Raw genomic sequence first — 72,089 nt, 5'->3', positions numbered from 1 at the left:
ATCCTCCACTGCCTTCCTGGGCCACAGCAGAGAGCTGGACAGGAAGAGGGGCAACCAGGACAGAATCCGGCGCCCTGACCAGGACTAGAACCTGGTGTGCCAGCGCCGCAGGCAGAGGATTAGCCTATTGAGCTGCGGTGCAGGCCAAGTTTTTTTTTTTTTTTTTTTTTTTTTTTTAGCTTAATCAAGTGGTCTAAGACTTTCCTGAATTGTCTTCGTCTAAATCTAAATTCTTTTTATTGACTAATGTGCCCAGGGAAATCCATCTCTTCAGTGCCTGACCACCACCCTTACTTTAGCACTTTCCCCCCTGTGAAGTAGGCTTTTAGTTTCCTGTGAGCTCGGTTTTGTATTTTATTAAAATTTTGATATATCTGTCATTTTTAGCTCTTACATAGTAAGGAGGCTTTAAAAATATATAGTCCATCACAATGCTGCAAATGCATCAGCTTCCCCTGCTCTAAAACCAGAAGAAAAACCAGTGAACAAATTCTATCGTTGCAAGATGGACGTGAAGCCCAGAAAGTGTCCTGGAAACCCATACAGGCTATTGACAGGAACTCAGGCCCAAATTGTAATTGGCTGCTGTGCAGGCCCTGATATTGCTCCCGCTGTCCCGCTTTAATCCCGCCACACATGCTGATGTAGTTCAGGCTCCCCATTTTCTCCTCACTGGCCATTCTTCCCTGTACCTGTCTTTGTTCTTGCTGGGCCTTCTTCCCCATGTACAGTGTTCTTTAGAAACATTTGCCCTTATCAAATCTTCTTTGACCTTCATCTTAATATCTAAATTTTTGTTTTATACTATCTTTTGCTCAGAAATTTTCTGTTTATTTGCTCATGGTTGAAGATGGAATAATGTGTATCTAGAAGAAAAACATGTAGCTTTATATCCTTTAGCTGATTTTAAATTACATAGAATTCCAAGGCTCCAAGGTTACAAAGGTCACATTAATAGTGTACATCGGAGTAGTAGTTCTGTGTCACTTAGGAACAAGGGGAATGTTCTGAGAAATGTGTCCTTATACTTAACCTAAAACATCAAAGAGACACCGATACAAATACCATAACAAAAACAATACAACAAAATATTAGCCATACTTTCAAGCTATTCAATTTCAGGACAGACAAATCACAAACCCACATGGGACAGGTGTGTGCTAAAGGTACAGGCATCGGTGGAGTGCAAAACAGTCACATTTCCCCAGGTGGGAAAATGAAAGCTGTCACCAAGGGTAACACAAGAGCTGAGTGCCTTTGGGAAAGAAGGGGTTTCCTTGGCAAATTTTGTTGGTAAAGGCATGATAGATCCAATAGCAGTTTTCTGGAGAAACATTGCAGTAAACCTGATATCAGAGGAGAAACAGCAGCAACAGCCCAAATCTAAATCGTGTCTTGCCAGTGAAGGAAACACATCCCAGTGAAGAAATTCACTTCATAGATTCATTGGCTAAAGTAGAAAAGGCACATACTTTTATAGGTTAGGATGAAGTAGTTCATAATTACACTATGAATGGAATGCTAGCAATCGGGAGAGGGCACAACGAGTCCATTGGTCTGTGTACACTTGGTGAAAATGGACTCATTTTTCAATTTTCAGGAAAGTATCTTCAATTAGATCCAGCAAAGATCTGGCATCCAGGTCACTCAAAGTTCAGAGAAACTTCAATTGTTTATAAGCCAGTAGTGATGAAATATAAGTCAGTTTTGATATCTCCTAGACAAGTGTTCCTGGAAATGGAAAATTTTTATTCATGCTGACCTGAGGAAGATGCTTTACTTAAAGTGGCATAAGTATAGCATAGCAGTTAAGATGCTGGCTAAGAAACCGATGTCTCACATCTGAGTACCTGGGTTCAATTCCCTGCTCTGCTTCCTGATTTAAGTTTTCTGCTAATGCAGGCTCTGGGAGACAGTAGTGATAGCTCAATAACTTGGATCCTGTCGCCCATGTGGGAGACACTGATTGAGTTTCTACCTCCTGGTTTTCAGCCCCTCAGCCCAGTAACAGCCATTTTAGACATGTTGGGGGAGTGAACCAGTGCAGAGGGGCTGTCATGCCTTGTCTCTGCCCCTCAAATATATAAAATAGTTAATTGGATAAATAAAATACAGTGACATAAAATATGCCCCTAGACTCTGTTTGGCTACCTAGAATATAGTCTGTGAAGAGCACAGGTATTTCCTAGGTACCTGTACTTGCTGAAGCTATCTGTCCTGAGCCTCCTTTGTTCTACTGAATTTGAATTGGAGTCTTAATATATTCCTCAGGTTTTTCATGCACACATTAAAGAAAGAAAACAAAAACTTAAATCATGGTTTAGAACAGTGGTCATCCAAGAGTTGGTATGGAGCAGAATCAACTAGAGAGTTAGTCATAGACTCATGGGCATGCCATAGGCCCTGGACGTTTGTAATTCAACCAAGTTCCCCAGGATGTGCTATGACTACCAAAGATTTAGAACACACTGCTGCTGTTCAGGATCCATAATCTCAAAAACTGTAGGACATGAATTCTCTAAGAGTAAAGCCCCAGTTGGACCATGAAATCCTACTTAGTGTGCTGTGTTAATGGGAATTTACTTACAATTACAGCATCACCAGGATTTGTGACACTTAGAATTTCTTTCATTTGAGAACACATCTAGTGTTATGTGATTATTTTTTCACACACAAAATAATAACTTGTAAGAAAAAATACTTTTCTGTAAGAGATTCCAATGATAAAAATTCTCTACTAAAAAAACAAAGAAATTCCCAGTTTTATGAATTGGTGGAAATAGTCAGCTGTGATAACCATTTACTGAGGCAGAGAATGTACTGAGTCTCAATCTAGGTTTAGGAAATTTCTCCATGTATTCTATATCAAGTCATTGCCTTTCTTTGTATTTAAGATTAGAAACTTCCTCTTTTAGTCAATAAGAAATGGCTTTGATTCTCAAGATTTCTTTTATGAAAAGTTAAATTCTGGTGGGTCATTCTTAAAATCCATTTTAACAAAAATATGGCAAGTTTTCTCCCCACCACTTGTCTCTAGGGCACCCTCATATTGGCATCAGGAAGAATGAGGTCATGTGCTTTTAATAAGTCCAAAATGCCATCAAATATAGGAAATTATTTTGTTATTTCCTTTACTGGATACAAAACCTTATATTTATTAGTCATTTAATTATGAATTAAAAAATGAATTTGTGATGCTAGAAGAACAATATTCATTAATAATTAGGGAAATGAGCAATGCACAAAATTTTCTAATAGGTCCAACCCTTCTATTTCCTGCATGGTAAACATTGGTGAAGGAAATATGCTTTTATAAGATAAGAAGTTTCAGTGGAGTCATATTTGTTATTTCTTCATGAATCGATTCAGCATGATACTGGCAACTGTTTTATGAAGTGTATTTAATCCTAGCTCATTGTTTTTGTATATTTCTTAGATTATAAAATCCTCAGCTTGGTTTTCAAAACATGACATAATGGGATTCTTCATAACAGTGACCTTCATTTTATAGATGAGGAAACAATTCAAGCCAGAAAACCAGAGAAACTTAGTTTTCGAAAACATAAATCAAAAAATGATTCTCTTGATAATTTTTTGAAAGATTTTATTTATTTATTTGAGAGGTAGAGTTACAGACAATGACAGGGAAAGACAGAGAAAACGGTCTTCCATCAACTGGTTCACTCCCCTCTGAATGGCCAGCTGAGCTGATCTGAAGCCAAGAGCCAGGAGCCAGGAGCCAGGAGCCAGGAGCCAGGAGCCAGGAGCCAGGAGCCAGAAGCTTCTTCTGGGTCTCCCATGTGCGTGCAGGGACCCAAGGCCTTGAGCCTTCTTCCACTGCTTTCTTAGGCCACAGTGGAGAGCTAGATTGGAAGAGGTGCAGCTGAGACTGGAACTGGCGCCCATATGGGATGCCAGCACTGCAGGCAGAGGCTTAACCTACCTACTGTGCCACAGCGCCAGCCCCTCTTGATGTTTAATGCAGCAACCTATTCAATAAACCTTTTAGCATTTGATTTGTATCTGAATAATACAGTTTTTAAAAGAAATGAGATTTTTGTGAAAAAGAATGAAAAGCTTTAAACATATACATACCTTTTTGCTTCTTTTTATTTTTATATTTTTTAAGGTGAAAAAATTTCATGTATTTCATATACAGATTTAGAAGCATAGTCATAATTTTGGTTTGTTAATTCTAGATCAAGGCCTTTGTCATACAGAAATACTCAGTAGTAAGTATAAAGGTATATGTACAAGTATGAGAATATGTATCACAGTGCTAAGAAAAATGAAAATATTTAGTTGATTCCTGACTTCAGAAAGGTAAATCAAGTTGACTGGTGAAACTTTAGAAGAAAACAAAATGCACTGTTTATCTAGGGCATGGATATTTTAGTTCAGCAGGTTAACCTGCCATGTGGGATGTCCACAGCCTGTATTAGAGTCCCTGAGATGGACTCCTGCCTCTGCCTCTGTCCCTGCTTCCTGTTAATGTGCCTGGGAGGCAGCAGATGAGGTCTCCAGTATTTGAGTCCCTGCTGCTCATGTCAGGGACCCAGATGGAGTTCCTGGTTCCTGGCTCCAAGTGAGCCCAGCCCTGCTTGATGCAGGAATCGGACAATGAACCAGTGGGTAGAAGGAACTTTGTCTCTCTGTTTCTCTCCTTTCCTCTCTCTTACTGTCACTCCCTCCACTTTTTTTTTTCCAGACAGAGTTAGACAGTGAAAGAGAGAGAGAGAGATAGCAAGAAAGGTATTCCTTTCCATTGGTTCAAACCCCAAATGGCCTCTACGGCCAGTGCCCTGTGGCCAGCATGCTGCGCCAATCCGAAGCCGGGAGCCAGGTGCTCCCTCCTGGTCTCCCATGCAGGTGCAGGGCCCAAGCACTCGGGCCATCCTCCACTGCCTTCCCGGGCCACAGCAGAGAGCTGGACAGGAAGAGGAGCAACTGGGACAGAATCCAGTGCCCCAAATGGGACTAGGCCCCGGGGTGCTGGCGCCACAGGCAGAGGATTAGCCAAGTGAGCCATGGCGCTGGCCCACTCCGCCTTTTTTTTTGTTTAATTTAACATAAAAAGAACAGATTTCATATATTTCATAGGTATAATTCTAAGCCATGTTATCCTCTGTCTCCTCTTCCGTCAATCCCCCTCCTTCCTTCCTTTTTGTTTTTTTTTTTTTGAATTTTTGCAAAAATATAATTTCAATCCACTCTGTAATCACAGGCTTAATGTACCACTAATCATAATGTTCAACAAGTAAAAAAGTAAAAAAAGACCACAGTTCCACTGGAGTATAAACAGAGCTAAAAACAACAATCAAATCACAAGATATTCATTTCACTTCTACATTTTTTTGTATTCTATATTAACTACTTGCCTTTTTTTTTTTTTTTTAAAAAAAGGTAAGTTTAAAAAATACTCATTGGGGGAACTTGAAATAAGTCTTATAGCTAAGGAAATGCTACATAGCCTACAGTTAGCATGGGAGAATGATGCTTTAAAATTGCAATTTCCTGGATGTTTCATGAAATCTTAGCTTTTTCAGTCTATTGAAATAATATTTTCCAAGGGACTCTATCTAAATTTCAGTGGATAAGAAGTTCCACTAGATAAATGATTTATATGAATTCTAAAAAAATATTAGAAATAGCTTAAATACTCAAAGTAGTAGTTTTAGCTTGTGGTAAAACAATTCTGTGGAATAGTGTTAGCCACTGAAATTCTTTTTTTTTAAATTTATTTACTTGACAGATAGTATTAGACAGTGAGAGAGAGAGACAGAGAGAAAGGTCTTCCTTCTGTTGGTTAATCCCCCAAGTGGCCGCAAAGGCCGCGCTGTGCCGATCCGAAGCCAGGAGCCAGGTGCTCCTTCCTGATCTCCAATGCAGGTAGGTGCAGGGGCCCAAGCACTTGGGCCATCTTCTACTGCCCTCCCTGGCCACAGCAGAGAGCTGGACTGGAAGAGGAGCAACCGGGACTAGAACCCAGTGCCCATATGGGGTGCTGGCACCACAGGCGGAGGATTAACCTAGTGAGCCACAGCGCCGCCCCCTGAAGTTCTTTTAGGAGAATGTTTAAAGACATAGGCTAAGTGTCACAATAAAATGTTGGGTTTAAAAGAAAGGATAAGATTAGTATGGTTAGAATCATCTAAAACTTATACCAATATAGGTATACATGTACAAAGAAGGAAAAATATATAGTACATTCAGAGTTCACAGTAATTATCCTTGGGTGATGAGATTAGAGATTTATTGTTTATTGGGGGAGAGAAAAGGTTATTTATTATCTAATGGTTGTTAGATTGTTATGACAAATTATCACAAATTTAGAAGCTTAAAACAATGTAAATTTATCATCTGACAGATTTGTAGGTGAGAAGTCCAGTAGTTTAATCTAGTTTCTCTGATCCAGATTCCATGAGGCCTAAATCAAATTGTTGCCCAAAGGTGTCTTTTACTAGAAGGCTGTAGAGGAGCATCTACTAGGTTTGTCAGCCAGGGGTAATTCTTAGCTTCTAGAATCTACCAACACTTCTGGCCTCATGATACTTTCATCTCTAAATTGGGCAAAAATGTTGCAGCTTCATACTTACCATCTCCCCTGCCTTTTTACACCATGGGATTTCGGCATCCAGCGAGAGAAATGTCGCTGCCTTTAAGGTCTTGAGAGACAAACTTAGACCTGCCTGTATAATGCAGGATTCTATTAAATTCCACTGAGCAGTCACCTTCAAACAAGCCACTGCATATGACGCTGGCATCTCAATTGAGTGCTGGTTCAAATCCTGGCTGCTTGTTTCTGACCCAGCTCCCTGCTAAGCGCCTGATAAAGCCCCAGAAGATGGCTCAAGCATTTGGTCCCCTCCCACTCACATAGGAAATCCAGATGGAATTCTTGGCTCCTGGCTTTGGCCTGCCCCAGCCCACTCACATAGGAGATCCAGATGGAATTCTTGGCTCCTGGCTTTGGCCTGCCCCAGCCCCAGCTATTTCAGCCCTTGGGGGAGTGAACCAGTAAATGGAAGATCTTTCTGTGTGTGTTTTTTTTTTCCCTCTCTCTGTAACTCTGCATTTTAAATAAATAAAATAAATATTTTAAAAAGTTTTAAAAAATTAAGAATGGAGTGAGTATTTGGCGCAATAGTTAATATGCTGTTTTGGATGCTCATATCCCATTTTGGAGTGCCTGGGTTTGAGTCCTGGCTCTGCTTCTGATGCCAACTTCTTGCTAATAAATACTCTGGGAGGCTGGAGGTGACAGCTCAAAAGGCCTTGTTATTGGCTTCTGATGACAATGAGCCTTGGCTCTCAATATGTGTCATAAAACCAGAAATTCATATTTTCAATATGTGATGCAAATCTCCAAAAACTCATGAGTTCACCTTCTGCATCTGTAAAACTTCCCTAACCACCTTCTTATTCTTGAAATCCCACTGTAGTATTTCTCTTAGTAAGAGTATTTCCATTTTAAAGTGGATAATTTGGGGTAGAGGGATTTTATAAACACAGATTAGAGAGCATGGATAGATGTTGAAAAAGGATGCCATATGACAGAGTTACCATTAAGCCTGGAAAAACAGATAATAGGATTAGAAGATTTCAGAGACTATAAAACTACTAAAACTGTAAATTAATCTTCATGGTTCTAGATAAGCTCTTTACCTAGGATATCTTCGAGTTGAAACTGAGAACTCTTAGTACATCCAGAATCCCATAATGGCTAATGAGCCCAGAGCCCAAGCAGGGACAAGTAACACATTTTTTGTTTGTTTGTTTGGTTGGTTTTTGTTTTCGTTTTGTAGAGTCATAGGGGAATTCAAATGTCTTCCATTAAAGTTAGATATGTATGTCCTCTTAGGTTGGTTAACAGTAGGGAGCAACTCTGGAATAGCTGCAAATTCATTCCTTGTGGTAGATGATTCTGGGAAATGTGTGACTAATGCACACTTAGTGAGTCAAATCACATTTAGGCAGCTAACAACTTGGCTAATGTGTCTGCTCCACATGTCTGATAATACTAGATGACAATGTTCTATTACCAGGCCATTAGGTCAAAGGATCATGAAGATGAATTAGCCAATGAATATATCATTGTGGTTTAATGCAACAGACATGGAAACCCATAATTGTAATACAAAAAGGAAAATTCTAAAGGTTTTGTTAAAAAATAATAAAGGACAGACTTGACATATGGAAGGACAAACTTGTTTCTAAAGAACAACATGTGGTTGATCCCTACTGTCTCCATTAGAGCAGTGTTTTTCAAATACCATATAATTCATTAGTAAATTATGAATTCCAGCCAGAACTTTAAAAAATGAGTTATACTAGAATGGAAATCTGACTGTGTTATGTATAAAAAGGATAAACATTGGTACTTTAAATAGTTTTTTTTTTCTTTTTATTGTTGTAATATCAAACATGTCTTACTGCAGGAAATGATCACCAGTGTTTCAAATTGCAATAGAAGACCAGAGGTTCATAACCTGAAGACTAGAATACAGAGATCACACATGAATGAGAATAAATGATTGTCACCAGTAATGAAGTAAAATTTGGCATTGTCTTCAATTGTGATTATAGGCAAAAACAAAAACAAACAAACAAACAAAACAAAACAAAAAAAAAAACCAACCAACCAACCAACAAAAAAACTATTCTACTAGTGTTATGGGTTAGGTTGGGCCTAAATTAATACTCCAGGCTCTTATATTTTACTTGGAGAAGAATTCTAAGTACAGGCACAAACACAGTATACAGCATGATAAGGTTTATTTCCAAAGTGAGAAGAACACACAGGCATGTGAAGGCCTCATTTAGGGGCAGTGGTCCAGGAAAGGTAAAAAAGGGAAATTCATACCCTGCTCTGCTCATTCGGGGTCCACGAGGTAGAGAGAGAGAAAGAGAGAGCTACCTCCCCTTCACCAAGCTTTTTATTAGCTTTGAAAAGGAAGTGGTTATATAGTACTGCCCCCAGGTACATCCTGGGGAGGGGTCATCTGACTGACAAGTGGGTTGATAGGATTACATGGTGGTAGGGAAGGTGTGGCCTCCAACTCATGAACTATCTATCTTCTTGACTTGTCCCATGTCACTTGCAGTATTAATGCTATGACTTTTTAACCAATATATAAGTAGTATTTTATGTCACATTATGATTATTGCAGTTGCTTTAAAATATTATTTAAGCTCAGTAGTTATCCTCAAATTACAATAGTTATTCTACTATCCATAGACCTTGTTTTTTAATGTGACTATTAAGATGTGTATGTGTGTATATTACTTCTTCAAAATTTTTAGCACCTTGTCAATTATTCTAATACATTGGGTTCCTTTGTTGTATTTTTTATCTTTATAAATATAAAAGTAATATTTTAAGGAAACATTCATAGTCTCTAATAGACTGTGCAAAGGCTCAGGGCACTGAGAGAATGGGAGGGACATAGACTCTGGAGTATGCTATAAAATGCTGAAGGCAATATCTGTACCTATTCTTTATTTGTGTTGCAAGAATTTAGTCTAGTGACCAGAACATAGTTTGTTTTCAAAAATCATTGTTAGATGACATCCTACTGTGGAAGAAGAATGAAGTAATAAACTATGACTAGGTGGAAAGATTCACCAAGGAGGTAATGTTTGAATGCTCTTATAAAATGAGTAGAAAGAGAAAATAGTGGATAGCATGTATACGCTGATAAGTAAAAACATGACTATTGTAAAAAAAAATTACCAATTCTAGGCAGAGGAAGGCTCTAAGTGTGAAAGAACATAAAAGTTTTATAGGATAATGTAGTAATTTTCATGGATTTGTTTAGGGAAGGATTTCTTAAACAAAACAAAAGTAATACGAATGAAGGCAAGGTTGAAGAATTTTTATTATATTAAATCTAATAACTCATCCCCATCAAAAGTACCACAAAAACCCTATCAGGTGGGTATAATTATTGTAAAAAATACACACAACATCAGAACACTTAAGCTTATAAAACAAATATGAACACATGTGAAAGGAGATACAGAAATAAAATAACAGTAGAGTTCTTCAATACAACCACTTCAGCAATGAGTAGATCATTCAGACAGAAAATCAATTTAGAAACACTAGAGTTGAAATATACTTTTACCAAATTGATCTAACAGTCATCTACAGCACATTTCATCAAGCAGCTGCAGAATACAGATTCTTCTCAAGTGCACATGGAGCGTTCTCCTGGGTAGCCCATATATTGTCCCACAAAACAAGTCTTAACACTTTAGGATTGAAAGCAGATCAGCCTTTCCTGATCACATTGATATCATAGTAGAAATCAGGATCAGGAGGAAAACGGGAGAATTTACACATATGTAAATTAAAACAACAAACTCCAGAGCAACCACCAGGTCAAAGAAATGAAAAAGGGACATAAACATTATCTGGAAATAAGCAAAAAATGGAACACAACTTTATTTTTTTAAACTTTTATTTAATAAATATAAATTTCCAAAGTACAGTTTGTGGATTACAATGGCTTTTTCCCTCCCATAAATTCCCTCCCACCCGCAACCCTCCCATCTCCTGCTCCCTCTCCCATTCCATTCACATCAAGATTCATTTTCAATTATCTCTATATACAGAAGATCAATTTAGTATATATTAAGTAAAGATTTCAGCAAAAGCTATTCTAAGAGGCAGAAAGAAGGGACTATAAAAAATCAGAGCAGAAATTCATAAAATGAATAATAAAACAAAAAATGATGAAAACTATGAGTTGGGGTTTTGAAAAGATTATGAAAATTGACAAATCATTAGCTAGACAAAAAAAAAAAACTGAGCTCAGAATCAAACAAAAGACATTACAACTTGATACCACAGAAATACAAAGAATCTTGAGACTACGATGAAGCATGGAATTCTGGGGGTGGGCATTTGGCACAGCCGTTGTCACTTGGGACACCTGCATCCAGTCCCAGGTCCTCTGCTTTTGTTTCAGCTTTCTGCTGATGTGCATCCTGGGAGGGGCAGATAATGGCCCAAATACTTGAGTTCCTACCTCCTACATGTAGGTCTGGATGAAGTCTGGGTTCCTGGCTTTGACCTGGCCTGGACCCAGTTGTAAAGGGAATTTAGGGAGTAAACCAGCAAACAGAAGAGCACTCTGTCTCTCTGCCATTCGCGGCGGCCATTGGAGGGTGAACCAACGGCAAAAGGAAGACCTTTCTCTCTGTCTCTCTCTCTCTCTCTCACTGTCCACTCTGCCTGTCAAAAATTAAAAAAAATAATAAATAAATAAAATGAAAATAAATAAATAAAGTTAGAAGGTGGATGCAGTTGCCCCTTTAAAAAATTATATGCTGACAAACTGTACAATGGAGAACAAATGAATAATTTCCTAAAACATACAACCTGCCAGTAATTAATTATAAAGAAATAGAAAATTTTAATGGACCAATGATGAGTAAGGAAATTGAGTTAGTAATCAAAAATCTTCCCAAAACAACCAAATCTCCAGAACCAAATAGTTTCATTGTTTAATATTACAAGACATTTTAAGAATTAAGCCTATATTTCTCAAACTCTTTTAAAATTTATATAGGGAACAAATTTCATGTATTTCATATATACAGTTTTAAGTACATAGTATTACTTCCTACACTACATCTCTCCCTCCCTCGGTCCCAACCTTCTCCTCCTTCCTTTCTTACTTTTTTTTTAATTTATGCAATGGCATACCTCCAATTTACTTTATGGTCACAAGGTTATCCCTTTGCTAAACAAAGAATTCAATTCATAATAATAAGAAAAAGCACTTTACTCCTAAGGAACAATAGTTTTTCTCAAACTTTTAGGAAATTCAAGATGGGGCAGATATTGTGTCACAGCAGGTTAAGCCACCGGCCTGCAGGGCCAGAATCCCACATGGGCACAGATGTGAGTCTTGGCTTCTTCACTTTTTTATCCAGCTCCCTGCTAATGTGCCTGGGAGAGCAACATAAGATGCCCCAAGTCCCGGGGCCCTGCATTCATGTGAAAGACATGGAAGAAGCTCCTGGCTCCTTCTTTTGGCCTGGCACAGCCCTGGCTGTTACAGCCACGTGGAGAGTGAACCAATAGATGGACGATATCTCTCTTTATCTCTGTCTCTCCCTCCCTTTTTAACTCTGCCTTTCAAATAAATTATTAAATCTTTTAGAAAAAGAAATTGAAGATGAAGTAACATTTTCAGTTTCATTTTATGAAGTCGGCATGACCTTGATACCAAAGCCAGACAATGACTCTGTCCTCCATGAGAATTGCAGCCAATGTTCTGAAGAATTTAGATGTAACAGTCCTCAACAAAGTACTAGCAATCCAAATTCACAATGCATTAAAAGGATCATGCACCATGATCTTAAGGGACTTTTTCCTGGGATTCAAGAATGATTCAACATATACCAATAAACAAACGTGATCTACCATATTAACAAAATGAACAGTGAAGATCCTAAGAGCAGCATAATAGATGAAAAAAAAATTGACAAAATTCAGCATCCTTTCATGGTAATACTGAAATAAGTTAGGAGTAGAAGGAATTACCCAAAATGATAAAGCCCACAGATGGCAAGCACACAGCTAACAGCATAATGATGAAAACCTGGAAATTTTCCTCCAAGGTCAGAGTCAGCAATATTCACTATCACCACTTTGTTTAAAATACATTTGGAAGCCCTAGCCAGAGTACTTAGGCAAGAAAAATAAAAGCATCTAAATTGAAAAGGAAGAAGTAAAAAACTGTTAGAACTAATCAATATGAAATAAGCACACAAAAGCTCAGTAGTGTTTCTAGACACTATCAGCAAACTGTCTGAAAGTCCATACCCTTTCACTAATTCCTTCTCATTTTCCTCACCTCTCAACTCCAGGTAACCACCATTCTACTTTCTGCTTCCATGAGGTTGACTTTTATAGATCCCACAATGTCAGGTTTCACAGTATTTGTCTTTCTCTGGTTTGTTTCACTTATTTGTGTTGCTATAACAAAATACTCAAGACAGTATTTTATAAAAATATAGGAATTTCTCAAAGTTCTGGAGAGTGAGAAGTCTAAGACAAAGGTGCTGGCATGTTTGATATCTAATGAAGACCATTTATTCACCGATGTTGTCTACTACATGTTATTACCTAGTGGGAGAGCAGAAGAGAATAAACCTACCCCTCTCAAGCTCTTTTATTAGGACCCTACACGCATCCATGCATGCTCTGCCCTGTTAACTTAATCACCTCCTAAAGCTCTCATCTCTTAAGGCTAGCATGCGTTTTGGGTGACATATTCAGATCACAGGAATCTCCCCGTGGTACTGACACAAGGGTATGAAGCAGAAGTCATGGTGAGAGAATATGAAGCCTCACATGGGTCATTCTCCCCTCTTTCTAAGATGAAACAAAAGCCTTAAGCCACTGGGAATACCAGCAAACAGTGTGGCTCAGGGCACAGTGAAACAATATTGCTGCTGGGAGAAAGGACTATTAAAAGTCCCCCTCCTCTGTGAGTGGGTAAGGAGTGTATCACACACCTACGCCATTAGAAATCACCTGTTATTGGAAGAAGTGCACAATCACTCAGAAGACCCCATCAAGATCATGATATACTAAGACCAAGGCTAGAATAGGACAATAGAAAATGAAGCTTCTCACTGCATTCCTGACCCCCCAGTCCAGTAAACAATGAGTAACAAATAATACCAATCTACTGCTAGGGGAGAGTCAAAAGTAAGGAAAAGCCTGAAAGCTGGCAATGAAAGAGGACCATTGAGAAAAAACCTTTGGAAGGCGCCCTTTGGAGTACCAGGGAGCTGTTATAGGGTCTTTTACATAAAAGTGATGAGAGATGGGTTTGTCTTTTGGCAAGTTAATTCAGCTAACAGTGTAGTCAGAAAGATCAGTGCCAAGTCAAATCTTCATTGAGTTTTTCAATCATCTGTTGGAAAAGTCATGTTTGGGGAGGGAGCAGATGTTTGACTCAGCAGTTCAAATGCCCACTTTCCATATTTGAGGGCTTGGATTGAAGTCCCTGCTCCATGATCCAGTTTCCTGCTAATGGATTAAGTGCTTGGCTCCTTGACTCCCAGGTGGGAGGTCCAAATGGAGTTCTAGGTTCCTTGTTTCATTCTAGTCTAGCCCTGGGTATTGCTAGCATATGGGGAATGAACTAGCAGGTAGAAGAATAGCACTCTCTCTCTCTCTCTCTCACACTCTCACTCTCACTCTTTCACTGTGTCTTTCCAATAAATAATATATATATATATATATATATATATATATATATATATATGGTAAAAGAAGGGATCAGCATTGTGGCATAGCAGGTTAAGACACTGCCTGCAACAGTGGCATCCCATATAGACACTGGTTCAAGTCCTGGCTGCTCCACATCCAATCCAGCTCCCTGCTAATGTGCCTGGGAAACCAGCAGAAGATGGCCCTAGTGCGTAGACCCCTGTACCCATGTGGGAGACCCAGATGAAGCTCCTGGCTCCTGGCTTAGGCCTTGCCCAGCCCTGACTATTGCAACCATTTGGAGAGTGAACTAGCAGATGAAAGAACTCTTTCTCTCTGTCTCTCACTCTTTCTCTGTAATTCTGCCTTTCAAATGACTGAATAAATCTTAAAAAAAAAAAGTAATGTTTGTTTCTCCTAATGATCGTACATTCTGACATAGTTTAATAGGCTTTGGGGTCAGGAAGAATTGCATTAGAATATCAGTCATGCTGCCTTCTAAGAGTATGTTTTTTGGAGCAGTTACGGTGAGCAGTAATTTTCTCGTTTTTGAACTAGCAATACTGAAATGCTCCTTGACTTATGATGGGGTTATATCCTGATAAACTTACTATTAGTAAAAAAAATCATAAATTGAAAATGCATTCAATGTTCGGATAAACCATTATTTGCTGCAAAGAGTGAGATAGTGGACATAAAATCATGGCTGTGTCTGATGAATAGAAAGCACACACCAAGTGTGCTTAATTCTCTTTGTTAATGTTTGATAAGGAACTGAATAAAAAGAAGGCTGATGCATATAATAGTCAACCTATTGTGCTGGGATGATCTCTCCATATTGATCAACTTGGAATGCTATCTTATTGGAGTAACCAAAGAGAAAAACTTATTTTTTCTCTCTACTTACTCATTTTTATGAACTTGATTTCTTTGTCTCTATATTAGATAGTTTTGGCTGCCTGGCAATTTGCTTTAAAATTTAATGACTTAGCTCACAATTCTGTGTATCAGCAGTTTAGGCCGGGTTTAGGTGACAATTCTTTATCACTCATGGTTCCTCTCAGGGGCAGGTAATGGGCTTATAGTCTAGCAGTTGTCTGGGACAATAGCTTGGATGATGACAGGTTTCTTCATCAGGCTTTGCCAGCCTTGTCCAGGATTTCCAAGATCATCATGAGAGAGTAAAAGCAGTGTTGAGAACCTGGTTTACAACAGGCTTGCTAATGTCTCATTGGCCAAAGGAGGTTATTTGGCCAATTTACACCCCAAGGGTAGAAACAATCTTCACCTTTTGGTGGAAGAATTTGCAGTGTCACATTACAAGGAAGGGAAATAACTTGTGGTTATTTTTGCAATTTAACACACTATTGAAAACAAAGTGAAGAAAGCAGTAATTTTTAAAAATTTTTATTTATTTGAAAGACAGAGTTACAGAGAGAGAGCGGGAGAGAGAGGTTTTCCATCAGCTGGTTCACTCCCAAATGGCCACAGTGACCAGGACTGAGCCAGGCTGAAGCCAGGAACTTCATCCAGGTCTCTCATGTGGGTGGCAGGGGCCCCAGCACTTGGGCCATCCTTTGCTGCTTTCCTAGGCACACTAGCAGAGAGCGGGATCAGAAGTGGAGCAGCTGGAACTCAAACCAGAGCCCTTATGGGGTGCTGGCAACCCAAGCAGCAGCTTAACCTTTTATGCCATAGTGCCAGCATCAAAGCAGTAATTTTTGATGTCTACAAATTCACACACATATCTGTTTTAAACCTTTGACATAATACAACAATATTCTTAAAATAGGAGTCTCTCCTAGATGATTAAAAAAAAGATGCTTATTAACGGGAGACTTATTAAGGGTTGCTACCATAGAATCCTTTCATTTTTGATTAAACATTTTTTCCCTCTTTGAACTCTGCTTGCTCCAAACCTTAAACTGTTACAATGATCTAGTATGTATGTTTTAAACAGCTATTTTTGGCTTATAATGATTGATCTGAACATTAAGTGCATTTTCAATTCATGTTTTTTGTTTTTACTAACAATGAGTTTATTAAGATATAATCCCATCATAAGTCACAGAACATTTGTAATAAATTCATTCAAAAGCATTTGTGAGGGGATCCGTTGTAACGGTTACTCTGAGCCGGCATCTTTGTGGTTTCATCCGAGCGCTCGCCAGGAGCCTGGGATGTAGTAGGTGCTTAAAAAAAAAAAAAATTAAAAAAAAGAAAAAAAAGATGCTCCAAGCCCGCAGAGAACACATACAGAAAACGAACTGGTCTCTCATTCTGAGTGTTGCATGTGTTCATCTCCTGTTTGGGGTGTTAGAAATTCTAGACTTGCTGGCCTTCTGATCCCTGGACTTGCTACCAGCAGCCCCCGCTTGCTGGATACTCAGGCTTTTGACTTTGAACCATTGGTTCCTCTGCTTCTGAGGCTTTCAGGCTAGTGCTGAACCACTGCCAGCATCCCAGGATCAACAGCCTGCAGACGACTCTTCGTGGGACTTCTCTGCCCCATAGTCATGGGAGCCATTTTCCTTAATAAATCCCCTTTCTGGTATCTACGGTGGTGATTCTCAGTGAGCTCTGTTGCCTGACTTTGATTTGACAGATTTTGTGCTATGTGGTGAATATGATTTTTACTTTGCAAAACTTAACCTAAATTCTTTACAAGAGAAAGGGTTTAACCTTACAGAAATGGTAGATGTTAAAACTCTCAAAGAAGAAAAGCTCTAATGATCTGAAAAGTGACTAGGATATTTAACAAATCACTGTTGAGTAAGATCAATACATATTTCACATTCTTAGTTATGAGTGCATTTGATTATAATCCTCCTTTAATAATTTATGAAACCTACTTGAGTTGTTTCAGTATTAAAGAATAGGTATTGAATTTATTGGTATGAATAATTTTTTATTGTCAAGCACACCAGGAAGAAAATAGGGTATTTTAAGCAATTTGTCTCCAAGACACTGTTCCTTAACTACAATTATGTAGCTTGAATTGTTTTATAATAACCACTGTGGATTAAATAGAGCATTTAACTTTGATTTTTCACAGATTAAGGAATCCAACTTTTCTCCAGTGTAGTATGGAATGATTTTGTTCATAGACTGCATTGTTTCTTGCATTGTCTGAAAGTCTTATTCTCTGTGACATTCAAGAATGTACATGATTTTCTGTGATTCCTGTTTTTTTTTTATTTCAATGGAAAATAACAACAGATAAGTCTGAATAGCTGTAAAATTCAATCATTTAGATAAAACCAATGAAAGATTAACCTCAGCTGTGTCATTCATTTTCCCTTATATCTTTCTGAGTTTTTTTTTTTTTACAATTTTTAAAAAAAATTTATTTGACAGAGTTAGACAGTGAGGGAGAGAGACAGAGAGAAAGGTCTTCCTTCCATTGGTTCACCCCCCAAATGGCTAAGGCCAGAGCTACGCTGATCCGAAGCCAGGAGCCAGGTACTTCTTCCTGGTCTCCCATGTGGGTGCAAGTGCCCAAGCACTTGGGCCATTCTCCACTGCCTTCCCTGGGCCACAGCAGAGAGCTGGCCTGGAAGAGGAGCAACCGGGACTAGAACCTAGTGCCCATGTGGGATGCTGGCGCCGCAGGTGGAGGATTAACCAAGTGAGCCACAGCTCTGGCTCCTCTTTCTGAGTTTTCGATCTTAGATAAGAGTAAGTAGAAATTAGTCTTTGTGCATTGAATGATGCATTAAGCGAGTGTGCTCTGTGATGGAGCAGTGTAGCTGAAAAAAAAAAAATTAACACTTCACTGCTACCTAATAGGATAAGAAGAGGTAATACTTAGAATTAACTACAGGTGCTCATGTACATCATCAAGTTTGTTATTCAAGAGTGGCACCCAGATCTGCCTTGGCAGCAGAATGGCCAGACTTGGCAAACTTAGAACAATACTTTGAATCTTGAGCCCCATACTCAGAGGTTATGATTCAGCAATTCAGCAACAGGGCAGAGGAATCCTTCATTTTTTTTCCAACTCTCTCAAGATAATTCTTATACAACTGGCCTAGTGCTGTTTCTCTGAAAGGCAGCTGAGGATCATTTATCTCAGAGTGTGCGAGGATAAAGATGACAGAAGCAGCTTTGATGTATTATTGTTGTGAATGTCCTCCTGGTCTCAAAAATGTGTATTGTTTATACTTGGGCTTTTGAAGCTTAGATTTGTTCTGTGCAAACCAGTAACGTAATAGATGCACATTTCTTGAGGAAAAATATCCAGATCACTAATTGTTGGGTTTTACTACTTCATAAGTTATAAAAATCTACCTCTCTCTATTGCTCTATAATTATTTGTGGCATTGGGTAGGAAAAAAAACTCTAAGAAAATAAAAATATTATGGAAGATTCAAGTGAAAGAGTCATGTTCCAGTAATTCAAAGAATGGGTTATAAAAACTGAAGGAGCTGGGATCAGGTCTTGAAGTTTATGAGAAGAACAGCTGGTTGAGAATAACCAAGGGAACAAATGGAATTAATTGCATCTTTTCTTCTAGTGGCCACTTATGTACCAGCTGTAGCATGTCACTTGTTTGGAGTGGACAAAGGCAAAAGGCCAAGTACAATAGGGAACCAATGTGGTAAAAAGTTTTCAAGCACATGATATCCTACTTTGAGAAACTGCAATGCACTGATGATAACAAAAGCCATCCATATGTTTGCTTGATATTCACAGTTTACAAATATTTTACAAATATATTAACTCTGCTGATATTCAAAAAAATCTACAAGGCAAAACCCAAGATCTCCCTTTCATAAATTTGAGGTAGAAGCTCAAATTTATGTTATATGATTTTTCTGAGTTCACACAACTAATAAAAGTTGATTTGAGTAAGAAAAATGGTTTCCTCTTGATTTTTTTTTAATTTTTTAATTTTAACTTTTAAGATTTTATTAATATAAAGAAAACAGATTTGGCCGGTGCTGTGGCTTAACAGGCTAATCCTCCGCCTTGTGGCGCCGGCACCCCAGGTTGCTGGCCTGGAAGAGGGGCAACCGGGATAGAATCCGGCGCCCCAACCAGGACTGCAGTGGAGGATGGCCCAAGTCCTTGGGCCCTGCACCTGCATGGGAGACCAGGAGAAGCACCTGGCTCCTTCCTTCAGATCAGCACGATGCACTGGCTGCAGCGGCCACTGGGGGGTGAACCAATGGAAAAAAGGAAGACCTTCCTCTCTGTCTCTCTCTCTCACTATCCACTCTGCCTGTCAAAAAAACAAAAAACAAAAAACAGATTTCATGTATTTCATAGATACAATTTTCACATAAGAACTGTGTATATTATGGGATCCTTTGTGATGTTTTGATACATGGACTCAGGTTTCTTGTTTGAGTCTCAAGAGTACTGGCATTAAAATAACTTGTAAAATAATGCTTCTCTTTCCACACCAGAAAATACATGTGAAGAGGGGTAGATATGACTCTCATATGTGTAGTGTACCTGTGTGAAAAGGCTTCTGCCGCACACTCTGAAATCACAACACAGTTCAGCCCATTTACTCAGCCTTGGATACAGTTCTCCAGAGCACTGCACACAACTGGAACCTGTCGTCCAGGTAACTTCCAGATAAGTTCACTACCTGCCATTCTGCCTCTCCAATTGGTGGTGCATTACAAGGAGCAGAAAAGCTGTAGTTGTGACATGTGAGTGTAAAGAACCTGCGCTTTGCATAGGGAAAAGATCTGGCACATTGGTCCGGTGGTTGCAGTGCTTTGCAAATTGGACCATAATTGACTCCTCGACTGTTACAGACTAAGTAAACAATTCATTTGTTTATAATTATTTATGGACAGTCTAACCTCAGCTGTCCTCTTTGGCAATGCTTTCTGCGTCAGTTTGCAGTACATCTTGTGATGGATTAAAGAAGTATTTCTGATAATATAAACCAGAAGCATGGCTTGACACAATCATCCCTGCCCTGAATTTACCTTGACTCCTAAATATTGGTGACATGCGAAAAAGATGAAAGAAAATGAGAAAAGATAGAGAACAGGAAGTAAAACTTTGGTTCTGCTCTTTCCTAGTGATTCATCTACTGATTACATTTATTTAACTTATTTGACACGCACATTTGTGGCCTGCTTATCATGGCGTTTATTAATAAAGTCAGAAAATTGAGGTTTTGAAATGTAGGTGCGTATAGGTCATGAGTAATTTTCCAGTTTAGTACATTGACTGACATGCTGACTATGAATGATTCTAAACCTTGCTTTGAAGGAGTTGTACAGCAGGTTGAAACCCTTCACATCTTGCACTTCCATTAAAAACCTTGCTCATCTCTTTTCTGCCCAGCCTACATATACTTGTATAGCTTCTCTCTCCGATACTCTAATCACAGTGCTCTTCTACTAATTTTATTTAAAAATAGAAAATAGGTCTTATAAGGAGCAATAGAATAAACCAAGGGACCTTACTAAAATCTGGATGTGGTAGAGAGGCACATATGCAGTAATTTCTTTAAGCATAATGCGGCAGGAAATCTATTTCTTATTCTGTACTAAAACAATTTTCATCAATCTATAGTTATTTTACATGTTAGAAAGTGTAATAGGTAAGTTTATCCAAATTTAGCAAATTCAAACTCAATATTGATTACATGTAGTTTGTTTAAAAAGTAAACACACTCCCAAATAGTTTATTACTATTAGCACAGTATAAATATCTTCATGGTGTACATCCCAGTCTATATTTTATTTTACCATTCCTTATTTGAATCTTTAGAGATGAAAGTAGTTTGGAATGAACCTGAGTCTTGCATTAGAGTCTCAGTTTCCCCATATACCATCCCACACACTCAGGTTTTTATTGACATATTCATTGACAGAGATTTTGAGAATCATTTAGAGCATAGAAATATTAATATCTTCTTCTTCTATTCCCGCCTTCCCCCCACCCCTACTCATCTTCTTTCTCTACTTTCTTATTGTGTTCTACCTTATTAAATTGGCCCCAAATTATGTGCGAGGTTTATATAAGATCTTAAAAACTGGGGACTGGTGCCATGGCGCAGTAGATTAATCTACTACCTGCAGCGCTGGCATCCCATGTGGGCGCAGGTTTGAGTCCCAGCTGCTCTACTTCTGATCCAGCTCTCTGCTATGGCCTGGGAAAGCAGTAGAAGATGGCCCAAGCCCTTGGGCCCCTGTACCCACGTGGGAGACCCGGAAGACACACCTGACTCCTGGCTTTGGATCAGCGCAGCTCTGGCTGTTACGGCCATTTGGGGAATGAACCAAAGGAAGGAAGATCTTTCTCTCTGTCTCTCCCTCTCACTGTCTGTAACTCTATCTCCAAATAAATAATATATTTAAAAAATGAACTATTAATGTGTTGTATTGGCTTCATTTAGACAACAATCAAGCAGAGAGATCACCTGTGGTCAAGAAGAACACCTTGGGTATTTGGAATACCTGTGTATATAGAAATGACTTCTCTATTTCATACTATGTTATTATTTCATACCTTCTAAAAGTGTAGTTGATTTTAAATCCTACTATATAGAATACTTATTTTAATTACAGTTTAAAGTTTAATAGTATTTGAATAATTCCATTGGTTACGAAGTAGTCTTTCCAGACCTCTGTAAAACTTCCTTGGGCCAGCACTGTGGCATGGTGGGTAAAGCCACTGCCTTTAGTGCCAGCATCCTATATGGGCTCTAGTCCAAGTGCTGGCTGCTCCACTCAAGATCCAGCTCTCTGCTGTGGCCTGGGAAAGCAGTACAAGATGGCCCATGTCCTTGGGCCCCTGCACCCACATGGAGACCCAGAAGAAGCTCCTGGTTTTGGATTAGCGCAACTCCAGCTCTGTGGCCATTTGGAGAGTGAACCAGCGGATGGTAGACCTCTCTCTCTCTCTCTCCTCACCAACCCCCGCTTCTCTCTAACTCTGGCTTTCAAATTAAAAACAAAAAATAAACAAAGAAACTTCCTGGTCTAAAATTACATAGAAAAGCTTATTTCTGAGAATAATAAATCGAGCCTCATGATCTATAATAATGTAAATGATATGAAAATGTATCCAATATATCAGGGTTGCCAAGCTTTTACTGAAAAGGTCCAGATAGCAAGTAGTATAAACTTTGCAGCCCATATGGTATCTGTTGCAAATACTGAGCTCTACCATTGAAGCAGGAAGGTAGTATAGACAATGCACATGTGAGTGCAACGACTCTGTTCTGAGTAAACTTTATTTAGAAAATAGGCAGCAGGCCCTGTTTGCATGCTGGTCAGTTTTAAGACATTGAAGTGTATTATATGAAAACATTTTTATTATATGAAAACATTTTATTATCTAATGGTGTATATAATATAATTTTATCACATAATAACAATTTGACTGTAAAGATATACAGAAAAATATTAAAATGTGAGCAATTTTACTGGTGAAATAATCTTTTTGATATGCATGTATACATATATGTATGTAAACATGTATGTATATACATATATAAAGGTACAAAGGTAAAACAATGTAAAAATAAGAGTATTTAAAGTTAGGAAATGATTTAAAAATTGTAAGTAAATTTTGATGTTTAAATCTTCTTTTTCTGCATAATTATAATGACACACAATTATTTTATGTAGTTATTATACTTATTATGTCCTTTATATTTTATTGATAACTATATCATTTTTTGGATTTATTTCATTTATTTATTTGAAAGGCAGAGCGACAGAGAAGGAGAAACAGAGATATCTCTTGCATCCACTGGTTCACTCATCAAATGCCTGCAACAACCAGGGCTGGACCAGGGTAAAGCTAGGAGCTCAGAACTCTATCCAGGTCTTCCACCTGGATGACAGGAGCCTAACTATTTGGGCCATCATCCACTGCCTTCCCAGGTGCATTAGTAGGAAGCTGGATCAGAAGCAGAGTATCTGGACTCAAACTGGTGCTTTGATAAAGTCTCAGGGCAACCCAAGTGGCAGCTTAACCCACTGTTTCACAATGTGTACTGTAACAACTATATTCTTCATGTTATCAGTCACATGGGAATCTTCACCTTGAACTTTCTTAATTATTTCATATTCTTCTTTATAGCTGCTTTATTTTTTAGTTCCAACAAGGCTAATGGACCTCCTGACTGTCATTTAAAAGATAGTTTGTTATCCCAAGAGAAGGGTGCAGGCTACATCATGGGATGGCCATGTGGGGAAGCACCAAGGATATTCAGGAGGAGGGCATGAAAAGTGCATGGTTTCTAGAGAAATATGTGAATGAAGGTAATTACGTTAAGGACTGGCTAGTTTGAATATTTTAACAGGCTCTGAGACATATGAGTTCTTCCTAGGTGTCTAGAACCTGGCCCTGGGGTGATTAGAGTGAGTGAACAGTGGCCTGTGTGTAAAATCAAGTGAGTGGGTACATAGCCTCTGCATTAGTTGGTTTGCCTATGAGAGTCAAATTATTTATGAGCTCTAAAACTTAGCTAAAACTAAGTGGGACAGTTCCTCCAGGGTCAGAAAGGCCCCAAGATATTGAAGCATCAGAAAATAAAATGCATGGTAAATATACTGGTATACACCTTAGGTTTGATTGTGAGTTGGTTAATATGGTTGAACCATTTGAAGAGAAAATGGTCAATATTTCACCTTCTAAAAAATTATACATTTCTTCTAGAATTTCACTCTTTGCCTTAATGGCATCATCAATTCTTCCAACCACTCTGATCAGAGACTTGGGCAGAATCTCTATAATTTACCTCTCTCTGAACCTCCACATGCCAGTTAGTTGCCTAACCACATGATTCTCTATATTGCTGTAAACGTTGGGCCTCATATCCATCAGACCCTCTGTCTTCACCTCAAGTTCGTGCCATCATAAGTCCCCATCAGCCAATGGCAACCATCTCTTAAGCCAGTCAGTTATTTATAATATATTAGGATCCATCCTTAAATCAAATACTTTTCAACTTGAGTTTTCTGATCTCCTGGTTCTAGATATGATTGCCAATCTCCAAGACCTAAAACACTTCTCTTTTATTTTCCCTATGTTGTCTTTTTTCCCTTGTATAATAAGATTTTATGTGTAATTCTTGGAAAAACTCAAGAAAAACCCTAACTAGAGATCTGTATTACCGTGGCCATGGTTCCCTCCAAGTAGGGCAGCCACAAAGAGGGATAATGAATAAGGTAAGCAAATACTCTCCTTGAATTCATGGCTCTTTAATTTATTTAGAGAAAAGTTGTTCTTTTTATTCAAAGACTGATGGGATTTCTCTGGGCAAAGCCTGGGAATTTCCCGGGCAGTGGGCAGTGTGTTTGGAGATTAGCCTTAGGGAAGACTGTGAGTAGATTTCATTAGTAGCCACTCTCAGCCTAGACAGCCTTCTGTAAGTAGATCAGAGTCTCTACATTTCACTGGAACAGATGATAGTGCAGGACCTCAATCTCTTGACAATCATTGTGACTACATCTCAATCACTATCTCTGACTGACAGTCACAGAAATGAGAACATCTCCATGGATCCCGGGGCTCTTCTGAATAATGACGTTCATCACTTTCAGGCTGAGGACTGACAGTACTGTGAGTAATGGAGTCATTTCAAGGAGTAAAATGGATGTGCAAGCCCTTGGCCAGTTTCTTTCTCTCGGTGTCCTGAAATTTCTCTTATCGTGTTTACAGTATAAAGATGTAACCAAGAGAACGAGAGCACTTTAAATTTACACATATAAAATTCTGGCCGGCGCCGTGGCTTAACAGGCTAATCCTCCGCCTTGTGGCGCCGGCACACTGGGTTCTAGTCCCGGTTGGGGCGCTGGACTCTATCCCGGTTGCCCCTCTTCCAGGCCAGCTCTCTGCTATGGCCCGGGAGTGCAGTGGAGGATGGCCCAAGTCCTTGGGCCCTGCACCCGCATGGGAGACCGGGAGAAGCACCTGGCTCCTGGCTTCGGATCAGTGAGATGCGCCAGCTGCAGCGGCCATTGGAGGGTGAACCAACGGCAAAAAGGAAGACCTTTCTCTCTCTGTCTCTCTCTCTCACTATCCACTCTGCCTGTCCAAAAAAAAAAAATGTTAAATTTACACATATAAAATTCATAAAGGTAAATTCACTATATATATGTATATGTATATATATATGTATATATATATATATATATATATATATATATACATACATATATATAATTTTGAGCTCAAGTTTTGGAGACTTGCTTCTTGGTTCACATCCTGTCTTGAAGGGCTGTTAATCCTTGTCAAGTTCTTTCACATCGGTGTCAATTTTTTCATCTGTAACATGGGGGATAGTGAGAATTCAATGAATGGCTGTGCACTTATGTCATAGGCTGTCAGTAAATGTTAAAAAGACATACAAGCAGAAGGAGTAGGAAAGGAAGAAGAAGAAAGGCAGAAGTGGGAACAGGAGAACAATAGTCTTGACAGAAGGGGTATGGAGAACCTTAAAAGCAAGGATCATGTCTTGTACACATTTATACAGAATTTAGCTGGTGACAAATGCAGTCAGCCCTTTGGGTTCCAGGACTCACCTACCTGGCAAAAAGCAAAATCCAGGGTTGCTCAAGTTTTGATATAACCTACATGCATTGCACATTATCCTCTACACCTTCACTCATCTCTGAGTTCCAGTACCTAGTATGATGTAAGTGCTAGGTAGATGGTTGTTATACAGTATTGTTAGGGAACTATGGTGAAACAAGGATCTACAGTTGTTCAATACATATGCAGTGGTAGAACATGAATGACACATGAGGCGAACATGTTCAGCCAAGCACTGATGGAGAGCCTCTGAAGAGCTGGGCAATGGCAGGAGACTGCGGCAGGCTGTGTCCAGACAACTATTCATTCATCTAGATTTAGCTTAGTGCTCAGCATTTAGTAAATTCATTTTTTTCTTGCTGGAGATTTCTGGGATTTTTTTCTCAAATATTTTTTATCTGTAGTCAATTTACTCTGCAGATATGAAACCAATGGATTTAAAGTGCTGAATGAACTTAGTAATTGTTGAAATGCATGGGTGGAAAAATGAATACACAGGACAACCAAATTACAGTCAGCCACAGCTGACCCAGGCTTTGCGTACGTTGGCTAAGTATTGCAGGGAATTTGTCAGTTACTTTTGGCATTGTGAAAACTTAACCACAGATGTAAAAATATGCTTTCCCACACTTTAGAGCACACAAAGCATTTGGCAATTATGACCGTGGATCAAGAATGAGAAGCCTGGATCCAGTTATAGTGGTGTTCCTTTAGTTACCTGAACCTTGGATACACCTCTGCTTAACTGGAATCAAGGCTGAATCCTACAGTCTCATAGACCCAGCTCTCCCTTGAGCTCCCTAACTGTAGAAGCTCTATCTCTTCTGGAGCTTCCTAAATTAAGACTCCGAAGTAAATGCCAGATTTGAATGACCATAGTGGACATTTTCATGCTCTGTCAACACAGAAAATTAACATTTTAAACTATTTTTTGACATCAGAGAATAATATGTTATCCCTTGGGAAAGCAGTGCATTTCAATTCATTAATTAATTTTATTCATTTGAGGGAGCTCTGGGGAGAGAAATCTATTTCCTGCTTCACTTCCCAAATGTCTGCAACATCTGGAGCTAGGACAGGGTAAAGTCACAAGTCAGGAACTCAACCTAAGTCTGCTACATCCGTGACAGGGACCCAACTACTTCAGCCATCACTTTCTGCCTCCCGGGGTGCACATTAGCAAGAAGTTGGAATCAGTAGTGGAGCTGGGACTGGCACCCAGGCACTCCTAAATGGGTTGTTGGTGTCTCAAACAGCAACTTAATCTCTGTGTAAAACTCCTGTCCCAACATTTGCATTAAAAAGAACAGATGAATACTGGGAGATTCCGGAATTTCATTTACCTTTTCATTCATCAACTATGTGTGAATGGCTCTAAGGAACCTACAGAAACACATGACCTGTTGTTAACATTTTAGACCTGAAACTCTCACATCATATCCTGTGAATTACTATTCAGAATACATCCAGCCATCCCAGAACATTATTCTAGAGTTCAAGATAGCCCTGGAAAGCAAAATGTGAAGAAATAATCACCCAGGGATTCATCTCACAATCTCACAAAAAAAAATCTATGTTTTTATGCTATTAAGTAGAGCTTTTCATCCTGGTTTCGCTCAGCTTTTGTTCAAATCTTCAATCATGACAAAGTCAGAAGCAAGCAGATCAGTTCATATATGATTTAAAGTAATATCCGAAAACTGTTTGTAAAACGGAATAGCAATAATATAAAATGTTGTTATTTTCCTTATTATAAAGTTAATACATTCTAATTGTTGGAAACACAGATAATACAATAAAAGACAGTAGCCTGTCATGATCAGTTAAACACAACTAGTTAGATCCTGAAGTTGTAATTGTGAAATTTTTGAAGTTCCTAAGTGCAAGGCAGTATAGTCCTACATACTTTCCTATGGACTTACTTCTAAGGGTACAGCTTAACAGCTTGCCATAGGACTCAAAAACCCCTTAAGCTGACTGGTAAAAAGGGGCCCGAGCACTTGGGCCATCTTCCACTGTTTTACCAGGCCATCAGCAGGGAGCTGGATCTAAAGTGGACCAGCTAGGACTTGAACCAGTGCCCATATGGGGTGCTGGAGCCATAGGCTGAGGCTTTACCTACTATACCACAGCACTGGCCCCAAGAATATTTTCTTGGAGTCAAATTATGAAGTTCACTAAATTTAGTATTCATATAATGTATTATCTAATCCACAATCTATTGTCAGATTTAACCAATTGTTGCTAAAATATTTATAATTTTAAATTTTTATTATTTTTAGTTTGATTTGAAAGAGCGAGAAAAATATAGAGACCTGCCACTTGCTGGTTCACTCCCCAAATACCTATAAATTCAGAATTAGGGCAGACCAAAGCCAGGAGTCCAGAGCTTCATTTCAGTCTCCCATATGGGTGGTAGGGACCCAAGTACCTGGTGCTATCCACACTACACTTTAGCGTGAAGCTGGATTGGAAACAGAGGAACTGGGACTTGGACCAGACACTCCAATGTGGGATGAGGGTTTTCTCATGGGGCATCATAATTTCTGCGCTAAATACCCATCCTTAAAACAATTTTATTTTTCCAGTTCCTAGATTTGATTGAGGATCGCATATTATGTCTGTTTGCTAAGTCTTCTTAGTCTCCTTTATGTTGGGGCCATTCCTAAGCCTTTGTCTTTCATGACAATGCATTTTTGAGGAATACAGGTTGGTTGTTTCATGGGGTAGCCCTCAACTTTTGTTTAATTACTTCCATATGATTAGATTCAGATTATTCACTTTTGGGAGACAACCACGTAAATTATGTTACAGTCTTTTCAGTGCATCACAATAGAAGAAACAGGATGTGGCTTATCTTATTATTGATTTATATGAATTATACATTAACATAATAGTATTTTGATTAAAATCTATAGCTAACATTAACTTTAATGCTTTGTTTTCTCCTTTAAGTATGTGTTCCAGATCATTTATATATGTGTTTTGTGTTATATTTTTATTGGACAGATTGACTTAGAACAATCACTAAAAATATAAACAAAAGGAATATATAATAAATCACTAGTAAAAGCAGAACATCTAAAAGAAGGCAAAGGAAAAGGAAAAATGAATAACAGTATGAGAAAATAGAAAACAAAGTGATAACAGATTAAAATGCAACCATATTGATAATACAGCAAACGGAAATACTTTAAAAATTCCAGTGAACAGTAAGAGAAAGACTGGTGAAGAAAGCACTATCTACATAGGAACATTCTATAAGAAACCTGTTTAAAACATAAAGATACATATATGTATAAAGGTTAAATGGTAAAATATGAAATTTGGAGTTGCAATGTTAACATCAAGCAATTGAAGACATCAGACAAAGAATACTATCAGACATAAAGAAGGATGAACCATAGCAATGAAGGATAAATTATTCAGGAAGATATAAATATTTTTTAAAGATTTATTTATTTATTTGAAAGTCAGAGTTACACAGAGAGAGGAGAGGCAGAGGGAGAGAGAGGAGAGGCAGAGGGAGAGAGAGAGAGGTCTTCTATCTGATGGTTCACTCCTAATTGGCTGCAACGGGCTGGAGCTTCGCAGATCCAAAGCCAGGAGCCAGGAGCTTCTTCTGGGTCTCCCACCTGGGTGCAAGGGCCCAAGGAACTGGGCCATCTTCTGCTGCTTTCCCAGGCCATAGCAGAGAGTTGGATAAGAAGTGGAGCAGCCGGGTCTTGAACCGGTGCCCATATGGGACGCCGGTGCTTCACACCAGGGTATTAACCCGCTGTGCCACAGTGCTGGCCCCAAGATATAAATATTTTAAAGTTATGTGTTAATAGTAGAGTTTTCAAGACTTCTGAAATAAAAATTAACAGAAATGAATGACAGAGATGGATCAATCCACAGTTGTACATGTGGGGATTTTAATATTCCTCTCCTAGTTAAGTGATAGCTTAATCAGGAACTCAGAATACATATACTTACTTGTCATTTTTAAAATGTTCTACCCTGCAACAGCAGAATTCTCTTCTTACATGCACAGGGAATAATCATCATGACAGACAATTCTGGGCTAGAAAACAAATCTCAAGCAATCTTGTAGGATTAATCTTCTACAGACTATTCTCTTTAATCAAAGTCAAATTAAATTAGAAATTAATCATGAAACAATGTCTTGAAAAATCCTTAAATAATTGGAAACTAAATAGCATACTTCGAGACAACTAGTGAATGAAGAAAGAAGTAAAAAGAGAAGTTAGTGACTATTTTGATCTTAATCAAAATGCAAACATTCAAAATCAAACTTTATGGAGTTTTGCTGAAATAGTAATTAGAAATAAACAAAGTTAAATGTAATGATAGTAAAAAAAGACATCTAAAAAGGAAAGTAAATGACAACCAAAATATATTAAAACAAGGAAAGCATAGATATGAGTAAAAATAAAAAATAGTGAAAATTAATGCAAACAAGAGATCTAATAATAAAATGCTGATGTGCACAATATCTACTAAAATATTTATTGAGGCCTGTGTTATTGAAGATAAATCTTTTATCTAACTTAATACATTTGTTTAGATTAATTCTGAATTATTTATGCTGAGAGATATGTATCATTTGCACTCAGGGCTTACTCATACTCTGGGAACACTACCAAAGCAGAAGGAAAAAGACATTTTAAGAAGCCTCAAGTAGGTAATAAATAGTAAGATCTTGTCTTTTAGAAGCCAGGACAGAAATATAGGTTTCCTGCCACAATGTTTTGATTCAATAGTATTTATATTTTTTACACCCATCACTTTTCTTCAATTAGGAATATCTTGACTTCTGTTCCATCTAGTAAGATGTTTTCCTGCTATGGTTGGCCCCACTCAAATGCAGAATTAACCTTCTAAAACATTTCCTGCTTAACTTCCTTCAATTGTTCCTCAAAACCTTCCTCTAAAGTGCTTGGCACACAAGGGCTCTCAGGCAACAACCCTTGATTACCTCAACAGCCCAGCCATCATGTACAGCACAGTCTCTCCAGTGCTATACTTCCTGCACACGCTCTGAGCAGCCTCTCCACTTATCTGGAGTATTTTAATTATCACACTTTTTCTCTTCTCCAGAACTCAGCTCCTAGGACACCCTTCAAGGAAGCCAACCTTGCCTTTCCCTTTGTTCTCATTTTGAAAACATTGCAGCACCAACTTCACTGTGTTGTCATCATCTTTCGCATCTGGCTCCTGGACTTTGTTTCTCAAGGATAAGAACTCTGTCTTTTTCATCTTTATATTTCCATTATTTGCCACACTAACTAGTACTACAGGCCACTCAACAACACTGTATTGAATAAGCAAACAGATTATTTGACCCAGAAAGAACGATATTTTACCTAACAGGAAGGTCCTTCCAGAGCCTGTTTTGAGTTAGGATAATTCTTAATCGCCACACCCACCTCATCATTTGAACTCAGCCTCTTTTGGAAGGGCAAGGCAAGGGGTAGTGGTTGAACCTCACACACCTGTTCTGCCTTTCCTAAACTATGTTTTTGTAGGCACTTGGTTGTTTTGTTCTTGTGGACATGATAGGTGATAGATTACAATGACCCATCCCATTTGTGACCAACAGGGATTTACTTTTATTCCTAGAATGCCATTCTGACAGCTGCCTGTGTGAAGGCTGCATCTACACCATTCCTGGTCAGACGAGGTGCTCACTCCAGGACTTTACAACAAGAGTTTCTTTTCTATTTTCTTTGTTTTGCTTTTATCTACTTTTCAATATTTATTTATTTATTTGAAGTATTTGAAAGTTAGAGTTACAGAGAGAGAGGGTGAGAGAGAGATCTTCCATCTGCTGGTTCGCTCCCCAAATGGCTGCAATGGCAAGGGCTGGGCCAGGGCGATGCCAGGAGCCAGGGACTTCATACAGGTCTCCTATCTCCCATGTGACAGGCGTTGAAACACTTGGGCCATCTTCTGCTTCTCTTCCAGGCCATTAGTAGGGAGCTGGATTGGAAGTAGAGCAGCTGGAACTTGAAATTGTGCCCATATGTGACGCTGGCATTTCAGGCAGCAGCTTTAGCCAGTATGCTACAACAGCGGCCTCAACACAAAAATTCTCTAAGGAGCTATTGAAATGGTATCAATCTCGTAGTTATCAGTTAGTTTTGTCAATTTGTGTTTGTTAGTCTTTACAAACAAATATTAAATAGAAACCACAAAAGTTAAATAGTCATGGTGAGAAAAAATTCTGTTATAAAGAGTCATAATTTCTCTACCTCATTTAATATTTTGAGGATGCTGATATCAAGGACCAATCTGTCATTACCATTACTGTGTTTATTTTATTATTTTGATCCGTTTGCTATTATCTCATTTTTTAAACCCATTTTAAGTAACTACCCATGAATTTATGGCCCTACATTCTTCAGAATATGTTTATAGCAGATGAAAATTAAATAATGTAGCTGTTTTACTAGGTTGATCACTTTATGAAAATGATTCACTGAGGCCAGCACCATGGCTCACTTGGCTAATCCTCTGCCTGTGGCGCCGACACCCCGGGTTCTAGTCCCAGTTGGGGCACCGGGTACTAGTCCTGGTTGCTCCTCTTCTAGGCCAGCTCTCTACTGTGGCCCAGGAGGGCAGTGGAGGATGGCCCAAGTGCTTGGGCCCTGCACCTGCATGGGAGACCAGGAGGAAGCACCTGGCTCTTGGCTTTGGATCGGTGCAGCGTCAGCCATAGCAGCAATTAGGGGAGTGAACCAACGGAAGGAAGACCTTTCTCTGTCTCTCTCACTGACTATAACTCTCTCTGTCTCTCTCTCTCTCTCTCTCACTATCTAACTCTGCCTGGCCAAAAAAAAAAAAAAAAAAAAAGAAAAGAAAAGAAAAAAGAAAATGATTCGCTGAAAAAGGGAGTATTTCTTGGAAAAAAAATAGACTATAAAGTATGATCAACTAATACTTTTTTTCCCTCACAATTCAAAAGTCTATAGTAGATCAAGAGATTTAGTCATGAAATGATGAGACTTTTCTGTCTTATATCGTATTAAAATTCAAAAAGTCAATTGCATAATTTATTTGCCCTAACATAGATTGCTATCTACAAGTGTTGATAGGAAGGAATTGGTACTTTCAATCAGTTGTTGTTTTCACAGTGACACGCAATGACTGAGTCTTCATTTTATAGCATATCATAAAAAAGAAATGAAAAAACAATTAGTATGCTTTAATTTAATTAATGTGACTTCCATGTTTCCTATAAGAATTATTCTAAGTTCAGATTTTGAAAGTAACACTGGTGAAAGTAAGTTTTACTTTGGTTATTATATTATAACCTGTAGAAATGAAGTTTGGAAATTAGATTTGATGATTTAATCCATAATATGTTAGTAAAAATAATTGTTAGAAACAGTGATCATACTGCAAAATAGCATGTTCATAGCATTAAAATTGTGAAGCTCAAACTAGATTCAGCTGTCAATTTTATTTAAGGTGACAAAAATAATCAGTAAATTGACCAATATAATATTGAAAATATAGTGATTCCATTTCCTTTTGTTTGAATTGGTATGTTTAATCTTAAGTTATTGACTCTCTATTTCAGATCCATTTTAATCTGTTTCTACTTAGTTTAGTAATAGAAGAGCTGATAGCAATTTTTTATTTTCCCTTAAGGTCTGTTTTTAAGGTTATGGCAAGTGGCTTTTATCTATTTTTTTCTTTCCTGAACCAAGGAGTTTATGTTTAGAAATAAAACCTGAATGTGTGAACTTAAGTTTGTGTCTTGCAAATGTTTTTTTATTGGTCTGGTAAGACTCCTGGAAGCCTAATCTGAACTGATTCAATTCATTTTTCTTGTATAGTTGTAGTATTAAGAGAATATTTGAAGATGATTTATTGATCTATTTGAAAGGTAGGACAACAGAGAGACAGAGACAGAGACATATTTTCCACCTTCTGGTTTATTGACCAAATGGCTGCAGTTACTGGGGCTGGGCCAGGCTGAAGACAGATGCCAGAAACTTCATTCTGGTCTCCCACATGAGTGGCAGTAGCAGGAGCCCAGGTACACGGACACTTTCCACACGTTCCCAGGCACATTAACAGGGAGTTGGATGGGAACTTAAATAGCCAGAACTTTAACAAGCACTCCAATATAGGGCACCAGCACCACAAGTGGTGGCTCAATGCAGTGTACCACAAATTCCAGCCCCAGAATTAAAATAATTGATGTTTTATGAATTCTTAACCATTTCTGAAAGATTTTATAGTTTGTTGGCATATAGTTATTTGTAGCATTTTATTTCTATGATTTCTGTTGTAAAATCTTGATTTTAATTTAAATAATTAGGTGCCCTGGCATTGGGTGTGTATATATTTACCATAGTCACATCTGTTTAATTGATCCATTAATCCTTACATAATTCCCTTCCTTGTCTGTCTTAAGAGTTTTGTCTTAAAGTCTATTTTGTCTGATATCAGGATGGCTGCTCTTGGTCATTTTTTTATTCCTATTTTCATGGAATATGTTTTTTCATCTTTTCACTTTCACCATGTTATCTTTGGTGAAGTGTGCTCTTGTGGGCAACATGTAGATGGATCTTGTTTTTTATAAATTCAGACAGTCTTTTAATTAGAGAATTTAGTTCATTTATATACAGAGTTATAGATAAGTAATGATGGGGTCCTATAATTTGTCTGTGAATATTCTTATTTGTTTGTCTTTTGGATTTCCTTTTTGCTTTACTGGGAGGTTTTCTGCCCTCTCATTCTTTCATGATGTTCATTATCTCTCACTGTTTCCATGTGTAGCATATCATTAAGTATCATTTGTATACTTAATGCTGGGAAATGACAAATTCTCTCAATTTCTGTTTGTTTTGGAAGGTCTTTATTTTACCTTCAATTATAAATGAGAATTTCACTGGGTACAGTTTTCTGGATTGACAGTTTTTTTTCCCCTTTAGGACTTTGGCTATGTCTTTCCATTCTCTCCTAGCCTGTAGGGTTTCTGATGAGAAATCAGCTGTCCGTCTAATTGGAGGTCTTTTGAAGGTAATCTAACATTTTCTCATACATTTTACAAACATTCTTTATGTTTTGCTTTGAAAACTTGGTTATAATGTGCTGTGATGAGATATTTTCTGATCATGTCTATTAGGAGTTCTCTTTGCTTCCTGTACTTGGAAGTCCTTATCTTTCTCTAAATTAGAGAACTGGGACTTTTCTTCTCTTATTTCACTGAATAGGTCTTCCAAGCCGTTCTGGAACTCCTAAGACGTGTATATTATTAGTCATTTGATGGTATCCCACAAATCTCAAACACTTTTCAGTTTTTCTAATTTTTTCTTCTTTTTTTTGTCTAAGATATTTCTACATGTTTATCTTCTAGGTAATACGTTTTTCTTCTGCCTCACTGAGTATATTTTAAGGCTTTCTACTGTATCTTTATTGACATATTGATTTTTAATTTCTAATATTTCAGTTTGATGTTCCTTTAATATCTCTGCCTCCCATCAGAATTTCTTATCCATACCTTCTTTAACTCCTGTATTTGCTTCTCTGTGTTTTTGAGTACTCTTATGATCATTGTTTTGAATTCCTTTCCAGGCTTTTCAGCAGTCTTTTCATCTTCACATTATAATATTAAAGTGTGTTATATTCCTTTTAGGGAGTCATAATTATCTTTCTTGTTTGTGATTCTTGTATTTCTACCTTTATTTTTATACATCTGTGGAAACACTGCTGGTTGTTTCTTCAGAGGGTTTTTTCTTTGAAATATGTTTCTATGCCTTAATGGAATGCCTGTTCATTCAGCAAATATCCAGAGGTGTGTGCTGGGTGGTACCAGGGAGCTCTGACCAGTGCTTGACAGTGGGGCAAAGTCCAGAGTGACACCCAGTTTGAGCATACTAGGTTTACTTTGTCATCCACAGAGGGAGCATACTATTACTCCAGATGGTATGTTCATAGCCACAGCTTCTCTTTGCCTAGGTGAACCAACTGCTCAAGGTGAACCCACAGTGCCTGCACAACCTACCCACTCTGGTGCACAAACTACGCAAAGGATCTCTGCATTCCTCAATATGAGTATGGAGTGTTCTATGATGATCCTCCCCAGCACTTTCAGAACTCTAAGTCTCTGGAACCAGACCCAATGATTGCCCAAAGACCCAGCTATATCCCATGCCCTGTCACATAGTCACAGGGTTCCCTCAGTCACATGAAGCAGGAGATCCATTCTCTGCCCCACAAGCCTCCCCGTCCATGGAGGGAGCCATCCTCCTCCCAGAACCGGCTGCCTGCCTGACAGGTCAGTCATGTTCCACCTTGGCAAGCTGGTTCCAGAGATTTGATGGGGTGATGGGGTGAGAGCAACCTTCTCCCCTTCCTATAACTATGTTGTCACCCTGTCCTCCCACCAACCCTCCAGACTGGACTCATAGTGATGACCACAGATTTATCCCTCTGACAAAATCCATCACTGGCATGCAGGCCACATCAGCCTCCATGTACCTTATTATGATGGTATTTCCTACTTTATGGTCACCAGGCTCCTTGGTAGGAGGAGGAGAGGAGAAAAATGAGCCCTCTTTTTACAGGGTTTGGTGTGCAGAGTTCCTTCCACCAGCACTTCAGGCCAGACTCAAAGTCAGTGGAGACTGCAAGGTTCTTCCTCAAACATTATCATTGGTGGAGTGTGGGTTGCTGCAAGTTCCTCTCAGCTTGCTCCAAGAATATGGTGCTCCTATCCTCCACCAACTGCAGGAGAGTCTGGTGGTGTCCTTCTGTCTGCTTGGTTGTACTATTCCCTCTGCTCCAAGGAGTCTTGTCTTTCTGTAGACCTTCTACTGAAAACTTCTTTCCAACTGTCCCCTGGGAATGTGGTTCCTCCCTTGTCCTTCCGTCCGCATCTTTTCCTTATCCAGCCATCTTAGATCTTCCAGAAAGAATTCTAGATTGTCTTATTATACTACAACAAAATGCCACACACACTGGATGACTTGTAAATAAGATATTTCTTTCCCACAGTTCTGGAAGCTGAAAGGTGCAAAATCAAGTTGCTGCAAGATGCAGTGTGTGCTGAGGGCCCATATCTTGGTCCGCAGATGACCATCTTCTCTCTGCATTCTCATGCAGCAGAAGCGATGAATGAATTCCCTTAGGTCTTCTTTTTAATAAGAGCCTGGATCCTATTGATGAAAGCACCACTATCACAAGCTAACACCTGCCAAAGTCCCCACCTCCACATATTATCACACTGGGGTTAAGCTTCCGTATATACATTTTGTAGAAACAGAAATATTCAATTTATAGCATAAAGTCTGTACACTCATATGTATATGTAGCATATACATGTATTTATGGAAACAGATTAGAAAAAAAAAAGGTTTTTTTCTGGTCTCATCTCGAAAGAAATCTTAGTACTAGTTGCCAATTAGTTTACCTTGAAATAAACTCTTCATTCAACATGTCCAGTTACTTTAGGCAAATGGATTTTGTGATGGAGAGTCCATCATCCTTTCATAAATTTGGGATTTTTAATCCACCAATGTTAATGTCCTTTTTTTTTCTAATCATCATATGATATTTACTGCTGACTTTTGCTGTGGTGTGATTTTTAGAACAGCACTCTGGAACACAAGATTTCAGTTAATAAGAAAAGATAATTGATTCAGACTTTAAAAGAACCTACTACAGAATTTTTATCCTACAGGATAAAGGCAAAAGTAGCTTGGTGAACAAGGTGGAAAATTCAATGAATTTCTTGTCTGTGTAACCCATGAAGGCAGTGATCTCTCCAGTGTTTTCGGCAGAGAAAGGTCATAAAATGCATGGTACCTCTAGAGCAATTTTTGTTACCAATCCTTTTTGATGCATGAACAGCTTTACTTTAAAAAATGTCTTTAGCCTCAGTATTTGATATCAGTTCATTTTATTTTTCTAAAATTGAAATGAAATGATATCTATTTTTCCCCTGGTGAGTATGAGGGTAGCAGTAAGTAATTTAATCAAACTGTCAAGAATTTTTTTTTTTTTGCCTCTGTATGATTGGCCATGTTCACCTAGCTGCATTTTTTAAAGAAGAATCAGTTTTTGTATCTTGGAAATTAAATCATGGTTTTTAGAAATATTTTAACTTAAAGCAACAGTGCCTGCACCTTTCCCGCAAACATTAATTTTGCTGTCTTCCTATGCCACTAAAACACTCCCACAAAATGTAGAAAATATTTATGAAGCATATCTATTTAATAAGAAATTGTACATTTAGTACATCTGTGTAAGAGTTTGTTAAAAATGAACAACCATATCTTTGTTAAATACTTTATACAACTTAATTTAGTAAAAACTATATTGTAATAATATAGAAGTAATGGAAAGTAATACTCATTTGGACTCCTCTTGGTGCTTTAGGAAAAGTGACTTGTCCTATATGAATATGGTTGCTTAGAGTAACATTGTAGATGCACCACCTCTTTCAATAACTCCTCTTCCACACAGTCATTTACCATACTGGGTCTTCCTCCTACCCCTGCTGTTGGTTTATTTCACTTGACTAAACTCCACATTGGCACCTGCTCTTAACTTCTGTTTTCTAGCGTTCTGACTTTATTGACAACAAGAGCCACACCTGAAGCCAAGCCCCACATCCAAGTACTCTACTACTTTGCCTGTTTGTTTTCCTTATCAAAAATGTAGTCCCGGTGACTGGAATTCCAAGGTTCATCTTTCCATAATACCTATCAGATCATCAATATTTGATTTCTCTACCTTGGCACCTTATTTATCTGATTAGAAAGCTAGGTGACAATATTGCTTGAGTTGTAGCTAGAACTCTGGTATACCAGGAGATGCTCCAGCCAGACACCATTTCTAAGAAATACTTGCTACCCCTCTGGCCTCAGAATCAGCCCTTAAGGCATTCGGATCTGGCTAAAAAGCCCATGAGAGTTTCTCAGGCATGGAAAACCAAGACACTGTGGCAAAAAAATGACCTAAATGAAAAATCTCTGTGAGTGAGATCCCACTGGAAAGAACGGGCTATCAAAGAAGGAGGCACCTTTCTCTGAAGGGAGGAGAGAACTTCCACTTTGATTATGGTCTTGTCTAAATAAGGTCGGAGTTTGTGAACTTAAGAGGCTTCCATAGCCTTGGCAGCTCATGACAAGAGCCTCAGGTGAATACTGACATCATAAATAAGAGTGTCAATTGTTAAATCAACAACAGGAGACACTGTGCACTTGCTCCCCATTTAGGACCTCTGTCAATGTGTTGTACTATGCAAATTAACCATAAATCTAGTACTCAAACAGTACTTTATACTTTGTGTGTCTGTGCGGGTGAAATCTGTTGAAATCTTTACTGAGTGTATACTAAGTTGATCTTCTGTATATGAAGATAATTAAAAATGAATCTTAATGAAGAATGGAATGGGAGAGGGAGTGGGAAATGGGATGGTTTGTGGGTGGCAGGGAGGTTATGGGGGGAAAAACTGCTACAATCCAAAAATTGTACTTTCAAAATTTATATTTATTAAATAAAAGTTTTCTGAAAGGAAGGAAGGAAGGAAGGAAGGAAGGAAGGAAGGAAGGAAGGGAGGGAAGAAGGGATGGAGGGAAGGAGGGAGGGAAGGAAGGAAGCAAGGCAGGGAAGAAGGGAGGGAAGAAGGGAGGGAGGGAGAGAGGGAGGAAGGAAGGAAGGAAGGAAGGAAGGAAGGAAGGAAGGAAGGAAGGAAGCCCTGCTACCCAGCTGCAAAGAGGCAAAGGGTATGGTCAGCAGCCACCAGCAGCTGGGGTCAAGGTCTTCCCCAGCTCTCCAGGACTGCTGTATGTTAGCACATGCTCTTCCTGAATTAGCCTGCATGCACTGAGATGGGGGTATAACGATCTGGCCATTTTTAGCCTGATACAGGGCAAATCTGATGAGCAATTTTTGCTCTAGATCTTCCTAGAAGATTGGATAAAGATTTGTCAGATCTGCATCACAATTCAGTTTGCTCTACAGCTTTCCTACTTCCTCCTCCTTTCATTTGCTGGTGTTGACTGAGTTGTAGACATCTCAGCATCTGCTACCATAATACTTGGCTTATGCTCTTCAAAACTCCCATTCTCTTTGGTGTCCCTCTTCCTACTTCCAATGGATTATGACATTAAGCCTCATTTTTTGACTCTTTTACATTTTTGTAACATTTAATAGAAACTATATACAATAGTTTGCACCCACAAATCTTTACTTAATATATACTAAATTGATCTTCTGTATATAAATATAATTGAAAATGAATCTTGATATGAATGGGATGGGAGAGGGAGTGGGAGATGGGAGGGTTGCAGGTAGGAGGGAAGTTATGGGTGGGGGGAGCCACTGTAATCCAAAAGCTGTACTTTGGAAATTTATATTTATTAAATAAAAATTATAAAAAAGAAACTATATACAATAAATTTTTACTATATCTTACATAAGATAACCACCACAGAAATTTACATAGGTTAGAAACAAGATGGTTGGTTAAGGAGAGCCCAGACCTGTGGGCTCTTTTCTCAGAGGGTAAAAGTAGAATACCCTGGAGGGAAGGGGTCACATGAGCCAATGAAGCAGAAGTGAGGAAAGGCTACAATTCTCTCAGCCTCAGAGAGAGACAACCAGACATTGGGGCCATCTGTAGTTCAAGGGTACCATCCATATGACTTGAGAAATCCTATTACAAGCAAGTCTCTTCCCTTAGACATAGCCCCAGCTACGTATTCAATCCCAGAAGCTGTAACAAGGACACCTCCTCTCCTCTTTCTCTTCCTTGCCCAGGGTGGGAGGAGTGCTACAACTCTGACAATACTACCCCATTTCCCCCAGATCTGGTTTCATGTTTGTAGGAAAACCAAGGTAGTCTGGATTGCCATGTATAGTGAGAGATGATCAGAGATATTTTTCTGAAGAATGGGAAATTAAAATCTACCAAAGTCAAATGGCTTCCAAAACAAACTGTCAATTGATGGAAGTGGGTTCTGGTTTCTCATTTGCAGTAGCCAATCTACTCTGAGGCAACTGTGCAGAGGCTTTCTCAGGATTTGGAGATCCTTGGGATCTGCACCCTTCTCCAGCCAACTGCATCTGGCCAGGATTCCTGAGGCTCTCCCAGTGGGAGACAGAGCTATGGTTTGTTTCTTCTGAGTCAAATAGCCATTTTCTGCCAAGGTTCCAGAAGAACCAGCAGACCACAGGAAGACCTGCTCTAGGCCTCTGCTCGAAACCAACAGCCGGAGAATGACTGCTGGTCTTCAGTCAGGCTGTGCCTCATTCATTCTTAATGTGAAAGTTACTACTTCTAATGCTCACACTGCAGGTCTGTGAAGTGCTCATGGAAGAGTTAAGCCCACTGGGGTTATGAACCCTATGCCAGAAGCTCCTAGGTGGTAGCAACAGAGGGTCTGGATCAGGGTACTCAGATGCGGACACCTGTGGTTCATTAGGAAACTGCTGGGAGCCATTTGGGAGAGAAGGCACCCAGAGTCACGGTAAAAGCTTATCCTGGAGAAAGGGTGGAGCATAGCCTGGAAGGAGAGACTAGCTGGATAGACTTGTGCAGGATAACGTGTATAGTAGCAGTGGGTATGTATTCTGCCTCCAGAACTCCCTCCAATAATGCTCCATATTGTACATTTGGTCCTGGCTTCGTAATTACTAGAAATGCCACAGGGAAGCCTTACAGAGCAATGCAAAAGAAGAAATTCTAACATCTTGGGTTTTAGCCACAGAAGCATTGATTCAGATGTAAGGAAGGAAAAATTAGAAGAACATTTGTTCACACTGAGTCAGTCACCCAGCTCTCCAACAACTCCATCTCCCTATACGAAGATGTCCAAGTTTGGAAGGGAAGGAAGAGAGTCTGAGTGGGATAGGGTGGATCATGCTTCCCCCCTCTTAGGGATGAACTTTCCACTGAAAGCTGGGAACACTGACCATTAAACATAGGGGACTAAGAGTAAAGGAGTTACGTGTAGTACCCTCTGACTGTCCTTGGCATGTGCTCTGTGTCACAACCGCATAGAGGTCATTGACAGAACTAAGGTAAAGAAAGCCCAGTGCAGACTCAAAACTCTCACAGAAGCTGGCAGAGATGCCTGGCATCCTATATTAACTTTTTGCCCCTCAAAATATAGCCCTGATAGAGTCCCAAAGGCCTACAATAATTATCACAAAATCTGAATCCAATACCAGTATGGTGTCTCCTTAATTGGAAATGTGGGTGCTCCATTTTACTTGGACTATTAGGATCTCAAAGCCCCTCAAACACTGTGACTGGCTAATTTCCTCCAGTCTTAGATGTCATTCTCAGCAAATGTCATTAATGAATGTACCAGTGAATGCCACCTAGAACAATGGTTTCAATCAAGAAATGTGCTGTCTAATACTTTGGCCACAGTGTACTTTTTAATGTGCCAGGGGATTCCAATACAATCCCATCAAGATTGAATGTACCAATGCCATCTCACTAGTCCAAGTGATCAATTTCAATTCACAATTGATCCACTGATAGGTCTAAGGGTCAAAGGGATCACACAAACAAGACTATTGTCTGCTAATACTGATAGAATCAAAAAGGGAGAGAACAATCCAACATGGGAAGCGGGATACACAGCAGACTCATAGAATGGCAGATGTCCTAAATAGCACTCTAGCCTCAGAATCAGCCCTTAAGGCATTCACATCTGGCTGAATAGCCCATGAGAGTATTGTAGGCATGGAAAGTCAAGACACTCTGGCAAAAAAAAAAAAAAAAAGGACCTAAATGAAAGGTCTCTGTGAGTGAGATCCCAGTAGAAAGAACGGGGCCATAAAAGAAGGAGGTACCTTTCTCTGAAGGGAGGAGAGAACTTCCACTTTTACTATGACCTTGTCGAAATAAGATCAAAGTCAGCGAACTCAAGAGGCTTCCATAGCCTTGGACACTCATGACTAGAGCCTAGGGAGGTTTCTGACGCCATAAACAAGAGTGTCAATTTGTTAAGTCAACAACAGGAGTCACTGTGTACTTACTCCTTATGTGGGATCTCTGTCCTTAATGTGTTGTTCAATGTGAATTAATGCTATCACTAGTACTCAAACAGTATTTTACACTTTATGTTCTGTGTGGGTGCAAACTGTTGAAATCTTTACTTAATATATACTAAATTGATCTTCTGTATATAAAGATAATTGAAAATGAATCTTGATGTGAATGGAATGGGAGAGGGAGTGGAAGATGGGAGGGGTGCTGGTGGGAGGGAAGTTATGGGGGAGAAAAGCCATTGTAATCCATAAACTGTACTTTGGAAAATTAAATTTACTAAATAAAAGTTAAAAAAATGTATTTATTTATTTATTTGAAATGAGTTACAAAGAGAGAGAGAGACAGAGAAACAGACACAGGAAGATCTCCTTCCATCTGCTGGCTCACTCCCCAAATGGCCACAATGGCTGAGGCTAAGCCAAACTGAAGCCAGGATCCAGGAAATCTATCTAGGTCTCTCACATGGGTGGCAGGAGCCCAAGTCCTTGGGTTATCTTCTACTTCCTTCCCAGATGTAGTAGCCAGGAGCTAGCTTGAAAGTTAGCAGTTGTGACTCAAACCAGTGCTCTGATATGGGATGTTGGCATCATGGGCAGTAGTTTAACCTGTTATACCACAATGCCAACCCTAGGCACTAACACATTGGAAATATGGTTAGTCTGCATTGAGATGTGTTATACACCAAGTGCATACAGTATTTCATGGACAGCACTTTTGCTAATGGGTTTCCTAAAAAATTTAAAATTACAGCAGCCACTTATATTATGTTCCTATTGGATATCTCTGACCTATGCATGTCATCAAGGAAAGTCCAGGACAGAACTAATTTACATCTCAGCAGCACTGAGATTTAATACGTTGTGTATTATGTGGAGACCACGAAATGATCCTTTCTCCTGTCAGTGATGCAGTGTTGTTAAAGCCTTGGAGTTTTAATATTTTACAGGAGACAGGGAGAGGAAATTTTAGGTTTTGAATTTAAACCTGAAATGAATGAAAAATCCCTGGAGTTCCTGATTTACCTAGAAGGTTCTAGAGAAAAATTTTAATGCTATTGGATAAAAATTGATTTATAAAGTATAAAAACAAGGAAGGTCACATGTTTGCTGGTCTGGGTTTGTGACTCATGACAGACAGACACTATAACTAGCTAATTGGAACAACAATGCAATGGTTGGCCCATATATAGAGAAAAGTTAGAGCCTGATGATGAGTTAAATGTGAAAATAGTGCCACAGACATAAGGATGCATAAAACAGATAATACAGCCTGAAGAAAATGAGGACAGGTCTTCTAGGGTCAAGTGCAAATACACTTTCAAGAGTCAGGACTGAGAAGGCAGGTGGGGTCTTGTCAATTTTCTTTGAGGTATCCATTGATACTGCCAAATTTAGAGAAGTGATCAACCACATCATCTGCAGTATTTTTGTGTAAAGGGTTTAAATTGGGGTCCACCGAAAGGCAAATGAAAATCCACTTTACACAGCTCTGAGGAATCTATACAGCTCTGAAAAGTCCAAAGTAATGAATGATCGGTGCCAAGGATGGTGCATCTAATCTGCACTGACAATATTCTAGGGAACAAGAAAATCATCTCAACATGTGTCAGGTAGAATGGCCACAAAAATTGTCTTCATATCTGCAGCCTTTTAACCATACCTACTCAAACTGAATCAGTGAGGATCAGGCCTGGCAGGAAATTCTGCTGAATTTCATTTACATCAATGCGTCACGGATACTTGCAACCTGGAGGGCATAAGTTGAATATCATGTATGCAGGTACAGTGTTATTCGGCTGAAAGTGCAGGTGTTCATGGGAAAAGAGACTTGAATACATAGTACCTGGTTTTAGAAACTAATTGTGTGTATTACTAGAATCAGCATGTCCTGGTAAAAGGTTGGCAATATCTGAAACCCCAATCTCATGCCTTAAATCTTAAATAGGATTTGTGGGAATTTTCAAATTCTGTAAAGAGTGGATAGCTATGAACCAAATTTAATTGTGTATATCCTATGCAGCCAAATATTTTAGTTTCGGAATGTTTACAATAGTAGGATTTACTTATTATGAGTGTTTTATTGGTTACAATGTCAGTATTCTCAGAATGGTATGTTTAGATGGTTTTAGGTTTCTCTGAAGCATTTTATTGCCTCATCTAGGCTTAGTTCTACATTTGGATCAACAATCTTGATGGTAGTTCAGGCCAAAGCTATATACTGAAGTGTCTAATAAGTGATGTCTCATTAACACACATTAAAAACATTCTGCTGTTCAGATTGAAGTGAATGGTTTCCTGGAAACCAAATGTGTGTGCTTATAGTAAATCCATTAGTCAGATGGATACTTTGACCGCAGGTATTGCATCATGTAAGTATTAATATTCTGTTTTGGTTATTAGGTGAAAAGAGTGGATTAAATATTGAAAAGAGAAAATCCAACACTTAATCATTGGGGAATTTGATAAAAACATTGAATCTTTGGGAAAGATGCAGAAATGACATCTGTGTAAGAAAAAGCTTAACCCTGGTTACATCTAATGGCTAAGAGACATAAAATCACATTTCTGTCATTTGAAGTTAGTCAAAGTGAAAGAATTTTATACATAGGAGAATTTGATTAGATTATTTTAGCCAACTCTTGTGTTATAGGCTTAACTAGTGAAGGCTTAGCTTGTCCCAGTGTTCAGATTAGAATCATGCTGCTTGCCCAGTCCAATGTTCTTTCTTAGTATTACAGGCTTTCCATGTTTTTTTCATTCTTCTTTGTTTTTGAGTGATTGATTTTTCAAAAAATAAACATGTAGGAATGTTGAAGTACCACTTATAGAAAGCTTAGTATGTGCCAGAAACTGAGTATTTTAAAAGTATTCTTGTCTTCATTTTGTTTGCCAGGAAACTAATGCTGAGAGATTTAATAACTAGCCCAAGATCACAAAGCTAGCAAAAGCTCATAGTAAGAGTTTAAATGCCTTGGTGTCAACCTGACTCTACAGTAGAAATACCTAATTATTATGTAAATGCGAAAAATGTCATAGAATTCAGCAAGAAGAGGAGCATAAATGATGCATAGCTGTAAAATTATGCATGGAGGGTTTTTTTTGTTATTAAAACACTGCATTATAGTATTCCACAGGGGAAACAGAATCACGCAAGAAAACAAAATGAAAATACAGGTCCCGTTGGAATTTACAGTCATGAAATTGCTAGTTATTTAATAGGAATAAATTATCACATTATTCAGAAGCTCTGACTCTCCTTGGAGCACAACCTGGGTGGTAAAAGCTATCCCCTATCTCTGGGGAAGGAAGGAACTGATGACTCCTTGCAAAGCACAAACTACACTGAAACTGAGAGAAACTGTCTCTTCCATACTTTAGAACTAAGTAGGTTTAAGCAGTAGATAAGCAGATACGGTTTAAGGGTGGGGATTTTGCATAGTTATTAAGATATCTCTTGGGATGCCTGCATCTCTTATCAGAGTGTTTGAGTTTAAGTCCTGGCTCCACTTCCAGTTTTAGCATTTTGTCAATACATGACCAGAGAGGCAGCTGGTAATGACTCAAGTGATTGGGTCCCTGCCACCAATGTGGGATATGCAGATTGAATTCCAAGCTCCTCATATCATCCTGACCCAGCCTCAGCTGTTGCTTGCATTTGGTGAGTGAACCAGTAGATGGACCATCTCTGTGTCTATCTGACTGTCTCTCTTTTCTCTGCCTTTCACATAAGTAAAAAATTCAAAACAAATTAAAAAATTTGTTTGAGAAAGCATTACAAACAGCATATACAGAAGGAAGAAAAATATGACACAAGGCTAAAACATGAATTAGTTTTTAGGCTGAGTGATATATAATATAGTATTTATTATACTTCCTTTTTGCCTTTCCTAATGTACCATAGTAATTTTCTTCCTCTAAGAAATGTGGAATAATTTGTAGGTGAATGGAGAACTTGAGAAATGTTTTTTCAAAGGTCAAAGTTGTATTTGTCACTAGGGACTGAAAATGTGCCCAGAACATTCAGTAGCACAGGAAATGCAGGAGGCAAAGATCCTACGTTCTTTAATTCTTTGTGATGACTTAAAAGCCAAAATATAATAGTGTCCATTAACTACAAAGTAGAGAAATGCCTTTTCCAGCTACTACCAAATGAGAATTATGCTGCCTAGCCATGTGGTTATGGTCACAGGGTAGGTTTTTGTTTTTTACTTTAGCAGTGCTGTTGCTCTGTTCCCTTATTTTTTTAGTTCTTCTGTACAATTCCAGAGTGTTCTCATCTAAATTTAGAATCAGGTAAGATAACAGTATAGCTCAATTGTACCAATCACTGAGGCCCCGTCATCCAGTCTCTTACTGACTCTGGGTTCCTGTAAAGAACTCTATTCATTGCGTCAGCTTGAAGCCCGGGTTGTAGTGGATTTATCTGCATGTATGATCAGAATGCAGGAACAGCAAGGAGGACTCCGGGGTCCTAATGCAGATAAAAGCAGTGTGTATAGTGGATACATCATGATCATCCAATGAGAGGGCAAAAAGTCAGGGCCATGAGCACCAGGAACACATCAGTGAGAGCTGAGCTGAGGAAATAGAAAGGTCGCAGAGCATTTCAAAATAGGGAGCGCTAATAAAGGAACTTAGAAAGGCCTGGAAGAGGTGGAGGAAGAAAAGAGGAGAACTGGAGAAATCATAGCAAGAGGGAGTGTTACCCAGCAAAAAAGAAACAACTCACACCCACGCTACTACCCTGCTGCAAAAGTTGAGAGCACAGAAGTTGCTACCACTGTCTACATGCTAGGAGCCTGCAGTTGTCTTGCCCCATCGGGTAGAAGTTGTTGGAACTTCTGTCGAGGCTGCTACAACTTCTGACAAATACTCTCGTGGTCAGCAGCTGAAGCTGAAAACCTCTTGCTCTCACCTTTTTTTTACTGCCAGTGCCTCTTATCAGCTGTACCTAAACAGCAACCCAGCCAAAAAGGACCTGGGAAATGCAGTTTCAGTCTCTCAGCCCTAGGTGCACAGAGCAGGGTGTGGAAGAGGAAGTGAACCACAATCCCTTCCCTTGCTGTAAACTACAAAATTAGATCAACCTAAGTGCAAAATCCCAGCCTGTAAAGGGTTCTGAGGAATACCTTCAGGAGGCATTGCTTTTAAGTTTTGTTCAAATGTCTGGTAAGGGCATTTCAATCTATTGTCTACTGCAGAGCTTGGCGAACTTTCTCTTAAAGTATCTCTTAAAGTATAGTAAATACGCCAGGCTTATGAGCCATTCAGTTTCTGTACCACCTGCTTTCTCTGCTCTTATTGTGTTTGAGCTTTAGACAATATTGAAGTGAATGAATATATTGTATTCCAATAAAACTTTATTATCTGATACAGATGCTTTGCCTGCAAGTCATACATTATAAATGCCTGATTTATTGAATAACAGATACCTAGCATCTAAGGAAGCCATGAACTCATTTGGAAAATTTGATCTCACTGTGAGCTGAATTTAAATTTTGTAGTAATTTTTTAAAAGATATATTTATTTATTTGAAAGTCAGATTTATAGAGAAAGAAGGAGAGAGAGAGAGAGAGGGAGAAAAAGGAGAGAGAGAGAGAAAGAGAGAGAGAGGTCTTCCATCTGCTGGTTCACTCCCAATTGGCCGCAACAGCCAAAGCTGCACCAGTGCAAAGTCAGGAGCCAGGAGCTTTTTCCGGGTCTCTCATACGGGTGCAGGGGCCAAAGGGCTTGGGCCATCTTCTACTGCTTTCCCAGGCCATAGCAGAGAGCTGAATCGGAAGTGGAGCAGCTGGGACTTGAACTGGTGCCCATATGGGATGCTGGCTCTGCAGGTGGCACTTTACCCGCTATGCCACAGCGCTGGCCCCTAGTATTAATTTTAATTTTTAAATATTTTCTTTGAAGAATACATATATGGTTACTATGAAAACAAATCTGTTTAAGCCCTGTTTTATGTTGATGATGATTTCAGAATACTTAGACAAGGATCTAATTCTTTTATTTTTGCTGGCAAAGAGAGAAAAAAGTTAAAACAAAAAAATCAGGTGTATGTGGGACCAGAAGTAGTTTTGTCTCATATCCCTTTAAAAGCAGTAGCCAAGATTCTATTATAGGAAGTGTAGACCAATTAACAGGATCCCAAACATGTCTGGGTGAGAGAAAGCACCTTTACAGCAGGCCGTGGGGGCAGTCAATGCTTTGTGTGAAAGCACATAATTAACATTTTATTTACAAATTGAAGCTATGGAAATCTAGCCCAAACTTGGCTGAAAATTGATGAAAAGAGTTTCTATCATGATGATAATTTATTACTGCACATGACCTAGAATACCCAGGTGTGATGCATTATATGACTAAATTTATGTCATTGTGAACATTTTATTTATTTGAAAGGCAGAGTTAAAGAAAGAAGTAGAGACTGAGAGAGAGAGGTCTTCTGTCCTTGAGTCACTCCTCAAATGGCTGTAATGACTGGGGCTGAGCCAGGCCTAAGCCAGGAGCTTCTTCTGGGTCTCCCAGTTGGGTGTAGGGGCCCAAGCACTTGGGCCATCCTCCACTGTTTTCCCAGGTGCATTGGTAGGCAGCTGGATCAGAAATGGAGCAGCCAGGATTCAAACTGGAGCCCATATGGGATGCCGGCACTGCAAGCCGGGGCTTTCACCCATTGCACCACAGCACAGATGCCATTGTGAGCATCTTTAAAATTTGTCCTATATAATAAATTCTGATAATGCAAGCAAAAGCTGAGCTATTACTCCATTCTTCACTCTAAATACAGTGTCCACTTAGGACCTCGTTAATTTTTGCTGCATCTGACAAATTTTGGGTGTGAAAGTATAATAGGTTTAAGTATTTATTTTCAAGTCAGTGTTGGATATATTTGGTTATTCTTTAATCCTTTGGCTCTGAAGCATATAAACACACCTCATCATTACCGAAATTCTGAGTGCACTGAGTGTAGGTATTTATGACACGTTTATTGTGTTAGAAGAAATAATAAGACTTTATAATCTTACAGCCTCAAATAGATTTGTTTTAGCAGAAACCAAATGCTGGATAATGTCTTATGTATACATTTTCATTGAATATTTAGTGAACATTAAATAATGCTTGCTTAATGGTTACTAAATTCTTTGTGGTAGTCTAAAGGCTATTTTGTTTTGTATATTTTTTTCAACCAATTTGATCAGTTTCCTATTGGATGATTCAGACTATAGGATAATAGGAAAGAATTTATTTATATAATAAAAATGTGACATGCAGAAACAATTTAAGAGATTTACTAGAAACATGAAGTTATTCAATCTTTGTATTAGAATTTACCAAATTACTCTGCAGTACTAAATAATTACTAGGCATATCCTGAATGTGCTTAAACTTCAAAATCTATATTTAGGAAACAAAATATTTTATTCTTACCAAGTATGTGCACACCCCTTTGATGGCTTGTTTTCTTTCTATTGCGGGACTTTTCTTTCCAGAATTATTAATAATGAGAATGTCTGCTCCTCTTAGAGAAATTTCCCCATATGTTGAGGATTTCCTTTCAGACAAGCTCTTAGATAGGTTGCACATTTAGAAAAATTCCGAGTCTTTGTGTCTCAGTCTCTGTGGGTCTCATGTGTGGAGGTGGTACTACCACCAGTCTAGCCAAAATGTAGCCTTTCTCCAGAGAGTCGTAGTTTTGCTTCCAAGGGCAAGCAATTCCATGCTGTCCTTTCCATCTCAACTGATCTCAATTAAACACCTACCCCCAGAAAAAAAAGAAACATAAACAAAGCAAAGAAATTTTAAAACCTTGTCATTCCACAAGAATGGATGTTCAGATTATATTCAAAGCCCAGCAATGTATTTGACTTTATCACTCCACTTTCACAGGCTTTCCTCAATCCAGATAATAAACAAACTAACAAAAAAGAATGTCTAATGGAGCAGGTTTTAGCCTAGCAGTTAAGACTGAGCAAGACACCTGTATCGCCTGTTGGAGTGCCTGGGTTAAGTTTCAGACTTCACTTCCCAGCTGAGCTCCCTGATAATTCAGACCTTTTAAGCAGTAGAGCTAGCTCAGCCACCCATGTGGGAGACCCAGGTTGAGTTCCTGAGTCCTGGCTTCCATCTAACAGAGCCCAGCCCCCTGGGCCTTGCGTGGATTAGGGGGGAACCAGCGAATCGAAATTTTGCCCCATCCTAGTTTCGTTTCTGTCTTTGGCTTTCAGATAAATAAAATAATTCTAAAAATGAAAACAATTTTGCAAAATCCACTTGAAGTACTTTAAAATACAAAACCTACAATGTCATCTTGGAAAACAAATTATCATACTAACCAAAAAAATATGGTCTTCCTCACCTACAGACAGTTGATTACTCAAAGCTATAAAGTGTTTGTAGCTCCAGTTCTTATGAGTGGTCATTGACTATAGGTGTATAGACAAGCACAAGCATACCTACTCAATGTGATATCCCTTCAGCAATCAAGATATGACAGTGATGAATACTGCCTAGTTAACTGTTTCCATGAAGAAGCAGGAAATACATTTATATGAGTAATTTTAGTTACAGAATAAAGACACTGCCTTTTCGGGTCCTGCACCCCATGGGAGACCAGGAGAAGCACCTGGCTCCTGCCATCGGAACAGCGCGGTGCGCCGGCCGCAGCGCGCCTACCGCGGCGGCCATTGGAGGGTGAACCAACGGCAAAAAGGAAGACCTTTCTCTCTGTCTCTCTCTCTCACTGTCCACTCTGCCTGTCCAAAAAAAAAAAAAAAAAAAGACACTGCCTTTTCAGGTGGGTAACAAAGTTCAAGTGTATTTAAACTTGGGCAAGCACATAGCTAGGATTTATTGTTGTACTGTTTGAGTATTTGCCCCTTCCTTATTCCTCAGAAGTGATTAATTGAAAAGGAACCTTTAAACATGGGAAAACTGCTTGAGACTTAAACCCAGTTAACAGGGGAAGATTGAATGAATGTCTTGTAATGCATTAAATTTCACTGTAAGGTTCAGTGAGCTCCAGAGTAGTCATGATTAATTCATATGGTAAAACAGGTAGATGGAAAAATTTTTCCACACTTCATGCATTGAATACTACCAAGATAACAAAAAATACACTCATAATTGGGTGGTTCTACTCCGTGGAGTGGAATGGAGATCATTCCTAGTGCCAAGGTCATGTCCTCTGGACTAGGATATCATCCTCTTAAAGCCAAGTATGATTGGAGGGAGGAAAAAGTGTCTTTCCTGCAAGGTTGGTCGAACTATGACAAAGGAAGATACATAGTTTGGGCAGTCTGCATCTCTCCAGTAGCAATCACTTACCAATAGGGAAAATAAAAACAATCCTGTTTCTGATGATCAGTGCCACACTGAGGGGGCCAATGCATGGCTTTGCTTTGCTAGATCTTTAATAATACTTCTCCATCATAATTTTAAGATAACTTATTGGGTGGGAGGGGAAGAGATGTCCAAGCTAAGCAATTAAAGCTGATTTTTTTTTGAAAATTTATTTTAGTTATTTGAACGACAGAGTTTAGAGAGAGAGAGAGAGAGAAATCTTCCATCTGCTAGTTCACTCGCCAAATAGCCACAAAAGCCAGGGCTAGGCCAGGTAAAACTAGGAGCCAGGAGCTTCATCTGTGTCTCCCACATGGGTGCAAGAACTTGGGCCATCTTCCACTGCTTTTACAGGTGCATCAGCAGGGAGCTGTATCAGAAGTGGAGCAGCTGGGATTTGAACCAGCAGCCATATGAGATGCCAGCGTTCCAGGTAGCGGCTTGACCCATTATGTCAGAATGCTGGCCCTTAAATATGATATTTCCAAAATATTTTACTTAAGGCATTATTGAGAGTTACTGCTATATGCCATAGTAACAGGTTGAATTAGGCATAAAGGTTACTAAAATTGCTGGTGATTTTTTTTATTAATTTAACATGTAATTGTGTATTTTTGTGTGGCACAATGCAATATTTTATACAATATTTTACACATGTATACATCATAAACTGAAAAAATCAGACAACTAATTTTTCAATTTTCACATCTTTTCTTTGTGTTTGGAGTTTATCAGTCTCTTCCAGTTCTTCTTATAGTATACAGTACATTACTATGAACCACAGTGCTGCAGAAAATGAGAACTTGTTCTGTCTGTGTGTGTTTTTTAAAGAGATATATCTGCTCCACAATGTTTATAGCAGCACTATTTTCTTTCAATTGTTTTTTTTTCCCAGCATTTATTTATTAGAAAGGTAGTTACGGAGAGAAAGGATGAGATAGAAACAGAGAGAAGAGACTGTATCTTCCATCCACTGGCTCACTCCCCAAATTACTGCACTGAAGCCAGGAGCTCAGGTCTTTTGGGTTCATCCAGCTCTCCCACATGTGTGGCAGGGGCCAGAGCCATCTTCTGCTGCTTTCCCTGGCACATTAGCAGGGAATAGGATTGGAAATTGAGCAGCAGACTCAAACCAGTGCCTAAATGAGATGCTGGTGCTGCAGGCAGCAGTCTAGTAGACTGTGCCACACCACTGTTCCTATCTGACTGTGTTTTGGTATCTGCTATCCAATCCCCTTCAGCCACCTGCCACTCTTTCCAGCCTCTGGTGATGGCTGTTCTAGTTCAAATCAGCTATTTTTCTTTAACTTCCAGATAGCAGAGAGAACATGTTGTATTTGTTTTTCTGTGTCTGGTTTATTTCACTTAGCATGATGTCCTTCAGTTCTAACAATTTTGCTGAAAATGTCAGCTTCATTCTTTTATGGTTGGATGATATTCCATTATATATATACATATACATATATATGCCACATTATCTTTATCTGTTCATCCATTGCCTCATGATTTTGTATTAGTAAATGCTCATTCCCAAACAATTTTAATAATACTTTTGATATGATGTTCATTTTTGTCATTTTTTGTGTCTAAGTAATGTGAATATGAAACTCTCTTCATTGATATGATTGAATGTTGCCATTTGTGATGTTACAAGAATAAAATTTTTGTAATCATTTCCTTAGATAATTATTGTGTGAGGGTCTTTCTTGACCTTTTCCCAATATTGACTCTATTCTATAAACATAGAAAATTTACTTTATAGTATATCCTTAAAATAGCCAGAACTGCCAGTAATGTGAATAAAAATAAACAAGATACACATGCTTTAGCATCCATTATACTAAAGAATACTTGTGGGACAGATATAGGAAATTAACTCATGTATTTTGAACTATTAACTTAAATATCTCTGAACTTCAGTCAAACTGAAACTCTGGACAATGGAATATCCTCTCCCTCTTTGCTTAATGTAGATTTCCTTAGCAGCCTAACATACTAACAACCCACAATAGCCATTTGCCTGTTTGCCTGAAGCATAGTAAGTTGCTATGTCATAATAATTATCTTTGCTATAAATTTTCTGAGCTGTCTGTTCCGAGTCCTTGATAAAACTGGATAGGATCAGCCGCAGCCAGAATCCTCACAGGATCATGCACAGATCAACTGGGATAGACCATGGTGCATCATAATGTTAAAAGCTGTGTATCACATTTCAGCAGTTGTTGTTTATCATGCATTGTATGTGAAGGTGTGGTTTGCTAGCCTGCTTGCTGAAAGGACTTTCCACACCCCTTTCGTTTGTATGTCCCTTTTCCCTAATTCCATAATTTCCAAATCCTTCTCTGAATGGTGAGATGGATTTAATTTTTGTTGGTTGTATTTCCCTCATTACCTTATAGGACTGTATTAAGTCTTCTCTTAGAATATGAGTTTGATGTGCTTTTGTCTTTTGTTCTTTTAAATCCTGATTTCAGAGAGGTGGTGCTGGTCGGGGAGCCCACTGGTTCACTCCCCAGATGCCTACAATAGGCCCAGGCAAAGGGACAAACTCAGAGCTAGGATCTCAATCCTGGTCTCCCACATGGGTGTCTGGAACCCTGCTGCTTAAGCCACTACCTGCTGCCTCCCAGGGCGAACAACAGGCAGCTGGAAGCAGGAGCTCACAAAAAGTATATGATAGCCCTTATTCAAAGTTCCTGTTTTCACATTATTAATTTTGTCCTACTTCAAGTAATGAAAAGATGACTCATTTGGTTAGTACTGACTGGGACTGAAAGCTTTAATTTATTTTTCATGCAAATTCAACTAACTGAATACTTGACAGGCCAATAGTTCACAGACCTCCATGAATACTGTATCTGCTTTAAAAAAAAGTCATTTTACTTCAAACAGAGGTTGGTTGCAGGCATTCTGTTATTACAAAGGTGGGCAAAGGTAGCAATGAAGCAAGTCTCTAATGATTACGAAGTCTTGTTGGAAGATGGAAAATGTACCTTTATTTTTGTCTGAGGCTAATTTTATCGTATTTTGGGTCTCACCTCTTATTGCCTTCTCCAGGAGTTAACTCTTGCCTTTCCCTGATCTTCTCTCTTTCCAAGTTTGTTTCTTACCCAAAGCTTATATCTTTTCAGGTTTAAAAATAGCACAGGGCCGGCACTGTGGCGCACTAGGTTAATCCTCTATCTGCGGTGCCAGCATCCCATATGGGCACTGGTTCTAGTCCCAGTTGCTCCTCTTCCAATCCAGCTCTCTACTGTGGCCTGGGAGGGCAATGAAAGATGGCCCAAGTGCTTGGGCCCCTGCACCCACATGGGAGACCAGGAAGAAGCACCTGGCTCCTGACTTTGGATTGGCGCAGCTCTGTCCATTGCGGCCACTTGGGAAGTGAACCAACAGAAGGAAGACCTCTCTCTCTCTCTCTCTCTCTCTCTCTGTCTGTGATTCTACTTGTCAAATAAATTAAAAAAAAAACTTTAAAAAAATAGCGCAGAATGCCTTGAAATATGCACTTAGACTTCTGCTTTCCTCTCAAAACACACAGACACACATATACACACTCACACACACACTAGATGAAGCAAACTCCCTAGATGCCAGCACAGGAGGCTACACTTAAATTTTAGCATGCACCAGAATCCCCTGGAGGACTTTGTTGTTGGGCCCCAGCCCAGAGATTCTGATTCACAAGTTCCAAGGTGATGGTGATGCTGTTGATCAAGAAATTACCATGTATGACACCAAGACATCTCTGGAAATGGAAAAAATGAGGTTGATCAGATATCCGTTCAGTGAGACCACTGTGTGAGTGTTGCATTTCCTTGAACATGAATTGTAACTGGCAGTGAGCTGGTACTCTGGCACATTGGTGTAAATGCCCCTACCACAATGTATTTGATGATACCATCATCAGTAAACTGGAAATTTGGAGGCAATACATATGTTTAGGGCTCTTGTGAACAGGTGGCAGCCATGCTCAGCACACTACTGTTAATAAACATAGAGACGGTTCTTGTTGGCAGAGGACCTGTGGAGGGCATAGGTGAAACTGACAGCCTGAAACTTTGTCTGTGGAATTTCCCTTGCTATCTACCATTTACCTTCATTCTCCTCTTCCCTGAATGGATCTTTGTTCCAGGAAACCCTAACGTGACTTTGCTGTTCCATGCCAGAAACTATGTGTATGTATATAAGGACAGGTTGTAACTTTGGGTATATGTGAGGGTATGTGTGATTTACTATCTCATACATCATGAACGTTTTCCAGCCCAAGAACTGACAAAAAGATTTGGTAGAAAATATTGGGGAGTAGGAAAGAGGGGAGTGGGGGCGGATATCATTACAGTCTGTAAGTGTTTCAACATCTACTTCTTCTACCTCAGTTCCATTTTTGTAGGTTTAAGCCCAGAAAATACACAGCTAGGATACTGTCATTACTAATATTTCCAATTCATGAACTTTCCAAATGTGCTTACGTGTTTCCTGTCTCCAAGAGACAGGAAAACAAGAAACATAAAAATCATTTAGAGTTAGCAGTGATGACCATTCTGCTTCTCAGCTCTATGTCTGTGATTCTGGCTGGTCTGTTCAGCAGAGCTGGTCAGAGAAACAGAAGGCAGAACTGTGTGAAAGCACCAGGAAGCTTCGTAAATGCTTTCAGGCCTGCTTGCTGCTCCTTCATTCAAACAGGAGGAGCTCTTTTGGATCATGTTCTCAGATCACAGGACCAAGCTCAAAGAGCACTAGACTCATTGCCCACCCTCAGATTACAGATCTCCAGTACCAGTCAAGGTGCCTTCAGGTTTCCTTCAAGTGGAAAACCAGACTAAAACAACGTTAGATTGTGTTTACATGAACTTTCTTGGTGAGGGAGGGAAAGGTTAAGAATAATTTTGTTTGGAAGGTTTGCAAAGATTTTAATCCAAAACACTTTGGGGCTGTTGTTGTGGCACAGACCACTTGCAAAGCTGGCAATCCCGTATCTGAGTGCTGGTTCAAGTATTGGCTCTTCTGCATCTAATCCAGGTTCCTGCCAATGCACCTGGGAAGACAGCAGGAGATGATCCAAGTACTTGAGCCCTTGCCACTCAGTGGTAACTGGTTTAACATGAAATTCTGTTTGGAAAAGCAGAAGAGTATTGCTAGTATGGAAAATCCCTTTGATTCTACACTTGACGATGGCGTATTTTGATGGGAAGTGCTGAGGTGGTAGGTGATACAGAATTGACAAACAGTTGCTTTATGTTTATCAAGATCAGTTGAAAGTTTGGGAAAGACTGATGATTATCAATCTTAAAAAGCCATGTGGCCTCACCCCAGTTGTATTCTGATGGAGATAAGGCTGTCTATGATCAATAAAGCTCTTGTGTTCTGAGGCATTCTCATGGTACACTATGTGAATAGGTTTTTCTCTAGAAGTGATTGTGGTAAAGAGAAAACTTAGCAAGCACAAACAGGATGAATGGATTCATCATAGGACCTGAGAAACTAGAGATAAATTATGTCTTAGTATTTCATCATTCAAGAAGATGGGATATCAGGGGAAAAAGTCATCTGTGGTAGAAAAGAAGCGAAATAGACAAGCTAATCCCAAAGACTCCAAAGGATATTACAAGTATGAGTTGACTTTAAAGAAGTAACAAAAGAATCGTGTGTCCTGGTCAGAGTTTGCTAGATTTTCCTCATTTTATCCACACATCCTCCCCTTTTCCATATGAGGGGACTTAGAAAAGTTCATGCAAAATAGAATTAAAAGATAAAGTAGGGCTAGGCATTGGGGGCAGTACTTTAGAAGCCACTTGGTTTGTCCACATCCCAGAACAGAATCCATGGGTTCAAGTCTTGGCTTTGCCTCCCATCCAGTTTCCTTCTAATGTATATCCTGAGACCTATATAATGTGCATCTCATATGACATATTTTCTTTTAATGTGAAGATTAAAGTAAATTGTCTTTATGTAAAAGATACATAGACCTGCTATAATAGAAATTCTTCACACATTTCTCTTTTTGTTGACTTTTCTTTTGCATGTAGTTGCTGTCTTGCTTACCTAGTAGCCATTTGGGATCTTGGTCCATGCTCTGACGAATTGTCCACTCATTGAGGTCATTACTTATTTTTGGATCCATCAACGACAGCAAAATACGTAAATCAGGAGATTATGTGGACTGCTGTAACTGATTATTTCAGGATGAATTGGATTCTCAAATGGATTTAACATCTGGAAACAGCTGGCAATACATGGCCCAGCCTCCTACTGTCTCCTGGAGCTGCCAAGCAATGATCCGAATTTATACTCTCTATGAGATTGTTTGATCAAACATATGAGAGGACTTCCAAAAGTTCATGGAAAATTTGCATTATCTTTAATTCCATTTTCCCATGAATTTTCTGAACACCTCTTGTACAAGGATAGCCCAAAAATACAAAAATATAGGGCAACAGTTTGAGAACTAGAAGTGATGAGACATGAAGATGGAGCTGCACCATTGTCCTGAAATATACATTTCCCCCTAAACATATACATGCAGTATGAATCATATTAAGAAAAATAATCCCAGATCCATTTAACGTTTTAGAAATAGAGCTTCAAACTGAATTACTCACACTTAAAACAAAATTACTAACATGATGAAAACAATGTAGGTGGGGTATTTGTAAAAAATTCCTTTGCTACTATTACAATAACAGTGATAAAAGAAAATCAGGAATAAGTTAATAACCTCATGATAAACACTTGTATTGGGTAGCGAATAGTCTAACAAAAGCATATGTGTTTGACATACTTTTAAATTAGATATTTGAAATTCTGTTTCATAGAAAATAACTTTCCACAGCATGATCTTCAGACATTAGAAGAAAACATAGAAGTCCCTGCCATGGATTTTCTTGTGCTAGTCAAAACTATATGAAGGCTATTACAACTATTTTGGCTTTTAAACTTCATGTGAAATTTCTAGAATAAGTTTTTAGTACCAGGAGAGTCAAATCATTGTCTTCTTCACATGCAAGAGATTGAATAAAGCAGGATCTTTGATGATATTATTGAAATCTTTGACAATGCTGTAAAGATATTTCAAAAATATCTCTAAATAAATTACAAAATTAAATGAACTTGGCTCTAGGAGTAAAACAGGAGGTCTCTTTTCATGGTAGGGGAAGACAGACTACACTCACAAAATTAGTCCACTGGTTATAAAGGGTATTGTGCTAGTTATATCAAACTATTAGGCAATTAAAGATCACATTGAATATGTGATTCATCTAAAACTAAGGAACTTCCTTTAGTATCACTCCTAAAATGTTATGCTTTGTTATTATTTGGGGTTAGTATAAGGCTTGCCTTTGAGGGGGTTTCAATTCTGTGGAAATCAGATCATCTGTTTAAGTCTGCCTAGTGTTTGTTCAATAAATGGCAAGTTACCAAATCTTGAGCCTAGGAAAGCTCTCCCAGTATCGTTTCTTGTGGAAGGGAAACCTGAACAAGAAAAATAAATGTACCAATTTATGCATATTAAAGACACATTTTCCAAACTGGAGGTCATGCAGTCAATTTAGTAGGTCATAACATGCATATTAAAAAGTTGCCCCCATTGCTTGATATTTTTCCTACATTATATTTAAGCATTAATAAAATCATGTTATTTTTAAAAATAAAAAGTAATGTGCCAGGAGAGTGGTGAAACTGTAGGTATTTTTTTTCAAGATCCATGACACTGGTTTGGACAATCACTTTTGACTATAACTCTAAAAGCACAGGCAGCAAAAATAAAAATAGACATGGGATTGCAACCAAATAAAACCTGCATAGCAAAAATTACAAAGAAAAGTAGAAGGTGTGATTTCTGCATCTTGTTTCATACCCTTACAGTCAGTATTCCTGGACTAATTATATTACTTTTAAAGCATTTGTTACTAGTAATTCTACAGTTCTAAGGTATTCCACTGTAGTGGACTGAGCTGACCAAGACACTCATGCTCAGAATGCCTTGCTGGCTGCAGAACTGAATTCTAGTTTTATAAAGTCTAATTTCCAACCCAACTTGTATTCTGATTATCTCTGTGGCTTAAATTCTCCCAACAGGCTGCTTCTGGATGCTAAATGACTCTTTATACATTCCTAAATAGCATTTCTGACAATCGTCCAGTGATTACCAGAATTCTACCTGTAGTCTTTTAAATGGATGGTGATATTTAAGTTTACTTGATTTGTAGCAGGGAAAAGTACTCTCAGTGTCTGAGAGCTTACTATATATTAGATGTTTGTATCCATGATTCTGTTTAATAAAATAAATTTATTCTTCTTTATTAATTTGGTGAAGAAAAAAGTAAGGTCTAGCTATGTTAATAATTTGCCCAAAGTCAAATGGTTAGCTAATGAATAGGTCACAATTTGAGCTAGTCTTGTCTGATTTCAAAGCGCAAGCTCAGAATTACTGTTACTGTGTAGTAAATATCATTATGCACAAGGCAGATGCCAAATAATGAAGTTTTTCTCAAAACACTTATTAAATTGTCCAATTCATTGCTGAGGCTAAATAGTGAGGATATATTTTATCAGTTTCTTTTAAATACTAACACAGAGATGAAAAGTGTCTGCGTGGTATTATCTGTTGATTTGAAATAGAACATGGCAACACACAAAAGGATTTTCCCCTGTATTTGCATTCATGAATAAAAGGAAAGTGAAGTTTTTATTCAATATGATTATAGGTAAGAGACTCTTGTAATGAATTAAGGTTGCTTCTATTTCTTTTTTCTCAGTTAACCATAGATTACTTATGTTATCTGGTCAGAAATTTATATGACATTTTTAAGGACTAAAATGGGAAATTGATGAAATTCATGACTTGTTTTGGGATGATTAATGTCATATTCTGTACTTGAGCCTTGTCTTTGAGTTGAATGTACAGAGCATGTCACTGAAAATTCATGGCATAGTGTTTTCTTTTCCACCCTTTTTCTCCCTCTTTCTATCCACTAAAGGGCCTGACATAGTAATCGATCTTCCATAATATTTAATAAATTCATGTTCAATTGTATTGTGTGTTCACCTACTACTTCTAAATATCCACAGAAAAATGGTAGATTTGGTTTAAAACCGTTGGTCATAGTAATTCCACATGGATCAATAATAACAAGAGGAAATCCTCGATTTGTGTCACTAAGAGGTGGATTGTCATAAAACCAAGAAAATGGTTCGCTTCTGTGTAATAGAGATTCTGAACTGTTCACTGTGGTTTACTCAGATCCTGGCCAAATGTGTATTTTAAGATGGAGCCGTTCAGCAGTGGGGCACCTTGTTCTTCTGGTGCCAGTGGGCAGACTGGAAGCATCTGCTGGGTGATACTATGCTGGTACCTTTTTGTTTTTATCAGATAATTCTACCCAAAGTTGTTGTATCTAGAGTACAGATACCTTCTGGAATTACAATAAATGTCCAAAAACTAACAGCCATGGTGTTGTTTTATCACACTAAACACTTTATTTCATGTGTTATTAGTAAATAATTCAGTTATAATTCCTTTATTCAAATTACGTTTCCAGACTTTCAGCCTGCCTCTTTCAAAGAGCTTTCAGCAGCCTTTTTGATGTGGTTGAAAAGGGAAGGCTGGCTCTTTGGCACAATTCTAATTTCCCGCATTTGTGTAAACAACTCTTTATGGATCTAGACACATAAATAAAAATGTGATGTTTTCCCTTTAATATACATTACTGTAAACTGATATCTCCACCAAGTTCTCAAGAGTATTTTTCTGGGAAAATACCTTTCCTCTGTAAGAATAAAGTGGCTCAGCATATATTTTATCTTGGGAAATATTATTAAGTTCATGAGGAAACATTCTCACTAATCTTACAGTGACTATAATGGGTAAAATTCCAGTCTCCTTCTTCATCTGCACCATTCATTCAAGAATGAAAATTTTGCCTCTTTTTCTTATGATTCCAGCTTCATTTATAATTTAACACTCATCTCTTCCTCTTTCCCCGTAGCGTGCTTGCTCGCTCGCTCTCTATCTCTCTCTTTCTCTGTCTCAGGCTTTTAACCAGAAGTTGTTGTTTTTCTTTATTTCCAGTTATTAAGCAAAAAATTCCCTTAAGATAGTGCCTCTCTCTTTCAGAAGCTCTGCACTCTTTCGGGATTCTGCCTCTTTAGCATGGGGAGCAAGTTGTAGTCAAGGTGACTGGTGCTCCTGCCACATTTTACGTTCCAGCTTCACAAGACATTGTTTCTGCTACAGTGTGATTCTTCATTTAGGCCCTTGAGCTTATCCTGTAATAGTTAAAACTCACAGGCAGCAGGGTTGAAAAACTAGTCATCCTTCAATTTCAGTGTGCAAGAGGTAGAACACTTGGAAGTGGATGTCCAAGAATGACTTGGGAACTGTGCATTAATCTGCCCCGAATGGAGAGGATTTAGACATCGTTTATAAGCAAAATTCAGTCAGTCAATCTGAAACATAAGGATGCCTGTGAGTATATTACCTGCAACCTGTTCCTGGATAAGCACTTTATACAATAAAGCTTCACACACTTGTGGGGAACTTTCCCTTTCATTATTTTAATAAGAAAAGCTTATAGTCTTATTGATCAAGGCTTATGCTGCCTTCTGTTTTCAGCTATAACTGCGGCCCTGCAGGTTTATCAACCAGCTTACTGATACACCAGTAAAATTCCCATATCTCCCCTATTTTTCATTCTTGTTTTCTCTGTATCTCTGTGTTTGTCTTTGAAGTGTAAATGGGAAAGTTTATTTTGCCAGAGTGGGTGGGTTTAAGCCTAATGCTATTTAATTCTCTTACTGACCAGAAATCTCTCTGTTCATTTAAGTGAAGTTATCAAAGGTCAATGATTTTAAAAACCCTACCTAGTTGACCCTGACATTATCTGTATATCTTTCCAAAATGAAAAAAGGTGATTTGAAGATATAAATTCAAATATATCAATAGATTGTTTGGTTTCTTCTTAAGTTTGACATAAAGTCTTCCAATTTTAGTTAAATTTCATTTTACACAATAAAATCTCCCTAAAAAAAATTTTGAGCAAGAAGCCAATGATGATTGGCTCTTCTTCTCTCTCTTTGTAACTCTTTCAAGTAAATAAATATTTTTTTAAAGAAAATCTATGTTGGTCAAGTTCTGGCTAATTTGCTTTGCTAACTGGAAATGCATATGATTTTCCTGCTTTAGTTGTATCTATAAGGTCTTTGTGGCTTTAAATTATCTTCTGGAAATTTATTAGGATTTGCTCTCTTTCTGTATTTCACAATTTCCACTTTATGTCTAGGATAACATATACTCAAGTCCTCATTTATAATAATGGTAATAATGTATTTTGGTATGAGGAAGAAAATGTAGACTCCTTTTATTCAAAATATTTGTTTCTCCTCCCTGGATGAATTATATTTTAGGGGCTTTTTACTTGCAGGAGGGTTACTTTTCATGACTGACTACAGCATTTTCTCTGGACAAGGAAATGTGAATATAATTGGTATGAGCTACTCTAACCAGAAATTTTATGAATCAGTTTGTCATTGTTAACTTCTTTTCCTTCTACAAGATCCCAGACAGAGGTTATCCTCAATCTATATGCAAGAAATAAACTATTGTGTCTTTCAAAATTTATTTATTTTAAATGGACATATAATAATTGCACATATTTATGGGGTACAGTATGATAATACATGCATATGTTGTATAATGATCAATTAGAGTAAGTGGCATTTCTGTCATCTCAAACTTTTAATATTTCTATGTGTTAGGACTTCAAATATTTTGAAATATTCAATAAGTTACTGTATAATGTAATTGCTCTACTGTGCTACAAAACAATAGAACTAAACTCATTTTTTTAAGCCACTGAGATCCTTTGAGTTGTAGAAAAATGTAGACCAAATAGTTTAATACAACCCCTTTGACTTACAAATTACACCCATGAGAATTTATTCTCAGCAACCACATGAAAAAGTACACAAATATGCAGTAATATAGATGTTCATCTTATTGCTGTGAAAACATCAAAAAATCAGGACCAAAAGCTATCATAATGACATCATTAAATGGTAGCATTAGAGTGGGCAACGGCACAACAGTTAAGATGCTACCGGGGACATCTGCATCCCATATCCTTGAGTTTGAGTCCTGGCTCTGCTTCTGCTTTCAGCTTCCTGCTAATGGACCCTTGCGGGGGCAGCAGGTGAAGGCTCTAACAGTTGGCTCCCTACTACCCATCTTGGAGACCTGGATTAAGTTCTAGGCTCCTAGATTTGGCCTGGTCCAGGGTGGATATTGCTGGTGTTTGAGAAGTTAACTGAGTGAATAAAAGATCTCTGTCTGTCTGTTTGTGCCTGTCTCTATATCACTTTTTCAAAAAAATTAAAATAAATTTTAAAAATCCACTGAAAACATATCCATGCAATGGGATAATTTGCAGCCCATTTTGATGGCATGTATTTACATATATAATGAGTATATGTTAACAAAATAATAATGAATAACAAAAATAACTATAGGAGTAGAATCATGTTATAATGAACATCAAAGACCAAAATGAGAAGTCATACACTGAACTGAGAAGGCAGAAGGACACATGGAGAATAAGAGATGTGCTGTGCTCTTAGCTTTACCTTTTGAATAACGTGAGGAAGATACAGTAAAACTATGAGTTATCAATTCTCTTGTCTTTTCTCCTGCTCACTGTCTTTATGACTCCAAGACACACATATAATTTGGAGGCATTGCATCTTTGAACATGAACCTAATAAATTAAGGTTCATGCTAAAGTCAATTCCAGAGGTAATTTGCAAATTCAATCAGAGTATAGCAAGATAAAATGTCCCCCAAAGTTTTTATTAAATAGCAAGTTTCTCTGCTTTATTCTTTATTACTTACTATTTTTCTTTACATATTTATTATATTCTCAGGTTCTAAAATTAGAATTGTAAAAGCTACCTAGCAAAATACTTCTGAACTCTATGGCTTAATTTCTGATCACATACCACATGTACCTGGGACAGTAGGGTTGACTAAATACAGCGTTTCCTCCTTGGCATGTGCCCATCCTGGGCCTGCTTGCTCTCAGATTCTTCCTTCCTCTGCCCCTGCAGACTGAAGTTCCCAGGTTTCTGCAACAGCTGGCTTCTGGCTGGGACAGGCCAACAGGAAGCACTGGCAGAATATTTTATGACAAACAAAGGAAAAGACCAAGATACCCTATTCCTCTTATTTCATCTATGCAGCATTTTGCTGTAATTCTCTGTGACTCTGGTATTCATTTATCAGGCCGGTGGATTCCAGTCACTCCTACTGAGTGTAGGGATGTTACGGACTTCTGGGTACTTCTCAGGGGCACCTTAGTTTTCTGTAGCCTGAGTAAGCAGTCCCTTGGATTAAGTACCCCTCATTGAGAACTAATTTCTGTTTTCCTGTTTGGACTCTGATGTGAAAATTGTTGTAAAATTTAGTTATCATTTTTTGCTTGAAATACTGTTTATTATTATAGTAAGGGGAAAGTGAGATTTCATATATGTTACTTTTTTCTTTTAATTTCAAAGGCTCTGTCTGTAATAGAAACACTTTTCTCAAAGACTCAAAATTAATTTTTTTTTTTTTTGCCTGGGAGGTCATGGTGAGGACAGGAGCGAATTATGCTTACATGATTCTAAATGAGTGGAACTACTCTTCCTTGTTTAAAGGTGTCATTGTTGCCATGGGCATGATTCCTTCTGTTTGAAATAGAGAGGAGCACCTTTGCAGGGCATGAGGGAAGTAGCTGTCCAGCAGAGGCCAAATGGGGCAATTCTCTGTGTGTGTGATTCTTGCAGCTCCTTGAAGGGTCCAGTTCTGAGCCAAAGCCTTGGGTTCTGACTGATAACATCTTAGCCATTGGTTCTCCCTTTCTACAGTTGAAAGACGGTGATAATTCCAGTCCCAGGCTGTGTACTCTAGATCTCATCTCTGCTATTGGCCACACATCGAAGATTTCATTTTCACATTTCATTCTTGTCATCCTTGAACTTCACACTGTAACTATTTTGTTCTGTCAAAGAGAAGAAAGAGGCGGGCGTCAGCAGGGTTGAGATGTGCTGCATAGCTGCACAGAGTGAACACGTGTCTGTGGTGTCCTCTCTCCCCAGAAGCTGTATGACTTTGTGTCAGGCAGGAGTAATGACATAGAATACTGTTTACTTATCCTTGGAAAGGTAATTGCACGATGTAGATTTAAATCCCTACTTTGCCATTTAACTAGTTCTGAGAACGTGAATAACTTACCTAAACCTCTAATTCTCCATTGTATCCTTTGTAAAAACAGCAATTAAAAATTCACAATACCTATTAGGTATCTTTGAGGGCTAGACAAAATGAAGTATGAAGAACTAAACATGGTACCTGGTATTGAACAGAGTGAACATTCAACATCGTGATGAAGATGTTGGTGGTGAGTATGCATGAAAGAGTATAATGAAAAGACTGACAATGATGAGGGATGATCTGACATATTTCAAATTATTTGCAGAAGTGCCACATATTTATAAACTTATTTTTAAATATGAGTTTTTGTGTATTTGTCTTGGTTATAGAGTGAAGTCCACAGAATACTTAGGTCCCTTTCAGTAAAAAGTTTATGGCCAAATAAGGTCCTGTTTTCCTTGTGTCAAGTAGGAATCCACTGGAGGACCTGGAAATGATAACACAGCCAGTCTGGTGCTACTTGAAAGGTTCGCACTAATCTCACGACACAGCACAGACATTCTCCCTGTCTAGTCACAGCATTCTTCCAGGTGGAATGCAGTGCAGGGCAATCAGATTCAATCCTAAGGAGCCTCTCATCTAAGCTGCCATAAGGAGAATAGATAAAATTGGGCAGCCTTTTTTTTTTCAAGAAAGACATTTATTTATTTTGAAAATTACTCCCCAGATGGCTCCAACAGCCAGTGTTGGGCCGGGTGGAAGCCAGGTACCAGGAGTTTCATCCAGGTCGTCCATGTGGATGGTAGAATCCCAAACACTTGGGCCATCTTCTGCTGCTTTTCTTAGACCATTATACAGGGATCTTGATTGGAAGTGGAACAGCTGAGACACAAACCAACGCCCATACGGGATGCCTGCATCACAGGTGGTGGCATCACTGGGCAGCCCTTTCTCAATGGAGGAAATGTTTCTCACCTTCTCCATAGTTTCCCCAAATTCCACCTGATCGGCAGAATAAAGTAACTCTTCAAAGACCTTATGTTGCATGAATTTAATTGACTTAAAATGAGATTCTGAAAACTCCTCCTGCCAGTTTTTCTTTCCTCATTTATTGTGCAATTTAATCTTTTCCTTCCCTGACTTCCTGAACATTACACAGGTAATTTCCTAAGGTTCTGGCCCAGATCTTCATCACTTACTATGCCTGGCAATCTGATAACCACACCCATAGTCATCCCTCCACTGACAAAGTTCTAGCTTACATGATTTAGCCCTGCCTTCTGAGTACTGACCTACACATCCCACTGATAGCATTGGCCTCAGTACACTTTAGAGGTCTTCCAAAATGAATATGCCCAGATGCTATGTTATCCACCTGCTCTAAATGGGTGTTCTTCCATTACTTCCTGTCTCAGTGAATGACAACAGAATTCACCAGCTTTGCAAATCAGAGAGCTTAGTGTTTCTCCTTTTGCATTATTCCATTAGCTAAGTAATCATTATGTTTCTTTCTTTCTTTCTTTCTTTCTTTTTTTTTTTGGACAGGCAGAGTGGACAGTGAGAGAGAGAGAAAGAGAGAAAGGTCTTCCTTTGCCGTTGGTTCACCCCCAAATGGCCGCTGCGGCCAGTGCGCTGCGGCTGGCACACCACACTGATCCGAAGCCAGGAGCCAGGTGCTTCTCCTGGTTTCCCATGTGGGTGCAGGGCCCAAGCACTTGGGCCATCCTCCACTGCACTCCCAGGCCACAGCAGAGAGCTGGACTGGAAGAGGAGAAATTGGGACAGAATCCAGTGCCCTGACTGGGACTAGAACCCCAGGGTGCCGGTGCCGCAGGTGGAGGATTAGCCTACTGAGCCAGGACGCTGGCCAATCATTATGTTTCATTGACATTGTACTTCCTAAATTTTTCATCAATTTCTCTACTTTCTTCTCTTTTCTCCACTGCCATTACACTGGTCTGAGCTACTACCTTTCTTCAGCAACTTGTTTAGTGGTCTCCCCTTTTCAGTCCAGTTTACACATGGAAGCCTAGCTTATCATTTTGTAAAATCTTTCATTTTGAAAAAAATTATATATTCACAGGCATGCATAAAAATGTGCAAGTACTCCTGTGCTTCCTTTCTTCAGCTTCTGCCAACACTAATACCTTATACAACCAAAGTGCAATCACAAAATAACAAAAAGTTTTGATGTTATGATCCATAGTTTATTCAGATTTCTCCAATTATTCATATATTCATGTATATATGTATATGTAACTCTATTCAGTTTTATTGTATATCACAATCAGTATACCTGACTGGTACCATCATGAGTCTTTCTCATGCTACCCCTTTATAACCATATCTACCCTTCTCCTGTATCAAACACCTGAAAACCGCAAAGATGTGCGCTTCTGCAATTGTTACTTCATAAATGCTACATAAGTTAAGCCATGCAGTTTGCATCTTTTTGAGAATGACTCTTTTACTCAATACAATTATTTCAGAGTTTGCTCACATTATTGCATATATCCATATTTATTTCTATTTTTAGTGTTGAGTAGTAGATTTTGTTATGACAAATAGGATATGACAATTGAATCATTCTCATGTCATAATGGCTTGTTTTCAGTTTTTGGCTATTACAAAGAAAGCTGCTATAAACAGTTCTGTACAAATGTTGGCATGAAAATGATTCATTACTACTTCAGGATATACAGACAACAGTCCAATATCTGCTTTCAAAAACTTATAAATACATTTGAATTTTATAGAGAGCTTCTAGTCTGTTTCCTAGAATGAGAAAACCATTCTACATCCTTACTACTGTTGTATAGTGATCATCCAGTTTCTCTTTACCCATGCCAGTGTTTAGTTTGGATAATCACTGTTTCTCTTTTTAGCTATTCATAAATGTACAGCAATACCTCTCTATGGGTTTAATTTTCTTTCATCTGAAAGTGAATGATGTTATATATCTTTATGTATTCATTTCACATATGTCTATCTTCTTTGTGTACTTTTAAAATCCATTTTCTAATTCATTTTTAACGTTGAATTTTAAGAGTTCTGTATGCACTCTAGCCACAAGAACACAAGTTCTGTGTGCACTCTTTGCCTGACCTTTTGTCCCAAAGATTTTCTCTAATTTTCTTTTTTATAATTTTATCTTTTACACTTAAGTCCATGATCCACTTTAGGCTGATTTTGTATAAAATGTAACTGTAGGGAGAGATTTATTATTTTTTTCCAGTAGACATCAAATTGCCACAGCATCATTTTTTGAAAAGACTTTTTTTCCTCCATCATGTTTATTTGACTCCTTTGTCAAAATTAACTGGACAGGGGCTGGCACTGTGGCACAGCAGGTTAAGCTTCTGTCTGTAATGCCAGCATCCATATAGGTGCCAGTTCAAGTCCTGGCTGCTCTGTTTCTGATCACCTCCCTACTCACTCTCCTATGAAAGCAGCAGAGGATGTCCCAAGTCCTTGGAGTCCTACACCCACGTGGGAGACCTGGAAGAAGCTCCTGGCTCTTGGCTCCTGGCTTCGGCCTGGCCCAGTTCCAGTCCTGGCTACTTGAGGAGTGAGCCACCAGATGAAAGATCAACCCCCGCCCCAATCACTCGCTATGTAATTCTAACTTTCAAATAAATAAATAAATCTTAAAATACCGTGTCATTTAAAAAAAGAATAATTGAAAAGTCGCCATCATTGTGGCAAGTTAAGCTGCCATTTACGACCCTGGCATCCCATATTGGAGTGCAAGTTCAAGTCCTAGCTGCTCCTCCTCCTCTTTAGCTCCTTGTTAAAGTACCTGGAAAAGTCGTGGAAGACTTCATGAGTACTTGAGTCCCTGCCACCCCTATAGGAGACTCTTGTGGCCATCTGGGGAGTGAACCAACATATGGAAAGTCTGTCTGTCTGTCTGTCTGTCTCTGTCTTTCTCTCACTGTACCCCTGCACCCTGCCCTATAAAAATGCCTTTCAAATAATAAATCTATAAGTCTTTAAAAAAAATTAGAGGCCAGTGTTGTGGCATAGACAGCAAAGGTGCTGCCTACCATGTTGGCATGCCATATGAGTGCTGATCTGGGACCTGACTGCCCCACTTCCTATCTAGCTCCCTGATAATGGCCTGGGAAAAGCAGCAGATGATTGTCCAAGTGTCTGAGCTGCTGCAATCCATGTAGGAGACCTGGATGAAGCTCCTGGCTTCTGGGAATGAGCCAGTGGATAGAAGATCTCCCCTTCTCTGTCTCTCCCTCTTTCTCTGTAACTCTTTTTTTTTTTTTTAAGATTTATTTATTTATTTGAAGGCAGAGTTACAGAGAGGCAGAGGCAGAGAGAGAGAGAGAGAGAGAGAGAGAGAGGTCTTCCATCCTCTGGTTCACTCCCCAGATGGCCATTGGCTGGAGATGCACTGATCCGAAGCCAAGAGCCAGGAGCCTCTTCCTGTTCTCCCACTTGGGTGCAGGGGCCCAAGGACCTGGGCTATCTTCAGCTGCTTTCTCAGGCCATAGCAGAGAGTTGAACTGGAGGTGGAGCAGCTGGGACTCAAACCGGAGCCCAGATGAGATGCAGGCACTGCAGGCAGTGGCATTACCACTACGCCACAGCACCAGCCCCTGTAACTCTGACTTTAAAATAAATAAGTAAATCGTTTTAATAAAATAATTGGATATTGTGTGGATATATTTTTGAGCCTTCAATTTTATTGGATTGACTTATATGTATGCTTCTCTGCCAATATCACCGTGTCTTAGTGAGTATAAATAAATATAAAGCCTTCATATATAGAAAAATGTTTCCTTCATATGAAAGTAGCTGAACATTTTTCTGGTCTTTCTAAGACTCTTTCCTTTTCATTGAAATTATAGAATAAAATTTTCTATGTTTAAAAAGAAACTTGCTGAGATTTTGATAGGAATTTTGTTAAACTTCTAGAAAAATTACAGAGAATTGACTTTTTTTATTAAACTTTTATTTAATGAATATAAATTTCCAAAGTATAGCTTATGGGTTACAATGGCTTCCCCCCTCCCATAACTTCCCTCCCACCCGCAACCCTCCCCTTTCCCACTCCCTTTCCCCTTCCATTCATGTAAAGATTCATTTTCAATTCTCTTTGAATACAGAAGATCAGTTTAGTATATATTAGGTAAAGATTTCAACATTTTGCCCATATAGCAACTTCAAGTGAAAAAACTACCATTGGATTACTAATTATAGCATTAAATAGCAATGTACAGCACATTAAAGACAGAGATCCTACATAATTTTTTTTTCAAATTAATTAATTTTCTATGCCATTTCCATTTTAACACCAGGTTGTTTTTTTTTTTTCATTTCCAATTCTCTTTATATACAGAAGATCACTTCAGTATATAATTAGCAAAGACCTCATCAGTCTGCGCCCACACAGAAACGCAAATTGTTAAGTCAGCAACAGGAGTCACTGTGTACTTACACCCCATGTGGGATCTGTCCCTAATGTGTCGTCTAAAGCAAAGTGATGCTATGACTGGTACTGAAACAGTATTTTTATACTTTGCGTTTCTGTGAGAATTGACATTTTTACTACATTGAGTCTTCCAGTCCAGGAACAGGTATGGGAAATTTGTGAAAAATGAAATTAAAAGATAAGATCATTTTGTTGTATAAATTACCTGAAATCCATGCATATGAATGGACTTCAAAACATCCATGGCAGTATATATTATTAAGAAAAAAACTATGCCTAGATTTTCAATTATTTTTTACCAAAGTAAACTTATTTTTTAATACCACCTTGATTAAAC

The 72,089-nt window shown here is 38.6% G+C and overlaps 1 non-coding gene across 1 annotated transcript; it reads right to left on the bottom strand.

The window, feature by feature from the left end:
- Positions 1-40,894: 40,894 nt before the first annotated feature.
- LOC133774736 (small nucleolar RNA SNORA2/SNORA34 family) lies at positions 40,895-41,034 on the bottom strand. The gene has a single exon (XR_009868134.1). It is a non-coding gene; the product is annotated as a small nucleolar RNA SNORA2/SNORA34 family (small nucleolar RNA).
- Positions 41,035-72,089: the final 31,055 nt, after the last annotated feature.

Source organism: Lepus europaeus, chromosome 15 (assembly GCF_033115175.1).
Source record: "Lepus europaeus isolate LE1 chromosome 15, mLepTim1.pri, whole genome shotgun sequence".
Lineage (NCBI taxonomy): Eukaryota > Metazoa > Chordata > Mammalia > Lagomorpha > Leporidae > Lepus > Lepus europaeus.
The sequence above is the reverse complement of the archived record's forward strand: the minus strand, read 5'-3'. Positions and strand labels throughout refer to the sequence as shown.